Below are 72,089 nucleotides of genomic sequence, written 5' to 3'. Positions count from 1 at the left end.
GTTCATAATGAGGCATATTTTGATGAGACAGCACAAACACATCCTATGAAATCATGTTGTAATCAAATTGTATTTTGCTGCCGTAATATAACATTGTATAAACAATTTGTCAAACCATCTTGACATTTTAAATACTGGAAAAGGGTTTAATCAAGATTTTCATTTCCATTTCTTATCTGCAGGATTCCTTCTCCTTGCCAGCATTTGGCTTGCTACCAGTGTTTGTATTAACATGCAGCTCTCATTGAAATCATCCAAGTACTGATCATTTAAATGACTCAAAAACTATTTTCCACTAAAGCAAACCATTCAATCTTTTTCAAATATTTCAAACATGAAATATTTCTTCCACGTCAACCCTGTTTGCAGCGTGGATAAATGGAATGCAGATTTCCAAGTTTGACTGAGCTACATTCCAAAATATCTTAATCATAAATTATTAACATGTTTGAAATTATTTGGAAAAATTACAGACTATTCTTATTTAGTTTGATTATTCTGCGGGCTTTAAGAAGTCTGTAAAGTCAAGATCAGTGTACTGTAATAATAATAATAATAATAATAATAATAATAATAATAATAAACATGTGTGTGTAATTATTATTATTATTATTATTATTGTTGTTGTTGTTGTTGTTGTTGTTGTGGTTAATTATTGAGAACAAAGCAGGATTATAGAGTTAGCTGGATAACTGCATTGAGTTAATCTGGAACATGGACTGATATAAAAAGAGCTGTTCCGGGTTTTGCTCAGCGCAGTTATCCACCTAATGCAGTCATCCTGCTTTGGGAAATACCCTCCAGTGGTGATGTAAAACCTGCTCTTTTTAACAGTATAAATGTGCCTGCTTGTCCCTGACTAACAAGTGACTGTGCTCACATTATTCAATTCGCACCAGAGCAATGTTATCTATGTAATAGTAAAATATAGCTCGACCATATCATTGCTCAGATGGAATGACTTGTTAAGTTAGCTGCCAAATGCTTTTCTGGATGTGGGCTAATATATTTGCACTAAAATCTGGTGGCACTTATCCTACCAGTCAATAGATAAAACAGCTGTAATGATAACTTCTGGAATAAAAAACCCAGGTACAGGTAACAAGTGGCATGATTGTTTGCAGCCAATGGGAGGGGACAGATTCCATTCGACCAGAACCACAGTTCTTCTGGAGGATTGCTCTTGGACCCTTCTGAACATGGGGGATTGGCTGGCCTACTTTAAAATACTGTTTACAGGTTGCACCACATTTTGCAACTTTTTTTTATTTTTTGGGAGGCGGTGGGGGGGGGTCCTCATGAAGATTATGGGAGAGTGAACTCAATGGTTTCACCATGGCGCTAGTGTGTAAGGAGCTGTGGAAACACATTTGACGGGCTTCCATTAGACATTAAAGCTCCGCCCGCTCTCAGACCTGGGTATAATACTTTGCTCTACTGAGCTTGTCTGGTGTATTGGAACCTATGAAATACTCTTACTGCAAACCCTGCCTTCTGGTCATTTTGGTTGGTCCAGTTGCACCAGGCAATATCAACTGAGCACAAACAAATATTTGAATCCAGGACAATTCCGTGTTTGACCCAGGACTGGTTTGCAGAATGCTGAAATACATAAAGTAGAGGTTTGACAGCACTCCATGAGAAATGTGCAACCAACAGATGTTGCCCTGGCTTTGGTAGAGAGTGTTGTAGATGGGAGCACGGTCATGGCATCAGATCATAGGAGCAGGTGTAGATCACTGGAGCAGCGATTCAACTTCTGGAGTCAGAGTGGAGGTGTCAGAGAAGCATTTTCGGCTGGCTGCCTGGAAACGCTGATAGCTTCTACACTGACGGAGACGGATGTTTGAAGGCAACACTCCTGCGCATAAGGTCTGTCTGTGCGCAGATTTTAGGAGGAGTGGTGCATGCTGGGGCACAGAGCCAGGAGGCTGTCGGGAGAAAGCGCCTCATAACCCTTTGGATGGTATTGGGCTTCTGGTGCTGATAGTCTGAGATGATGACCTGAATTTATGATCAGGTTGGATTCCACTGGCATCACATGTATCAGAAACGAGCCCACTGGTACTCGTGGCAAGGAATGATTGTTGGGGAAGGTCGTGTTCATGGTCCACGCTCTTTTTCCTCACATAGTTCTTAAATGATGCAAGGCTTGTTGCCTACCTGTTCTGTGGTTAATTAAAAACACATGTTGAATATTCTTTATATTTATCCCTAATAGGAACACTGGGGTAACAAAATGTATTGTTGTCCAGAATCATTTCTATCAGTCTTTCTCTCTCACAAATGCACACACACACAGACACACACACACACACAAGTGCATGCATACACTCTCTCTCACACACACAGGTTGACAGGATGAACACACTGGTCTGGTCGTCACTCAGCCCTGGGAGCCAGCCCCATCCCGCTGCGCTCCACAGAGCCTGGATTGCGACTGAGCTCCTAATGCCCCTGCCTCTTTCTGCACATTTTCCTTCCTTTATCGCGATCTCTCTCCTCAACTAAACGCTTCCCCACCTCATCTGGGGCAGGTGCTTTCCATTACCCCGGCCCCGGGCGCCTTTGAAGTGCGGGACCCGGGGCAGGGAGATGGCGGATCAGCGATAAGCCCGCGCTCTCCTGCCAAGCGGCCTTGGCGGTGATCCGCATTAGCGTCGGGGCCACGCGAACCCGCGCACGGCGGGGAAATCTCAGCCCCGCGTCGGCTGCTCCGCATTAAGCCCCGGCCGCTGCCAGCGAGGGATAAAGTGTGCTGGGGCCAAGAGAGGAGCGCTAGCCTGGGACAGCGGCCGGGACAGGCTGGGACTGCAGGGGGAAGGAGCCGTACTGCACACGCTCGCTAAGGCATTGTGGGAAGACTGCTGCTTCAGGTCTGAAGGGGTTAGAAGAGAACTTCAAAATTCTACATTTCTGTGTTCACTATAATAATGTGGTTAATTAATGTCAATAATCTGCCTGACAGATGCATTTCAATCACAAGAGGAGCCATACCCACCCAGTCAACTAGGGATGTTTGGCTACAGTCAGCCAGTGAGATCTCGACAACTGTCAGCTTTCAAGAGATGAGGGATCAATGAAATACAGTGACATCCCAACTGCGTCAAATACCAGTATTCAAATATTTTTCTGTGCACCAGACTCAGCAAAGCATAGAAAAGTATTTGAATCCAAAACAATTATGTACTGTATTTGACCCAGGTCTGGTGCTCACTACAGCCTGCATGGATGCTGCTTCAGGAGGTTAGCAGGAAACTTCAACAAAATTGATGTGTTCACAATTATAATATGGGTAAATGTGGAATTGCAAGATATGCATTTCAGTTACCAAGGCAGCCACAAACACTCTAATTGATGTCAAAGATATATGTTCAGCTACAGATATCTGGACAACTGATACCATTCATGAGTAGAGGGGTCAACAAAATACATTACATCAGATCTGGGTCAAATACATTTCTGTGCTCAATTGATTTGTCCTGGTGCACTTGAGCCAACCAAGAGGACCGGAAGATGAGGTTTGTACTTCTGGTCCTTGGAATATTGAGAGTATTTCATAGGTTTCAATACATCAGACAAGCTCAGCAAAGCATAGAAAAGTATTTCCAAAACAATTATCAAATGGAAGTATAGGGCAGAACAGGAGAGGAGTGATTGTGGATCATGGCAGGAGAGGTTGTCTCCACGCCTATCGTGGTGGACAGGAGCTGGGTACAGTGCCGCTGGAGGTGGCGGAGAGACATAATGGAGATGGAGACAAAGAGCGGCCACAATACAGCCATCGGACCTGAAAGAGCCACAGCCGAGGGGCATTACGGCCGCTTGGAGCGGCCAGGGGAGAGGGATTTGTTTGAACCTACGGCAGTTTGGTTAGCCGCGGTTTATATCCGGCGCGATTTATCGCTGTTTTCATTGCCCTTTCTCTTATCGGCCACGCCGTGTTTTCGCTGGGCGCGAGGAATGCGCGCTGGAATGTGTTGATGTTACTGTAAAGCCCGACACGCATCTCCTAGTCAGCACCTCCATCTCGGCCAGATAAGAGCCCGCTATCAGATGGGAAAGAATGCAGCTGTCGGGGGGCTGCCAGACGCCTTGCAGAGGGCCCAATCCCTTCGGCGTCCGCTCCCTCTCCCCCCCTACACCCAGCTCCGAGCCCCCACATCTCCCCTGGGCAGCGCCACGGCACGGGTGAGTGAACGCCGATCGCTGGCGCTCCCTGGATGCAGAAACTCCTGCTACCGACTGCAAGGCCTTTTCACATCAACGCCGCCTCTAGTGCTAGCGCTCCCATTAATAACAACAATATTAGCACAGAGCGCAGTTTCCTCTGGGTTACCCAAACATGCGCTGCAGAGGAGAGGGGTCACGCGAAATCCCTGCTCGATCTGAGAAAACACAACGTCTTCCTGGGTTATTTGACACGGTGAATTACGCGCAAGGCCGTGTGTGCAGCACAAGAGGAGAGAGGGGAGAAATAATGGGCCCTTTCATTCGGCGCTGTTTGATTTTCTCTCTGTGATCCACCTGACAGAGCGACCGTACGATTGGAGAGGTGGTCTGCTCTGTGCTTATTCTGAATATCACACAGGAGGCAGTGCCGTACCTTTCAAACACTGGGGGGCCACCCAGCCTCCAGACAGCTTTTGACACCAGAGGGAAACTCCACTCCCCTTCTCTGATATTCTTTTCTGTTCCAGACAGGGAACTGGTACACGGTAAAGTAATACTCAAGGTCTGTTTGAATTCAATAGAGTTTATACTATCCAGTATAACGTCCCGGAGGGATCAAATGCACTCGATTGGAGGACAATGAGTTGACACTGACTATTGCTGTGATATTCAACTGAATCTACCACGAGTACCAGCAGGAGCACGGCCAAGTCGAGGCCTGCACAGTTTGATTCCCCCGTCCTCAAACACAGGGGAAAGGAATTTGCCTGGACTGGGATGACTTTGGCTCTGCGGCATCTTCATCAAAAACCAGACCTCAGAGAAAAGAGCGAGGAGGAAGTTTCCTACTGCGTCCCCACCGTGCCCCGCTAAAACCTTCTTCCTTCTGTCCGGGAGAAGGTGTTTCATTTGAGGCGCGTTGGGTTCCCCGCTCCCCTCCCTCCAGCCCAGCCCAGCCCTGGAGAAGAGAGGAGAAATGGCATTCTTCCTCCTCCTCTGCAGACCGTTTGTCATGCTGCCACCTCCGACTGCTGCCGTCATAAATCAGAGGCTGGTGGCGGAAGATTCCGTGGCTTCAGGTTTCTTTAATCTCCCCCTTTTTATCCAATTAAACTGTCCTGCGCCGTGACAGGGCGGCTGCCGCTTCCCCGCACCTGCTTCACGTTACCGTGAGTGGAGCAGCCAGACGAGCGCCCTTTGGTCTGTGGGGAGGGGGGGGAGGACGGGCGTGGTTGCCCCCATTAGGCCTGTTGGGCCTGATTCCCCCTGACGCGTCACGGTGCCCGGTCGATGTTTGTGCCGAGGTTGCAGTGAGCCCCTGTCTCTCAATTATCTGGATGCGCACATGATCTAGAACATTCCACACCGGCTGTCTTTTGTTCTCTTCTTGGGCCAAGGATGGATGAGAAGACATTGTAAAACATCAATGGGCCTTTTACCGAATCGACGTGGAGCAGCGTCAACGAGGAAATATGCGCGTGTGTGTTTTGCCATATGCGTGTGTGTGTGTGTGTGCGTGTCACTGACAAGAGATCAGCGAGGCAGTTAATGGAGACCAATGGCAGTATGAGAAGACTTTTTTACAAGGACATATGAGATCGATTGAAAACTCCGCATTCAAAAATGATGTTAGCAGATTATATTTTGGGCAGGGAAAGCCATTTGTCTTCACTTTATAATGGACAAACTACTTGTATTTTGAAACCTTATCCATATGATTATCTGGTGGCATTTTCACAATCTGAAATTAAATATAAGGGGCTTAATGCCATTCATAAAGCAAGTGCTAAGTAACAGACAATATGTATTACTGGTATGTGTGGTTTTTCTTAGTGCTGAATTTGGTTTTCAGATTTGTGTGCGCGGATGCATGTGCATTTTTGTATATAAATACATACAAATTTCCCTTTGTCATATAGAATGAAAAATCAGATGGAAGATAAGAAAGCTTTTACAAAACAGACTGACATTTTAAAAGCATTCTTTACTTTTAACTATTTAAGCCTTGAAATGAAATTCCCAGAGTATTTAATGAGGAAATGATACAAGCTTGTTAAAAAAAAAGAAAACACCCAAAGAAGCTGGATCACCGGGATAAGGCCCGTGATTAATCCCGCTTTGACTGATCCCACTGGGGATTCCTTCAAAAGACCAGGGGCTTTTAATTGCCATCCCTACTTTTCCCAGCACTTACCCACTCCCCTCATTCCCAGAGAGGGGGTCCTGTTGGAATCCGGCAGCCGCCCCCCACACACACACGCACACACACACACACACACACACACACACACACTGTGATTGCTTTCACATGTGGTGGGAATGGGGTTTGGGGTGGGCGGGGGTGATCACTCACCTACGGCGGTTGGGCAGGAGTGTGTGAGTTAGGAAACAGTGGCAGAAAGGCAAGGAGAGCGCAGTTGCACCACCGCCACCACAGGGGGGCCTACTTTCCCCTCCTCCCCTGCAGCACGGGGGTGAAAGACAAAGGGCTGCTGGAGATAGGAAGTGGGGGAGTTTGTTTCTAATGCGGCCAATAGAACCGGTAAGCTTTATCATAGACAAATGACTCCCACAATCATCAGTCTGAGCCCTGTAAGATCCCTCCCCGGCACCCCCCCTCCCTCAACCCCTCTGGCTTCATATGGTCCTGGTTAAAGATAAGGACATTTTAGGGGGGCTGGATCTCTCGACTTTATTATTTGGGAAATACGTCAGGATCAGCTCTAGGTCCCGGCGTTGGGCGAGGATAACATCTCATCGTTTGATATTTGTTGACGGAGGTTTAAGGGGTAAGGTGTTGGCGGTGAGCTCACATTTTGAAGAGCGCTGACATCAATCGCGCGGCCTTCGTAACACGGGCGTGCCCAGTCGCCGCTCAACTCTCCGCCGGTCACACGTACGTCCTTCTCCCCCCCTCCGTGTGCCGCGCCCGAGGTATCTGTGAACGGCCCGCGTTACTGCATCATTACGCCATGGAGCCGCATATGTATTGCAGACATACAGAGGGAAATTATTAAGCAGAAATGATTACGAAAAAAAACAACAAGTCCTGGAATCGATGATTCATTAATCACAAAGCTGACCATCAGAAAGCATAATCCTCCTTTTTTCAATGCTGTTTCATCCCTCGTTTTTTAAACTCATCCTGGTGCGGAATGCCAAATTGTGTTTGTAGGCCCGTCTCATCTCTGCAACATCCTCCATTGATTTGGGAGAGTGCAGACAAGCAGGCGTGTCCCAGAAACCGTACAGAAAAACTACACAGCCGCCGCTGTCCTTTCGCTCTGCAGTCCACCAGCCCTGCGCCGCTTTTCTTTTACTCTGCAGTCCTCCGGGCCGGCTCGGCAGTACACCAGAGGGCTTTGGTGTTTGTGCAGCTGGTGTAGACAGGCGGCAGGCATCCCTTAACCCAAAGGAGCAGCGCCATGGCTGGGTGATGAGATAGCCAACCACGCATCGCCCTGCGAGAGTCCCGGTTGCAGTCGTAGCTGGCCTGGTTGGGTTTTGATGGATTTGGTTCCAGATGGTGGGGCCTCCTCTCAATGCACCAAGGACTGCTTCTTCAGGTGGACCTGCCACCTGAGGTTCCAGACAACATTCTCCTTGCAGTGTGGGACTTTAATGCTTAAGACTGTTCTGAAAAATAATGTTCTACACCCTCATAAATGGTTCTTTGGCTTGTCTCCATGGAGGAAGCCTACAGAGGAAGCCTTTTTAATTATTTTTGGAACCGTCAATCATAGGTGTGATGTGCAAAACCATTTTGCCCTACAAAGAACCCTTAAACTTGAACTATGATTCAATAGAAGAACCTCATCTAGTTACAGGGTAAAATGGCTCTTTGTATGAGTTATCCCACTTCACACCTATTACTGAGGGTTCTATAAAGAACAAAAAAGCCAATGAAATAAAGCCGAAGAACCCTTTTTGCTAAGAGTATATCACAGGGTTCCTTTTGGAAACGAGTGTAGGGCCTGAAGCAGAGGTGGGGGGTAGAGAGTGAATAAAAGTGGCGTGACAACTGTGCGCGTGAGATGAAAAGAGAGAGCGAGAGGCACAGACGGGGGAGATGGAGCCTGATATTAATGGTGGTCTGCGGCACTGCCAGTTATGAGCACAGGCTTGGGGTGTCAGATCCTAATCAGTGGGTCACCTGCTGAGCCTTCCCAGAAGCCTCGGCACATGGGGGCCACATTGCACCCACCTAAATGCCTGCTCCTCCTCTGAAAGAGAGAGAGAGAGAGAGATTGAACTGCAGATCAGTCATATAATGGATGTCTATGGTCCTCTTTTTTTCTGGTACTTTTCACTGAAAGTTTACATTCCAAAAGCTCAACAGCAATGTCTCTTTACAAATATAATGCAATGGTTACTCACTAGCATCAAGTGCATCAAAAATGCATATTTGAATCCAGAACTATTTCTTCTATTGCCTGGACTCACCAACTGTGTCCATGCAAGCAGAAGTTTCCGCGAAAGTACACCAGTATTCTTGAGTGAAGTGTCCATATCTTCTTTGTAGTCCGACATTGCAAGCTACAGGAGTTCCTATATTGTCTCAGCACAATTTTGCTATCTGAAGTTCACAGCTGGCTAACATGTACACTTTGATGTTTCGAGATGTTTCACAGCCAGTTACTGATCAAAACAACTGACACTTTGTCCCGAATACTGGTTTGTGTAGCCCACCCCTGGATGACGTTGGTGCTCTAGATATAAGCTAAGGAGTAAGGTATTAAGTAAGTACAATAACCACGACCACACGTGATTTCAAGGTTACCACTTTTACTTTACAACCTTGTATGTAAATTATGCAATGGCATATACACATATACAGTATACAGAAAATAATAACCGGCCCAAAATAATAAAATGTTGTGAATGTCTCTCCATATGAATTTTAAAGTGTCCAATGTCTTGAGTCGAAGGTGGAATCCGAATCTGACCTGTTGGGGTGAGATCTCATCAAGTCAGTTCTGTCTAAGAGCTCTTTGAATCTGAGAATGTCACAGGATGACATGCACGTATGTGTGTCACTGTGGCACTCCGTCTGACTGGCACAGTCCTACCACAAGGCCAATGGTGGTCAAACTCCTGTTCTAGTAGGTTGATCTGCAAACCTGGGAATCCAAGTTGGGTGGCTCGCCATCTGTTGAGATCGGGATCGTCCCTGTGGTAGTTCTTGATGGAATCAAAAGACGTGGTTCTCGACAGAATGAAATGACGTGATCCTCGACGGAATCAAAAGACGTGGTCAAAAAGACCTGACCGAGTCTCAGCAAGGCACAAAGATAAGATGAAACCGGAGTTTCCTCTGCAGTGTCCTTGCGTTCTGCTTAGCTTCTCTTTGGCTTCTTTGGTGGCTATAATAACGTTAGCTTCCAATTATCTTGTGAATATAAAGTGCAACAGAGCGAATATGGAAGCCGGTAATAAGGCTACAGGAATTCACTGCGCTTGCAGCATTTAGAAAAGACAGTTAACCTGCACGCCCGCCATTTCCTTCACTTAACTATTCAATACAACACTTTTAAATAGTTTCTCGATCGTTCTGCTCAACTCTCTGTATTTACGTTTTTCACCAACAAGCAACACTCTGGTTCAACCGGCTCAAACTGGTTCATGCATGTCTAGCTAGGAAACATACTTCCTGCTTTTTAAAATAAAAGTCCTTCATTACCTATGAAGGTAAAAACGTCTGAAATCAATGAGTAGCTCAGCTATACTGCAACTGGCATAATATAAAATTAAATCACTCATAAACCATATGAAAATATATTAAATAAAGATTATAGTTAATATATTATCTTGTTTAACCATTCATTCTGTAAACCCAAATTCTTCACTGGGTTACATTTGCTTCAGTGGAAAGTCCTGCTTGTGCAGACAAAGTTGAGTCCTAGCAATTGCAGAAATAGCTCTGGATTAAAATGTGCATAAGATGTGCATAAAATGTGTACAAATGTGGATTTTTGAGCATTATTTTTGGATAGAGACATTATGAACTGCATCTAACAAAGTCGTCAAATCTAGATAATTCATCTCATCTCAGCAAAACTATCTGGATGGATAGTTAGTCCTCTAGGTAAGTGGAAACATACTTTTATTTCATTTTTGGGTGAACTGCCCCTTTAATGTATACATTACAGCTGGAAAAGTATGTATGTTTCTTTATGTAATGTAATATATTTATTGATATTGTCTTTGGAGAAATACATTATTGACTCCTTTCTTCATGAAATAAACCAGCACTGTGAAAGTGGCTCCTACGGCGGAGACACAGCCGTGCCTTAGTTACTCTGCAGTGCCTTGCGCTCCTTGAATGGGATGTGAATGAATGGGCGGTGATGCCATCTTCCTTTCTCCACTGTGGTTTCTGTGGTGGGAATCTCAGCCCCTCAGACAATACTCAACTGTTCCTCATGTATTTTACAGGCAGTCCGTGTTTGGCCATGCACTATGCCAAAACACACTGGATAGAACAACACCCCTTAAAATGACAATAAAAACGGTTTAAAACACTCTGGAGAGCGGTTTTTAAGACTCCCTTCCTGTAGTTTTCTCTGTGCTCCAACACTCCTGAACCATTCAAAGTCCAATTACCACCTCTCTCGATGCTTTTTGGCAGCGGATGGGGAAATGGTTTTCGTTTGAGGCCAAGATGCATGAAAACAAATGCAGGTTGCTACGTTTAAGAACCAGGGAACCCATTGAAGGCTTTCACTGCTGGTCCCATAATTACAACAGCAGAGTGGTCAGTTCATCCTTTCTAAGAAGGAAACGTCTATGTCCGCTTACGTTCTTACAGAAACCGACTGTTGTCTGCACTAAGCAGCGCACTTTATATTTGCTTGCCGTTTTCCTGAAAGATTTTGCGAGATCAGTTTAAGGAGTTGATTCTATTATCAGTGTTTCCTGTAAGCAGAATGGACTGTATAAACCAGCATATGTCTGAAGTTATCCAGAAGGGACTATTAAGGGCATTAAAGTCTCATATTCTGTTTATAGAGCTTAACCTTCCATTACAGTTACTCCTTGTTTGCCAATGGAGCCTTTTTCTTTATATTTTTGGAAGCATGAAATCTGGATGTTTACAGTTTTGGGGCACAACTTTTAGCTGTGGGGGGAAAAATGTCCCTGCTGGGTTTATCATTTTATAGAGTGAATTAGAAAAAAAAAAACTGGTCTTGCCTCAGTAATTATGGATGTTTGAGAAATCTGTTGTAATAATGGAAGGATGCCAGTGCTGTGAGTCTGTTGGAGTTGGTGGGGGGAGTTGGTCAGGGGAGGGCTGCGGGGGAGAGTGTTTTTACTCTGTGTCTTTCCTGATACTGGTTGGAGAGGTCTCAATACATTGGACGGCAAAGGTTAGGGGTGAGCAGGCTGCTGTCTTTTCAAATAGCATAAAGATAGCTAACTTGATTTATGGGGCCACAGGTTAGAGGTCTGTGCTTTGTGTGGGACCTTTAGGGGCTCTGGTAGGAATGAAGGTCTACCTGTTCAAACAGGGACTAGGCAGGCAAAAATCCCAATAGAGAAAGTCTTTCTCTGCCCTCAGTGTACTTTATAATCTTCTTTATATAGTTACCCAGTTTTACTGTCACTTTATCTACGCACCATCAATCATTACCTACCTGAAATGTCACTTTTGTGTCGTTTGTGAAAAATTCACAGGTGTAATAAAATATACAAAGGACAAAAGCTTGGTGACCTTTATAAGCCATTTAGCAGGGTAATAATCCTCACCAGTCAGAGTTTCCCAAATTTCAGGATAAACTCTCAATGAAGAAGGATTGGGCATGTAGTGCTGTTGATACAGTACAAAAGCATAGTGCAAAAGGAGATAAGGAGAAACAGAGATTTGCACTTTGCTGCTTTCTCTAAGGCAGACAACGTCTGGTCCCTGTCAGGGAGGGGTTTGGTACAGGACAGAGAGAAAGGGAGAACACAACACCAGCCTACAACATACACTGAACTATGATTACCTTGGTCATTATGTTATGGAAATTTTGTCTCTCAGTTAATGTGTTAGGCTTAAAGGGTTTTCGACACAACTAGAAGAACACTGTATGAAATATGTATTGCTGTTATTTGGATAATATTTTGCTTGTCCACATTGTTGTTTAAATCGATTAAAACGGTTTTCAGTCTTATTATTTTGAAATATAGAATCTATTCAGTCAGCAAGACTTCACTAAATGTGAAAAAATACCAAGCTGAAATTGTGCAAGCAGAAAACTGTAAAAACATTGTATAGGAAGTAAACAGGAATAGACCTAATGATGCATGTAGGTCTGCATTAGGAAATCCAATTCTTATTTATATCCACTTCATATCCGGAGAAAGGACTAGAGTTGTATGGACACATAAACATAAGTCAAGACAACTCTTAAAGCCTAACAATACAATGATATAAAGCTTTAATACCCCAAGAGCTTAGCAGAGAAGTATTGCTTGTTTCAGCTGGTTTCCAGCCTCAATATACAGTATATAAAATAAAGCAGCTTCAGGTCAGCACTGCTTCACAACAGCCACTTTACAGACAACAAAACTATGAAAATAATAAAACATTTCTTTGCAACTAAAAAAAACATTTAGCAATTATAGAATAGTAGCAAATTCTAAATTAAATGGAACAGCTATCAGATCCCAAAAAAACATACATACTACCATCTTTCCTCTCAGAGACAGATCCTGACTAGGCACAGACTCATTGACCGCACATTAAAAATTGGAAAAGGTAGAACAAAAAAGTAATGATTGCCAAAAAAGAGAATGTTTATGCAGTCATGGTAAGACAGGAGAGGAAGAGACAGTGATGGACTTTCTGTTGGATTCTGAAATAAGAGAGGCATATTTCACAAAATGTTTTTCTCGATAACAAAGAAAAGCTGCAAGTTGTTTCAAGGGAAAGGCCAATGGTTCCATGACAATATCCATCAGCCTGCCACAACCTTGTTCCTCTTACAGTGAGTAACCACTCAACAGTCTCTGAAGTATAGACATACTATAGATGTGTATGTAGCTATAGACATAATAATACTGTATGTAACATATACAAAGTTAATCAATTTACGTACTTGTTTCGCCTTTGTTATAATCATATTCTATAATTATAATGTTTGTCTCATGTTTACTCGTCGAAATGTGAACAGGATTTGGAGTTCTTTTCAATTTGCATCTGGAACTTATTCACAATTTTTACAATACTTGCAATATTCCTTTCTATATTTCATGTCAATAATGCCTGTTACTTGAATTTAATCAAATGTAATTAAGAGAGAGGGGGGGCATGAAAGAGGCATAGCTGCGTAGTATCTGGCTTGACTCGATACCTGACTAGACTCGGTGTCTATTAAATCGCCACATTAGAAATTGTTTATGTTTTAAGATAGTATTTTCACAGATACAGAGCAAATCTGACAAACGACACACAAATTGTTTTAATCAATCACAGATAAATGGAATATATCTCAGAAGCGTATCAGTTTCCTGTGAAAAAGCCGTGCAAAGAAATCTGAGAGAATTTACATTCGATATGATCTTAAGCTCTCTCCAGGGTACTGCCTCTCCTATCAGCGTGTTGTACAAGGTCAACTGTCGAAGCCATGTTACAGTTTCTGGGAAAGCTTTGTTTAAACAGAATGGAGCTGGGGCAGCATCCACCAGGCATAATGTACTGTAACCACCAACCACATAATAATACAGCCAGATTTCAACTGAAAGCCAGGGCTATAAATTCACTTAGAGGCTAGCTGACATGATTTTGTCATTTTTGGATCTTTCCAAAGACCTCTGGATCAAAATGATATTTTGTAAACATTATATATTTGCCTTAGTGTGTGATTGTTCGTGATTTATACGATTTTATCAGGTCCCGGCTCTTAAGTTACACCCGGGCGTCCAATGTAAACCTTTCTGGCCTGATTCCCTTTGCTGAACATGCTGCAGGCTAGAGTACCACAGGGCAGGTCAGGATAAAATGACGTGGAAGGACAGAAGACGACTCAGAGAAAGGACGCGAAAGCTCCCATCGGCCTGAATCAAACGCAGATTTAACCCGCTAATTTACCACCCCCCTTTCAAACTACCGATGACATCTCTCATCTCTCATCACAAACTGAGTTTGAGACAAAGCATTTCCAGAGAAATCTAAATATTGGAAATGTATGTTTTTGCCTGCGGCGGTGGTGTGCGGAAACCAAGAGAGGGCACCGCGTGTCGGTGTGTCCGTGAGGGTGCGGTCAGCGCAGCTTATCGTGCTAACGGGGGAGGGGTGAAAGCAGAGGACCGCACTCAGAAGTGTTCAGTTGCAATGCCTGCACAACACAGTCACGTTCACTTTTATAGTGCCCTGTTTCTTTTGTTTGCAGAGGAGCACACAAGCAAAAGACATCTTTCCCAGGCTTTACGCTGTCCACGTTAGCACTTTAACCAATACAGTGGGCTCCAGAATTATTGGGACCCTTGATAAATATACAAAAAAGTGCAGTAAACTAAAAGTACAGTTATTGACATAAGTTTATTTTCCAACAAGTGCAAAGTAATGCGCTTTATTAACGATTCAATGGAATTAACCAAAGTCTTAAATTTTTCTAATAAAAAAAATATTTCCCCAAAAAACTGGTTCCAGATTGAGATGGCCATTGCAAAACATTATTGTTTTTGCTTAACCATTTATGTGTGGATTTTGATGCACAGTATGCTTGGAGTCATTGTTCTGCTGGACAATCTACCTACGACCAAGACTTCTTCTGAGCAGAGGCAACCAGATATTCTGCCATGATTTCCAGGTTCCTTTGTTGAATTCATGATGACATTGATCTTAAATAGTGCTCCTGGAACACTGGCAGCAAAACATCTCCAAACAAAGTATGAGGTGTTTCTCCTTCTATGCATTCCATTTTGTCTCCAAATATTTTGATGGTGTGTATAGCCAAAACTTTTGGTCTCATCTGAACATCGCACTCTCTCCATTTTATTAAGGATGCCAATAATTCTGGAGACCACTGTATATTGTTCAGTGATACCTTTTCCTTTCAAAACTATTTTTTTGATAGTTCTGATATTTTTATTAAATACAACAGTTTTATAAAATGTAGTATCATACGTAATATCATATGCAGTCTGTTTGTATTTTAGTACAGTAGAACCTCAGTGATACAAATCCTTTGAGAATGATATGTGTGTTGTGCAATAATGAGCTAGCTTATGGGACATCTGGGATCGGAACTTCGGTCAGAATGTAATTCTGTCAAACTTTCTGTCAGAACAAATGCAGTTGTTAGAACAGAATCACAATTAGATGGTCCAATCAGAATTGGTTCAATGCAATCTCATATGTATACAAATGTTTTACATATGGATGAAGTTCAAGAAATAACTTCATTTTTCCAAGTAGGAACATACGCCAGCTTCCTGATGTCTATCGTATGTGTGGCACATAATTCAGTCAGCATCGCTTTGTACTTTATTTCATTATAGTGCCCCCTTGTGGGAGGTAAACAAGCTATTCTGTTCAGATTGCTTTGCTGGCAGCAGCTTGGTAAGCAAAATATATCACTGTAAATTGAAATGAAATGGGGCTCATTTGGACACTTTCTGTCCAGGAAGTGATATCAAACAAGCTAACAGTATGATGATTTCTGTATTCTGGCAGACTGCAGCCCAGTGGCTAAGGTGGATGACTGGGACCCAGTGTAGCCACGATAGGATCCACACAGCTGTTGGGGACTTAACCACATTGCTCGAGGGGGATTGTCCCCTGCTTAGTCTAATCAAGTCACTTTGCATAAAAGTGTCAGCTAAATAACACATTTTTAACCTTGCTCTTCGGCTGTCACAGTGAGCTCTGTAGGACCTACATGAGTCCCGTTCGCTATCTGCTCCATTGTCTTTAGTCTAGACTAGCCCTCAGCTTTGAGAAAACCTTTCCCCTTAGATCCCATGGGACAGTGCAGTGCTGATAAATGGCTGGAAACAGTTTTCCACAGTAATGGAGGAGAAGCGGCAGGGACACATCTCCGACCCCCTCTGATGTTCTGGGAGATGTTTGAGCATGGCATTCCTCCTCACCTGTCAGTCTTCATTGTGAAAACAGGGGTGACCTGGTCAGCGGTTTCACTGCTTGTGGGCGCAGACATCATTCCTCAATCTGTTCCATCAGGCTATTTCTCTGAGTTCAACAACTCGCTGCATTCCAAAACATCAGGAGCTCCCCCATGCAAACTGCTGCAAGCCCATCTGTCTTCTCCTGTCTTTGGAAACCGCTGCTCCCTTTGTAGGGGGCAACAGGTTGGGTTAAACACTTTTTAATGGGCTTTTCTGGATGAACCAGCCTCATCCCCTTTGGTGAATGGTGTAGTGTCCACTTGACTGTGATGCACTTATGAACCTCGAGATGAGCTCTGGTAGAACCCAATGAATGTGGTTGCTTTACAGCAGAATCCTATGGCCTTTTTGAAAGTTGTAAAAAACCATTAGACAAGAAAACAATGCTCTTGTTTTGTATTAAAGTTTAATCAATTTTCACACAAATTTATTTCACCAAATTTCCACCAAGCCTTGTTTATGATGATTGTAAAGCTGTTGATTGATGAATTTCAAAGCCTATTGTGAACCACCAAAATGGTTCTCTTCCCCTGAATTAAGTGTACACCACTTCCACAGAAAATGTCAGTTAAAGATGAATAGGACACACATTAGAACTTGTGAGACTTGATTATAGATCAATCAGTTCTCAACTCCTTTATTTGCTACCTGTGCTCCAGTGTAAAGTGATATTTTTCTGTAATATTTCAACTCTATTCTCACATTTAAAATAACCTGAAATGAGTAAGTTCGCTGATTACTGCAATGAATGAACCTGAATGAAACAATGAGCGTTAATTTTCTTTTCAATGCCAAATGTGATTTCCTTATTGAGAATGCCAGGGTTTTATAAATCATGGAAATCATTTAACGTGATGATTATATTTCCAAGGGCAACCTGAAGGTCTGCAATGCTTCAGATTTCAGAACTGGGGCCCTGGCACAATTGAAGTGCTACTGTTAAAACCCCCTTTTTTCTTTGAAATGGCCCGGCCAAAATATGATACATCTGAGTACTTCACATTACATGAAACATTTCTGCTCCTCCACATTGCTCAATTCATCTGAGAATGTTTCTTGAGGGCAGGCATGAATAATGACCAAAATGTCAGAAGAAAAAAAGGTTTTCTACTCGTGGAAGCCAAGGCAAGAGGCAGTATAAAGTTTGGCATACAGTCAAATATGCAGCTCAACTGACCTCCATATCTGTTATATGTAAGATTTAAAAAATAAAAAAACATTAAAAATACACGGCTGTAATAATATTTGCAAAACGTTTGAAAAAGTATTGCACTTTCTTCCCTCCCTTTAAATTTACAGTGTGAAATGAAGATGAAATATTAGTTAATAAAGACTTTTAATCAAGAACGGCTTCAAAATCACATCATCATCTCATTATATACTCTAAGGAAGATTTCATATATTTTTGTATATATTCCTGGTTGAAAGGTATTGATTAGAGATGTATTAATGGTAAGGCCATTAAGTATTTAGGAAAATATTTAGGAAAACGCTGTTTGCACTGCAGTGTTTCAGGGTTTGCTTATTAACTCTGAAAGAATAATTTGTAATCAAGAAGAATGTTACAGAAAAAAGAAACACCCAAGTTTCAGTGCAACTTTATTCATGGTGGTTTCTGTGAAAAACTGACAAAATGTGTAGGTGTGATTTTAACAATACAATGCCCTTGTCCTATGATTCTTTTCCAAGAATTGTTTAAATCTTTCAATATAATCTTGTCTTCTATTCAGTCACCTTGGAAAGTTTGCAAGGTAGCTCCTGTTCTGGTGTTATTTTTAAGCAGAATTTTAAAAATAATAATTCACGGTTGTTGGGTGGCAAGAACTCTTCAGAAATTAACACTTGCATGGTATACAGATAAGCTTTTCAGTGCCTCTTCAGTCCTTTATGGTTGGAAGCCATATTACAGGGACAGAGTCAAATATATTGTACCACCTAGAATGTATCAAAGAGGCTTGATCAAAGGCTTTTCATCTAGACAGTATCTTTAAGTGTATAAGAAGTTTGTTTCAGTATCCTAGCAACTGTTAAGCGAAAAGCCATCCTATCTTAAGCAGTTTTGACCCTGCCCTTACCTACTATTCTCCCCGTTTAGAAAAGAGGTGACAGAAGACATGAAAAGAGAGGCTGGGTCTTTTCTATCTAATGAAAATCTGGTGTTGCTACATATATTAGTGCGTTACTATGTGGGACTGTGCTAGCAAGAAGAAATGTCTTGTGTCATTTATGTCTGAGTGTGCAGCCTAGCATGTCTTTTTCAGTATTGTGGTGCACTAGTTAAGACCAGACAACAGTACAGCGGGGGAGTATTTAATGTACCTTAGGTTTTAGCATACGAATAGATTTAGACCACAGACTCATGTCCATACAAGGGACAGAGAGCAAACACAGCATCCTTTTTTCAGGTCACTGCAAATTTTTTTTGAAAAAAACCCCCCGACATTTAGAAAAAAACACTTAAATCAAGCAACATTGATAAGACTTCTTAAACCAAGATACATTTTGTTAAAACAAGCTAAACAATCTTACAGAGACAGTACTTGGTAAGTAAATGTATCTTTTCAGAAAAATGTTTAGATTTAGAGCCTGAATACAAGATATTTTCACTTTTTTACAGTGAAAGTAAAGTTCCCGCCCAGACTGCTATTCCCAACTTCTGTCAAACCTTTCAGTTCATTTTTAGCTTTCAAACATATGCATTTGACAGTGGATCAAGCAATTATTTTCATATTTCTTCCACTACTCTCACAGGGTGAAACAGGGCAGCACTTTGTATGGATATTGCACAGTAATGGAAGAAGAATCGCAGTGTTGAAAAGTGCAGTGCCTCTGTCTCACTCTCGCTCTCCACTGCTGTCTGTATTGTCTATTGTTGTCTGTCTTGCTGTTTGTTGGCCTCCTTCATCGGAAACCGCTTGCAGATCACTGTAATGAAGTGAAATTGCTGCTCTTTAACATCTACAGCTATGGAAAAGGCATTTTAAACATGCAATGTTATTGTTGATTAGACATGCTGATGACTGTACAATCTAGCTGGTGCAAACTACAGAGAATGCCCTGTTCTGAAAGTGTCAGGCAGCAGGACTGATGACTTGGACCACACAGCTTCATGTAAACTAATCGACTGTCTTGTACTAGCCTTTGTTGAATATTCTAGCTTAACTGCAGTGTTTCTGTGGCAGCAGCAGATTCTACGATATGGTGCATTTATATTTGGGTTTCTTTTTTGTTTCCTTTTTATGCAAAGGGTGTTATCTGACAGATATCCTGCCTATTATTTCCAAAATAATAATAATTATAATAATTATAATTATAATTACAATAATAATAGCATACCATCAATTACATAGTGCTTTTGTCTCAACTGGTAAAAACTGACAGGTAGTTTACTTCTGATTCTGTAAAACAGCTAGGACAGAGCATGAATCCCTAACTATGGAGATAACTGGCTGCAACAGTGTTGATTTCTAGTCTCTTCAAGATATGGATATTTAGATTAGCCGACTTGGTCTACCAGGAATTCCGAGTGTTCGTCTCAACAGTCAATACAGAGGTAGATCATTGGTTCTAATCAGGTGTAAACCACCATGACTGAACTTACAGATGATGACTATTGGTAGGATGCACTGCATTCTGGGATGTGGAGGAGAGAATATACAGTACAATGTCCAGTGTTAATTCAGCTCTAACATAGTGGACTCATATAAACTATGTGAGTGGTGATTTAATGCTGAACATTTTACTGTGCAGTAAGGAGCAGAGTTTGTGTCTGGAGAATGTCTGTATGCTGTGGATGTTATGATGTTCTGTATTGGAATGTGATGTGTTTAGGTGTGCGTAGTTCACCAGAGACGTTTCAGAATGACAGAATATTTCAAGCCCAAATAATTTGCTTGGGTATTGGCCTACCCATATATTGCTGAATAATTCTGAGCAACAGCACAACAATTGTATGATATTCTCTTCAAAATTACATAAAAATAGTGCAGGATACACAAAGGTAATACATATAGGTGTTCCAACATTTCCAAGTTTATGTTTATATTTTTCAGGTTGTCACAGCATAACCCAGCATGGACTTCCTTTCAATAAAGACTACAGCTACAGTTTAAAAATGCAAAACTTAACACAGTCGGATTAACACTGCCACTACAAAAGAAAGCACTGTGTTAGAGGCTTAGCTAGGCCTAGTGGGCACAGGCAAATGTTTTGATTATGCAAGCCAGAACTTGCAAACAAAACAAAACAAAAAAATCTCATAAAATGGCCCCTTTATGTATGTATCTCTTAAAATGCAGCACCGCGACAACAATAACATCAACAGCGGCAACCAGGTAAACAGCAGCGACGTGGTGACAGCGCTGATGAATGGGCTAAAAAGGGGGATAAATCAAGCCTCCTATGGGATCAAAGGGGGCGCGTGGTAACGGCAACAAACAGGCAGCGGGGCCTTATCGGTGGACAAGGGGAGCTCCCTCAACTTATCTCTCCTCAGCTGTGAATATCCCCCATCAGCAGGTAGCGACGCGCTGTCGGACGGCCGTTTCACATCGACGGCAAAGAGGATGTTTTTCAGGGCTGTCTCCTGGCAACAATCGCAAGAGGAGGAAAAGAGCTTTTGTCGGAGGTGTCCTGTTAAGCGACTGTGCTTTCAGAGAGTTGAACGTTATCGGCGAGATGATCTGACCGCAGTGCCTGCTCCAAGCAGCATTTATCCTGCTCAGGGATCGCAGCTTTGCTCCGTGCTGCTCAGCCGGGGGGAACGGTGGCCTTTTCCCGAGGGGAGAAAGGAGGGGAAGGCCAAGCCCATGGTACCGTTAACAGAAACCGATTCGCGTATGTTCGTTAGGCTAAAAAGCAACTAAATCTACTGCAGATTTGTTTAACTGCGAATTGTGTAGTTCTCCCGTAGGAAGATATCGTTGTATTTGTGTTACATTTAAAGCATATATAGCCTATAAAAACTCAAGGTGGTATGAATAGTATTATGTGTAACTACTCAAAGCACAATAGTGAACGTATTTATTTCTGACTAAAGAATAATATCCGGTTCCAGACTCTAGATATCTATCCAGAGCAGCTCGTATGGATTGCATCGTTACAAAGCACAAACTGTGGATTCCCATTTTCCAAAATAGAATGCAAAGGCCTAACATAAAAACATTTCGAGTTTTATTCAGTGCATCTGTGACTTTAAAAAGTAATAGCTGGCAATACGCTACAGCATCATTGTGGAATTCTTCTGTACCAAGGGGAGACTGACATATACATTTATAACATATAAATCACACATCCGCTAGGTCTAATAATTTCTGTTGATAATGACTGATTTATGCTGATGATTTATTTGTTTGTGGAACACATCCAGAAATATTTGTTTCTACTTCTGTGTGTGCGTGTGCATATGCGGTGTGTGTGTGTGGGGGGTTGGGGGTAAAACATTTCCATATCACAATTTTGCCATATGCATCTCGTGTGCTCCGTTAGACTGCGTATACACCATTAAAGGTCATTACTCATTGTCTTTTTAAGTTGTTGGATGATCCATCGGCATCTTGGGGCTTTGTTTAACCATGGCATAAAATAAATCACAATCTGTGTTTGCCAGTTGCGCGGAACAAATGACTGGGTATGCTAGTAGCCTAAATATCTTCGTTGCTACATCACGGCCCTTTCTTTTCTGTTTTTGTGGCCGCCCGCAGCACACAAAATACATTTGCATAGCAACTCCATTTAGTCCCCAATGCTCCTTGGCTTACTTTTAATATTGCAATGAAATAGATCGCTCTTTATGTATTCCCCGGTTATTTATCTACACGCTCCAAGTATGTGCAAGCTGGTCTGGCTTGATTCTGCGTGAACTGATTTAGCTGTACAATACAGAGCGTTGTTGCCGCTTTTTTACGAGTCTGAGAATGTGAGTTTCCTCCCAATGCTTTGGCAGGCCGAGGATAGCAAGCCCAATCCAAGGAGTTTCGGGAGGAGAAAAATAAGTTCAGAAAGTTGGTTAGAACATGAAAACAAAACAATGACGTCAATGTGGCATTAAGTGCCCATAAAATGCGCTGGTTTGAAAGAACTGAGTGGTGAAAGAAGAATGAAAGGTGCGCTAATGCGCGAATGGCTCTGCGGTGCGTAGGAGGGCATTGTGGCTGCACAGCAACCCGGTAAGTGACCGTGTAACTTAACAGTGCTATCTGAAACTTCCGCCATGTTGTGACCACAGCCCACGGGTCACTTAAATGGTCAATGAGAACGCAATAAACGCGGTGCTGAAATGACGTGTGAGCGGGCCGTGGCTCCTTCCTTTCCCCTGGTGTCCTGTAGATAACCATAACCATGGTCTCCAAGTGGGAAACCTCCAAATGACCTTGTGTGTGTGTTGGGAGGGGTGTACATAAAAAGCAATTGCTTGAGTGGCTAGCCTACAGTCACTCTAAATCACAGCTGACTTCCAGCAGAGGCCTCTGCAACACTAATACCACAGCTAGGCTAACAGTCTCTTTCAGGTACAGCAATGTTCTCTAGTGTACATCTGTAAAATCTCATTTAGACTACAGCTATGTACTGTACAGTTTGTTTCTTTCACGTTAAAAAGGGATGGTAGGTGCAAGTGGCATAACGTTTCAGTACTCACCAAGTACCGCAGCTTTGAATAAGGTGTGCATGACTTCTCACCCGAATCACTTTCTCTTTGAGGCTGTATTTAGTCATTTTAGGGTCAGCCAAGGTCTCCCCTGGCAACATTGTGTACAATTTAATGGTTTTACAGGCCTATTCGAGTTTGATACTGCTTCATTTCCCCATTGCTAAATGCCTTCCATTACCTTAACAAGTCCCCAGGTTCAGCAGGGCCTCAAAGGGTACCTGGTTTCACGAGCTGAAACCCAGATGTGTAGTATATTCTGGACCCATATAGACCATCCCTCTGGCATTGAATTGGCACACAGATCCCCATCTGACAGACTCCTCTGGAGCGTTTGTACTTTCTGAGAAGGAGAAGAAAAAAACATTTGACTGGCTCTAAGGTCAGGTCTCTTAACTGGGCGATTTTTTACCGCTCGCTTCATCTTGGTGTCTCGAAAACCCTGCAGCCGCTCCTGATTATTCATGCCATATAATCCTGTAAAAAGGGCTAAAATGCAAACCGCAGCTGAAATTACAAAATTCTTTTGTAAATGGCTCCCCGCTCTTGTCCGTTCGATGCAAGCCCTTCTCCCTCTTAGGTAACGCTGACTTGGGCAGCGCTACCCCCTCAAGTCCTCCAGCTTTCAATTCCTCCCAGCCCCTACCATAACCATTTCCGCAACCGAACAAATGAATGTATCGCGTAACAGCTGAATGAGCCTGCCCTATAAAAAATCATTCAAATGGCTCACAGGACTGAAATAACAAAATAAACAGACACATTAGATAGATTTACTCGGTGAGAATGTTTGGACTGAGGGATTTCATTATTGGTACATAGGGGGTTTTTTTGTTTACCAATGTGAGTTATAAAGAGGGATACTGTTTTGTGCCCGCCTTAGAAAGTAATTCAAAATTTCTATTAGTGATAAACCATAGTTTAGTCTATAATCTAGATAACGTTTCTGTACACGATAAAGTGGAGTATAAAAACAAGATATAAATAGCTTTGAATGACTCTCTTGTACAATTAGCGAAGGCTGTCAATTGGGGTGTTATGCAACAATAAACCACTGGCTGCAAAATTTATTTTATTTGAATTCTCTCTCACCAAGACTGAACCACAGTTGTTTCTCACCAGGCCAAAGTAGTGGTTGGCACAATTCTGCTGTTGCAGCTTCAAAACTACTAATTAGGAACATTCAGAAAAATTGAATTCATGCAAATGTGAGCAGACGTATCCTGGGCCTCGATTTATACCCGCATTTGACGGATCCACAGAAAGTATTCAGTAAATGAAATGGGAGTTTTCCTTTGCTTGAAGTCTGCTGTGCAGAACTCTAAACCGCCATTGCGTCAGTGTTTGCTCTCAACAATGGCCTCATGGTGCGATGTCGGGCCAGGGTTTGGTGCAGTGGTTGTCTTAACACGTTGTCCCTGTGTGAGTACAGCCCATGTCACACGTGTATGCTGGCTCAAACAGGGCGGTAGTGCCAGGAGCAGTTCTGCAGAGTTTGGCAGAAGAATCCCTTCCTCAGATAATTTCCTCAGCTCGTATTATTTGCTGTTGCAATCTTGGAAAATGAGGTTAAAGTTGGCAAAAAGTTTTAAGTAATTACAATGTTTTAAAACCGACTACCGTGGGTGATTTCAAGGGTTTCAACAATAAATTAAACAGTGCCAGGGAAAGAGGAATTCATTGTGTTTTTTTCATTCCTTTTTTCAGTTGCAGGAGTAAAAAGAATAGGCGTGCGTTAACAATTTAACTATTTGGTAGTTTTGTCTGCGAAAAGAAGCAAGCTATAACATAATGAATAAGACAACAATTATCATTAGGATGATAGCCTTCGCTGGTGGAGGAGTTGAAAGCCCTTATGGAGATACTGTACACCAGGTATCATAAACTCTGGCCCTCACATCCAAATCCAGCCCTATTTTTATTTTCTCACGGGTAATTAGTGCTACTGACTGTCTTCATAGCTGAAGGGAGGATGGAAAACCAACAGTTTTTGGCCATTGAGGACTGTGAGTTGCGGTTCCCTGCTGTACACTATGTACAGATGACAAATCACCAGCAAGTAACAAGAAAAACACTGCGAAGCACAGCCTTATGTTCTAGTAATAGTAATGCCTACATGCTGTATCACACCTTTCCTTTGGAACATGCCAGGGAACCATCACCTTGCCAATACAAAATGCTTCCAGAAAGTTCCAGTTAGATTCCCATTTGGTTATGAGATAACAGGATTGGAATATTCCCCAAACAGGGGAACATTTTTATTGTTCCAAAGATTTAAATTGAACTGTTCCAAGACCAATTTTTTCATATTGAATAAAGGATAGTTTCATTAGCCCGTTTTTGGCTCTTTGGTGTCTTCTGAATTGTGACCCCTGTGGTTGACTCCATTGGATGACTTTCCAATGGAGTTTCTTTCACTGTTAGCATAGAGATGATTACTTGGCGCTGTCCGGTTCCTTCTTTGATTTTTCCAGAGGTCTAGGAATCCAGTGGCCCTCAATGCAGCGAGATCACAGAAGGCTACGGCTGTTAGCTCATTCACTACCTTTCAGCTGTAGCATAGCAGGTGGGTACAGAGACTCAAAGACATACCTGAGTTCTCCTCTTTGTCCAGATTGAAAACAGTAGGTGATGTTCCCTGATAGGGAGATCCAGTCACTACCCATGACCACCCTGTGGCTGGATGCATGAGCTTATTCTTGCTTGCCATTATCAGCTTTGCTTTGGTTAACCAGTGCATGCATGGTGCCTTGGAGCCAGTGTATGCATGTGTCTGTCTGTGAATGTGTTGTGTGAGCTTGCAGTATATATACTGGATTATACATCAATGTAGGCACAAACAAATAGTGAGATTTCATTAATAGTGGCAATAACCAGTTCATGCATGAGCACATGAGATGCAAAACAATGAATGCATAAATTGGTTTATGTACAATACATTTGGCTTGGATAATGTAGTGTGTGAAGCTGTACAATTTGTATGTTTGGATAAGAATTCTATGCTCGGGCTTGTGTGAGTGTGATTAGTGTTTCACTGATAGTGATCTCTGTGTGGGTGTGAGTGAGAGTGAGAGCCGGAGTTTGTGCTTTGTGATTTGTGAGTGAGGGCATGCAACATTTATGCTGCTACTGCTGATGATGATGTCTGTGCATGTGTGTGTGTGTGCGTGCGTGCGTGTGTGTGCGTGTGTGTGTGCGTGTGCATGTGTGTGTGTGTGTGAGAGATCATTGAAGGTCTGTTCAGGAGCCAGACCCATACTTGAGTGATTATTCCAGGTTTTTATATTTGTCAGCCTTAGTCTACGTACATCTCTGTCTTGTGGATTATGGCATTTTTTCACACAAGGAAAATGATTTGTGTAAAAGAAGTTCCAGCATATTTTGTCTTACAGTGTATGAAAATCAAGAATAGGCTATTAACCATCTTCCTGATTATTCACTGCAAACTGCAACAAATTCATGAAATGAAAAGTGTTTAAATCAAATTTTGTTGCATTTCATATTTGCCATAGGGAAGAGATGAAGGATTTGTGTTCTTTGAATATATTGCCCTCTGGTGGAATTCTGAGGAATGGATTTTCAGAGGTTTACCTTCTGGAGTTTTTAGACATTCAGGTTTAGCGTATGTTTTCAATTGGCCAAGAGTTTTTGTGCACAGAGAAGGATATTTTAGATTCTTATAAAGATTTCCAACAATGTATCAACTTCACTACACTTCGTATAGGGCTTGACAGGTTTGTGGTTTAAAGCAAGGATACACTTTATGAAACTCCAAGCGGCTTGTCAAGTGATTGTGTTTTCAGGGACTATACGGACACGTACATTTACCGTAGCTACCGCGCTACCTATTCTTGCATGTCTTATGTCAGCCCAGCTAGTCACAAATTGAAACTGAAGCAAGGATTATGTCCAACTGAAACATAAGAGAGCTACAGTGCCATCATTTCAAGCCTGAATTTATGAATGGGGAGTTACAACAGATAGAGGCCGAGATGTCAAAGTGGGAAGGTGAATTGATATACTGACATCCTGTTTTAGGTCAGCTGACCACATTTTAATAAGATCTGGGTTGTCTAAACGTGATTGGTAAAAATGACGTGAAGATGTCGAGATACCAAAACAATCATGGTTTTATTGTTCTGTCAACTGACTCATTGAAAAAAGTCAAAGATAAAATCAGATTTTTGGCTTTTCTTTACAGAGTGGACATTTAGTTGAACTTGAACTTGAACTTGTGCTTGAGTACATCTACTGGTTTCTCTGTGTTCTGTGTAGGCTATCAGAAACACACATTTCATTGTATCATATACGTTTAAAAAATAAACGGTAGTGGAATACACTTAAACAATTGATGTTCAGGAGGCTTTGAGCCATGTTAAAGATACAGCCTATAAAACAATACTGTATTTTATTGGTTTCTTTTTACAATTATTACTATTATATTGTGATCCATATAAAACCGTATTTTCATATGGCTATGGTTTTTAAAGTGAGTGTAATTTGAAACAGATTTCATCCCCACTCTAGTGTGATGAACCTTCTTGGAAAAAAGCCTGCTGTTCACTATAGGCGGGTCAACACGTTGAGGTAAGTTTTCTCTTTGTTGTTGTTGTTTTTCTTGTTCTTCATATTGGATTGATAAATGTCTCGACTGATTTCAATGTCAGCAGACATGAGCAAATCATCAACATACTGCCATATTTCTTCTTAATCTCTATTTTATTGTACATCTATATTCTTTGCCCAGAAGTGAATAGTTCAAGCACTAAGTCAACGTGGAAGAAACGCTTTTTTATTAAGTATCTTTTGCAATTTGCCTGTTCAATACAACTTATGTTTATGGATTTGGTGTGTATTGTTATTCACTGATATGATATTTATTCGGTGGATATCCTGATGTGCGCATGTTGCATGCTGGTCATGATGCCAGTGTGCTTGTCAGATGTGTTTATACCTTTAAAGAAACCAGGTTCCACAGTCACTGGCCCAGGAACGTGCTGAATGGGAACCAGCTGCAAAATGGTGATTTAGATGATCACAAAGTAAAATATGTGTCTAGTCTCAGGGGTTCCCAAGCAATTATTCAATCATCTTCAGGTTTTTTTTGGAGCATCTGCATCACTTAACATTCTCAAGAAGCCATTGTCTTCGTTTGAGATTTATGGCAGACATAAATGGGCAATTACTCACACATTAATATGAAATAGGAATAATATGATTATAACGATATGGTAATAATATGAAAGGGCTGTAGTAGCATGGAGATGTAGTGATAACCGCCTTAAAAGCTGCTACCAATTCAGACCTAAGAAACCAAATGAGGTGCGGTAACTTTGCAAACTCATTCGAATGAATGAAGTAATAGCAGAAAGTGCTTCAGAGGCAAGAGTCAAAACCAAAGCACTATCCCAAGAATATAACCATACATTTTAAATAAACCTTCTACCTTAACAATTATCAAACTTTACTCACGGTGCTTAATCATTTCATGGATACCTGTTAGGAAGTCATGCAGAAAAAAGCGTGTGTGAAGTCATGCTACACAATGTACTGTATACTTGGTCCACAGCCTCATTTGGTCCACACCCCGACACTCAAACCAGTTTCAGAGTGGTGTGACACCAAACATAAACACCTAATACATGTTGTAGATGTTTTAGACCAGAGGTTCTGGCCTCACCGGTCTCTCTATTCCGACTCAAAGCACACTACTCAGCGTTGAACTACTTTGAAAGGACAGTGAGATTGTGCCTGGAGCATGACCAGTGTATTAGAATTCAGCAGGCAGCTGGTTTCACTCCAGACAACATTAAAGAAATTATTAGGTGGAGATATTATTGTTGAAGAAAAAAAAAAAAAACATGATATGGATAAAAATTATAACCATGTGTTTGTTTCAAAGGGCTCCACCAGGCCTGCTGCTGGGTCTGGAACATATTATTATGATTATACACCATGGTCTATTTGATTATTATTTTCTTTCTCTGGCATAAAAAAAGCTTTGTCAATTTTTTAAATCAGAGCGGCAGTTTTTTAACAATTCGCCCTTGTTTGGGGATGAGTGCAGTTGCGGTTTCTGTGGACTGAACGGGAGGACAAATGACAGGGTAATATTTCAGCGTGCTGTCATTTTTTTCGCAGGTTGGGCCTCCGTTTGTCACTGAGCCTCTCTGGCATCCATTTTAGAAGTGAGCATGAGAAGAGCAGGACCAGAGCTTGCCCTCGCTGCACTGCTGGCCGTCTCTCAGCCAAGCCGGTGGAGCACTCACTGGCCATGCAAGTGTATGTGATTACAGGCTTCCTTAAAACGCAGCAACAATAATATGGATAGTGGATAGTGATGCACTGTTTCGGCATGTGTGCCGGGTCCTATATTAGCTTCTTCTTGTTCCACTCATCTGGTGACATTGGCTCAGGTGGTAAGAGTGGTTGTCTGACAGTAGGACAGTTGCCGGTTCAATCCCGCCCTAGGATGTATCCCTGAGCAAGACACCTAACCTGATGAGCTGGTTAGTGCCTTGCATGGGCAGCTAATCGCCATTGGCGTGTGAGTGTGAGTGTGGGTGTCTGAGAAGCATCAATTGTCCACTGCTTTGTATAAAGGTGCCAAAACATAATTAATTCATCACCCATGAGTTAAAATGACCCACTTTAGTTCAATCAGCTGACTTTTACTTTCTGCTTCTTTCACTAATTGCGAAGCTGAACTTTGTCTGATTGAACCAATGCCCAGGGTAGGAATCGAACCGGCAACCCCCCGACTGCCAGATGAGTGCTCTTACTGCCTAAGCCAACGCCACCCCATGATCATTCAAGGGCAGATATAGGGGCAGTCTGTAGCTTGGTGGCTAAGGTACATGAGTGTGACCTGGAAGGTTGGTGGTTGAAGCCCCGGTGTAGCCACAATAAGATTTGCACAGCTGTTGGGCCCTTGAGCAAGGTCCTTAACCCCACATTGCTCCAGGGGGAATTGTCCCGTCTAATCAACTGTAAGTCGCTTTGGATAAAGGCGTCAGCGAAATAACTAATGTAATGTAATATACATGGTGTCATTTTTAACTGAAAAAGTAGCACATGTATGGGTGTTATGGGGGTAGGCATGGGGTAATGTAGGGTTGGGGAGGGAATGCCATGAAAAAAGATCACTTATCGTTACTTCATTGGATGTTTGAGCGTCACTGTGCAGAATAATGTACAGCATGTGCAGAATGATGTACAGTATGTGCAGAATGATGTATGGTATGTGCAGAATTATGTGAAGTATGTGCGGAGTATGACATTAGAAGGCTGTTTTCCCATTTGTCTGCTAAGTGTGATGTGGGAACCTGAAGCCTCCAGGTCACATACACTGAGAATGGACTTTTCAGTGAAGTAGGACTTCTGAAATGAAAACTTTTGAAATGAAAAATATTTGCATATTCATATATTCTGGATTTTTCAATGAGGGACAAGGGGTAGATGTAATTTTAAGAAACATGAACTGAAATATGTGCTGAACTTTGTGGAATTTCTTTGTGGAAAAAACATTTGACAAATGATTCAAAACAGAGTAGTTTTATATATCCTAAGTCATGTCTGGGGGTGATCCTTAATGAATAAAACATACATTGTGCACTTGACAGTGGCCTCCAGAAAATGGCCATTGTGCACTTTATTGGTCTCCAGTTGGGCCAATTTGTATGAGCCACTTCTGGCAGTTTAGTTGGGGGTGATTGCAGTCCAATGTTGGCAGTTTAGGTTTTGGCAGCCAAACTCGCACCGGTATAGGCTAGGTCTGCCATTGGACCAGTGTACTTGGGCCGATTCTGGGGCGTCATTCAAACCAGGTTTGGCAAGAGTCTGGCAATTGTATTTTTTCTGGCCTGCTGGATTTGGGCCGTTATGGGGCCAAACCATCAAGATGCGTGCCCAAAGACCTGCAAGATGAAGGGAAAAATAAATGAGTACATTTTCTTTCTTTTTTATTGATCCATTGAGGTGTAATTGAAAATGGTTTACTTAAAACGTGAAGTAAATCTGCTGATTCTGATAATGGCTCTGGCTGTCCAAAGATACATTTTCCCAAAGTATATTTTTGTAAGGACGGATAGTATACAGTATGTCATCTTTTATATATCCAATTGTTTTTCTCCCAGTGTCACTCCTGGCAGTGTGCCTTGGCTTATACTCTCAGGTTATTGACTAAAACAAGCCAATTGGATGTCTTAGTACCTTGTTAACTGGTTTTGCATTAGTATTGACTTCACTTCCCAATGTTCCAAAAGAAAAATAAATTTTGCTAAAAATGTATGCATGGAGTTGCTGCCACAGGATCATCTGATTAGATATTTGTATTAAAGAGCTGGTGTACAAGTTTACATAATAAAGTGATCACTGAGTGTATATCACAGGCATTCCAGCATGGATGAAAATACTGGGCATTCACCACAATACCTCTGCCTGCCCTCAATTAATACTGCACATGTATACTGCATAATACATACAAGTGCACCCTTCCCTGTGAAAAAACATCACATTACTTTGTGTCTTGGTAACAGCTGTTTTTTTTTTGTTTTTTTACACTGATAAATTAATTACAGGGAAAGTCTGCGTGGTTGGAGGTCCAGCCATGTGTTCTGGGAATAATCAACCCTTTTTTTTGGTTCATATTTCCCAGATAAGTCTGAATGCCGTTTGAAACAGACCACTGTTGTTTAATTATTTCCTGAATGATTTACATTTTTGCTTTATCACCTCCACGACCCAGCGTCTTTCTTGTTGAAGCTGAGAAATATGGAAATGAGCTCAAATGCCGTACTACCAGGAATGGGTCCATGAGCTGGCTTAGATCATTCGGCATAATTTATCTTGACTCTTCATCGATATTCAGGAAACATTTACCGTACAGCACACAAAGGAGTAATGAAACAGAGCTTGAATGTGTGTTTACACCACAGGCTGTGTAAAAATAGGTTTACACTAGCTTCTTGTACCCAGTGCTATGCTTGTGTTGACTGTAACAGCAGAGAACTCTCAAAAATTGGTTCCAAAAGGAACCCTTTGATTCCATAGAAGAACCCTATCTAGTTAAAGGTTTGTCAGGCAAAATGGCTGGGAGCTTTCCCTCTTTACACCAGAAGATAGAAGGTTCCTCGTGGACACAAGCCAGAGAACCTTTTTTCCGAGAGTGTAGGCTTCTTTTTCATTGCTCTGCCTTGGATGAAATTTCAGTGAATCAGGACATTTCAGTGAATTGATTGTACTGCTTCATACAGTAGGCTTCAATGACATCATATTACCACTGTAAAGGTTAGACAGCATGTCATGTGTGTCATACTAGACACAGCCAAACAGCACTAACACGGAGAGGCATTTTAGTGTGGTACCATGGAACACCATGGAAAAACATTTTTTACATTCACACAAGACTTCCGTTAGAAAAACCATGATGATGTGAAAGGCAGACAAAGACAAAAACTGTAGTGAAATGCGCTCAACAGCAGACCTTTTCATTAGCCTACAGCTGCAATGATTTAGTGTAATTGCAGAATATGTAAATGCGTGATTAAACCAAATGATCAGTCAACACAATATGGTGAAATCATTTTACAGTAATGGTATGTGCGATCTCAGTACTTATTTGTTTTTCACATAAAAATTGCATATTTGATCACAAAGGCATTTTTGTAGCAATATTTTATTCAGCATGTTTTCGTTCACCAACTTCCCCTCTTTATGCTTTATTCGACTGGTGGTGTCAGGTCAGGTGCGACAATCGCACCTTTCATTTAAAATAAAATCTCAAGGCATGCCTCAAGGCAGTCTTCTTCCATCTCTGAAATACACTACCATTGGATTATCTTCTAAAACCACTGGTAACCACAGATGTCGCTAAATCCACCAAAACTGAAAAATGAAGGATAGACTCTTTAAATCAAAGATGGACAGCTTTACTGCAGTACTTAGTAAAGCTCTGACATCCAGGGAAAATATGTGGTGTCAGTGGTAAGTCATTTCAAAACCATTCTAACATACTTGAGTAGATCAGTTAAATAACGTTAGAATATAGCTTGTTTACAATAGTACAGTAGAGTCACTCCCCTTGGATTTTGTCTCTTTGCACCATCACAATACATTTAACACATGTTTGATGCAAATACATTTATAATTTACTAAATTATAAATTTCCTATGGCTCTGAAATCATGCCAGTGTTGTAGCTGGCCTCTTGGTCAGTTCGCTGACCATTGCCTGTTTCCACCAGGAAGGCCTTATTTTGGCAGTGTCTGGGTCATGCAATATTTTTTCCATTTTATTACAATGAAATTAACAGTGCAAGGAAGATTCAAATTCAAATGTAATCTCTCGTGAAAATGGACTACACCTGGCCCAATACACCTAATTTACATTTTTAATACAAACGGAGTGAGTACTTACCAATAATTATTTTTATATTGTTTGGAAGACATGTAAACATGGTATTTAGTTTTTAAATGATAGAGTTACTCATATAAGAGTAGAAAAAACTAATGAAATATATTTTTATTTGACTTAGTTATACAGTAAAATGAGAAATAATCCATGTGAGTGAAAACTTTCAGATGGCATCATTTTAGAGAGAATCATACATCATGTTAACTACAAATAATTACAATGATGTAATTACAAAAATAATACATAAAACACAGCAAGCATTATTTCATTTAGTGAAATGGTTTCATTTTTAAAGGGAATACAAAACCAAGGAAATGACTGCACATGGCTACCATTATAATCCTTTTGTAATGAGGAGAGAATTAGTATAGGGTACTGTATAACCATGCTCATTTGATGAAAAAACTGTGGCTTTAATCCTAATATGTAGACCATGTCTGGAAATACCGGACATAAAAGGCAAGAAAGATTTCTAATTTTCTCCTAATTTTTACCATAATGCGGTGAGAAAGAAAGAATAGAGATGAGAAAATAAGTTGCTTTTGTAAATTTAATACCAGGCTATTGGGTTTGCCCATTCTGTTTTAATTATGCATTGCCTGAATTAAGCTTATTTAACACATGATTTCCGTTTCAAGAATAACAATAAGTATTATTATTATTACATACATATGAGATGCATTATAGTAACAAGAATTATGTAAGTCAAAATGTCTACAAAAACTCACAAAAGGTAAAAACATTCAAGCAATAAAAGGCTATGCCAGGTAGTTTAATAAAGCATTAATGTTGTTCTTCTGGCAACATCTGTGGCAAATATAAACAAAATGGAAAAGCAATGACATGTAATGACATGGCTGACAGAAGGCAATGGCTTTTCAAAATGTATAAAAAGATTTAAAAATATATCATATGCATTAAACCAACACACCAGAAACATCTAAAGACTGAATGAAATCTGTGGAGCATTTGTCTGCTTTTACATTAGCATGGAAACAGAATGTGCTGTGGAACATTATGCCGTCCAATGTGGCGTTTTTCCCTCCATAAATTATCCAGTTATTACACACTGTCACCACTAGATGGCAACAATATGTTTATTCAAACCTTGCTGAGCAATAAACAATAGACAGACAACCCTATTTATAATATCTGATTGTAATTATATAAAATGAGGGTGTTATTATCATTTGGTATATTTAAAAATTCTGACAATAATTCATGCCAGTTTGCTTCGTAACCCATTCTAATATTAAGTACTGGAATTATACTCTTCTAAATTCGGCAAAGGCAATCAACAAAATTATTTCATCAACCAGTGGTTGAGCCAAAGTACACCCGGTACTCAGCTGGGGAAGTACAAATGTTTTACAGTCATAGGTAAATGATTATCCTGCAGTAGCAGGTATATGGCTGTTTATCACCATCCCTTTTCCTCCACCAGGCAGGACTGTCGCTACTAACATTTACCTGTGACAATGGGAGGGGCCTGTGGCCCAACGTACCTGCTTCAGGGAGAGTGAGCTATGTTTAAGATGGACTGCAACAGATCCACATCTAGACGGCAAACCTGGAAGTAAACTTGCCATTTTAACCAATGGAGCTGCTTCGTCCAGCTTGCTGTTGCTTAGGGTACGTGCCTGCCCATATATTTTGATTGCACTGCTTGAAAAGGCAGACTCTTAAAACCTTTAAGAGAAAGCGAAAGCCTTTAAGATACATTTCATTGCAAAATATGTAGCAGCTATGCTGACTCACCATGAGGTAAGCAAGAGGTGGCACCGGAGACCCAATGTATAGTGAGCAGTGTATACGGCATATGTGAACTCCAGACAGAGGTTTATCATATTTATATTTACATACAGGCATTGAGCACACACTGTTATCTGGAGCAAAGTACACGCAAATATGCAGGTTTAGGCTACTGACTGTGTTGATGCTAGAACCTCAGGGTCAATCAAATTGATGGCTACCAATTAATTTGATAATTGTATGTATGTATAATTATATATGCATAATTACAATTATTGTAACATAAACTTAAATTCCATAATAGGGGCAAGATGGATTGAGAATGTTGTATTCTTTGGAAGTAAATGGGTTTAAGGATAATATAGTTTTAGATTTAGCATGGTAAGGTAAGACTATTAATTCCACCACTAAAACATTTAGCAGTAGGCGAAGCAAGGTGCAGCCTAAATATGAGCTTTTCCAGTCTGCAGCAGGATACGGGTAGTGACTCTGCTGCCCTGGTTATTGTGGAAAGCTCATTCCACTGCTTGGGACCCAGGAGGAAAGATGTGATTGAGAGAGAGTGCCCTGGCAAGAGTGTCAGGTTTCATGTTTAATTGTAAATCTTGGATGTTTACTGGAAGATCTTGTTCCCTTACAGTACATGTGGGCACAAAACAATGACAGAGATAGAATAGCCTGCTAAAGAAACAATCCCATATTTTATGAATATTAGTACCTTTGTAAGGGAGATATTTTCTTTATTCAATGTGTAAAATGTATATTCTGGTCACCTAATGAGTTTCTCAGTCAGGAATAAGAATGCATGCTTTTTTGTGTGAGTAGGAGTGTGAGTGTGAGCATGAATGGGTGAATGAGCAGCAACAATTGTACAGCGCTTTGGATGAAGGCGCTATATAAAGAAATGCCAACCATGTTGAGCCATCCTAAGAACCATCCTAACAACTCCAAGTTCTTAAATAACCCCAAAGTTCAAAAATGCTAGATCTGTGACCCCATATTGTTGTTAATTGTAGAAACTAGCACACAGAATAACTCCGCTCTTCCTCATGCACAGTGTTACCATCACCAGGGATCCAGGTGCAACTGCGCCTGATGCACCGCCTATATGAGCGCCACTGGTAATAACGCTAACAGGCTTGGAATGTGAGGAATGAAATAGAAGTTGAAAAACCTGTCCTGTTCAATGGGACAGGTCTGGTGAACTCTATGACGTGGTATGCGTTGGCAAAAAGGTATTACTACAATGTTGCTGACCTTATACACCACAATCAACAAACATATTTTGTAGGCTAACTACGCCTACTGAAAGAACGCGTATTTATTTTCACCGACACACTGCAGGCTACAGTATACAGTACGAGCAAATATGTTAATTTGATAGTGTATTCCGCTTTATAAAATTAACGTATTCACAGCATCAGCTCATGCGTTACAATGTAGACTATGGCTCAGTTGTAATTCCCCAATAGCACAATGCACAAAGATTATTATTTTCCCTGAATGCTGAATGAGGGGCAACTGGCTTGCTTTTTATTTATTTTTTATTTCATCAAGAGGGGTGTTGCCATCGAGATATATGCCAATTTAGCTAAACAGTCTGCTATGAAAACAGGCGCTCGCTGATTCACTCGACTTTGATCCGGAGGTAAGAGCTATCATTGACACTGGCGCTAGGTAGCGCTAGCATGTAACTAGCCTGAAATATCAAGTGCAACAAAATTTAAACGTTTTCTTGTTTTTTCGTAACTTTTGGACAAGCAATGTAATGATTTCAAGGTAACGTTACTACAGCAATAGCAACAGAAGGGAATCAAGGGGTACCGTATAACCGAGCTAGTCTAAAACTGTTGGCGGACGTTTAAATGTTTTGCTAAGTGCCAGTGCTATTATAGCGTCAACATTACTGTAACGCTAGTTAGATTATTTTCTTAGATTAGATTAAATGCGCTTTTCACTGACACTGACAGGTCGCGAATTGACAAACGATTGTGTAACATTTCGCTTTCTTTACGGGACCTGTGTGCAAGTTTAGCCAGCAATGATTTCTGTAGCCTACTGTAAGTTACCTTGTTGTCAGTTCTAAGCTACTTGTTCCAGCTTTCAGTGATTCAGTTGCTCCATCCTCCTTAAAATAACCTGACTTGAGTCACGTATTTACTACTCAAAATGATACATTGATTCTAGACCTGGTTACATTTAATTGTACGATTCGTTAGCATTTTGTCGCAAAATAAAGTTAAATAGCCTAAATTGAGAAAGAGCTATGGAAAATAGAGGAGAAACGGCAAGATGAAATATCGCTGTGGCCCTACACAGTAGGCTGTGACGAGGATAACATTGGTGTATTTTGGTATGCAGTGGAAGTCTGAATAACTGCGATATCAGGCTATACTTTTTGTCACTAAATTGTCTCATTTGTGTACTTTACAAGAATCACGCGCCTGATATGCTACCAGCATATTCTGTTTATCCTGCAGTCCAAGTTCCCAATCTTGTGTGTAGGATATCCTGACAAAAATTATGGGTAAGACTTAATTGTACGTTTTTTTAAAGTACTTATTCCAAATATATAATGGTAAAAAAAGTTTTTATGATTAAATTTAATTTCCCATCTGACCAGAATTAATCATTTAAGTTGTTGTCACAGATACTTTGGTGAAGACTGGAAGTTTTCCCCAGTGATCACACTTAGATGCCATTGTGGAAAACCTGAGCTGTCAGCTCAGCTGCCTTCATTGTTCCAAGTTGTACTACTGGAGTATTCTGTGTTAACACATATCTTGGTTTCATTTAATCCAATTGTCAAACAATGAACCAGTTCACTAAATAATTATGTTTTAAGTGAGGGCATTGTGCCTTTTCAGTACCAACTTGCTTTTCACAATTTATCTCTGTGCATGGGACTGATTACATCTTAGTGATGACACTTTTGACTGTCCTGAGGCTTGTCTTGTAGGACAACTATGAAGAAGTAATAATTGTAAAACAGCTACGTACATGCTAAGCTGTGAAATATGTAAATGTTTAAATTATGTGGTTGTATGATATTTACCAACCCTGTCCATGTGCTGTTGAGGTTTGCATCTGTGGGATAGTTCCACACCACTTCATGCTTTTTCCTGTGGATGTGTATCTGGCGGTGTACTACGCTCCAGGCTGTGTATACAGCTGTGTGTGTGTGCTATACTCTGGCCGGCCGGCCCCTGTCCCCGGCCCCGACGTGCGAATGGGACTGTGCCTGGGCAGGCGTCACTTCCTCTCCCAGCCTCTCTCAGCCAATTGGCCCATTCAGCAGAGTGGCGCTGTTTGTTCACTCGCCTGTCCTAAAGCGTAAAGCCCCCAGTTCCCCCAACCCCCTCCCTTCTGGTCAACAGAACAGCTGACCTCCCCCCCCACCCCCACCCCCCTACGCTTACACACTGGTGCTACATGCGGCCCCTGCAGTTTGCGTCAGTGGAGAAAGTTGCACTAGCCAGCCTGTTTTGTCAGTCTGTTCTGTGCTGCTCCCTCGCCTGCCCACACACAAGCGAGCTCTGCAGAGCGACACTGAGCCTCTCAAGGTAATGACGCATTTTAATTGGTGTTTTGCACCCAGGGCTTTTTGCAGATGGCCTATCATTTTCGAGCTTAGGCTGTGCACTTGCCCAGGACAGCTTAGCCTGTTTATGCGCTGCAGATTTTGCAGTCCAGAGCCATGCTGTCGCGTGCCATGTTGTGTTTACTCTGCATTTTCCGCCTAGCTTAACTGTTTTGTCTGTTCTGTAGGTTCCGGTTAGCCAAAGGGTTGGTTGCTGTTAAAAAAAAACAACTTTGTGACATCTGTTTTCCACAAACACAGTTTATCATCGAAAATGTTTCATGGTGGAGTAACAACGAATAGATACTCATCTAAAGCTTAACTACCTAATTTTACCCAACCATATATTTGACTCGCTTGCGTCTCAAAGTGGCTATGCTTGCATTTCAGCCATGTGAGTAATGATCAGTTGCTATTTTTCAAGAGTGAAAGTCTCGAAGACTCCTCACAACAACGCTTTTGACAGCTTTTCCCATTCGGGGAACATTTGGTCTGCACAAATGGTGTTCCACATCAGAGGATATGCAACAATGCGGGGCCCTCCACCCCCCGGCCACCTCCCCCACAATCGCCTATTCAGTCCCTCCCTCTCTCACGGGCCCTGGCTGTGGTTCAACTCTAATGCCAGTTCCTGTCCTTGTTTCTCCCCACAGACAGCCCTACCATGGAGACTGCTGCTAAGCCCAGAGATGCACCTCCTCTGATGGTGGTAGAGACGCCAGGGGAGGCTGAGGCAGCGTCAGAAGGGGCAGAGGAGGAGGAGGAGGTGGTGGAGGAAGAGGAGGATGAAGAGTCGGCCACGGTCAGGGCCGCGCAGGAGGCGGAGAAGGCCGAGGCGGAGGCCGCTGTCGCCCGGGAGAAAGCCGCACAGAAGCAGATCCTGGCCATTGAGGAGCTGGTGTACACTGAGAGGAACTACCTGAGGAACCTACAGCTCATCACCGTGACCATCCGAAGCAATCTGCAGAAAATACAGGTGCAACTGTCACTTATAGTGATATAACAGGATGTTCATGAAAGCTGTACCAACGCCCGATGATGTAGACCAGAGCTTCTCAACTCCATGTCCTGTGGGTCGTATTGTATATGTATTTGCTCCTGCACTGCACTACATCACCCGATTTCACTAATTATTTGACCTGCTTGGTTCAGATGATAAGCTATTTAGTGAAATCAGGCGGTGTAGCGCATGGTTGAAGCAAATGCCTGCAGACACTGAGGCCCGCATGACGTGGAGTTGAGTAGCGCTGATGTAGACGGTGGTTGTTGTGTTTTGTGTTTTTTCACCCAGAGTAAAAACCAAATGTTGCAGCAACCAGCGTCATCCATTGCACAACATTGGTCGCAGCGATGGGCTGTACAAACTGGTCTTAACACGATCAAAGATGGCCTCCCTTTGGAGCGAGAGATGCTAGCAGTGGCAGCTGGCCAGCATTCCCCTGCGAACGTGACGGTTTAGCATTAGCATTAGCGCAGCTGGTCGAGTCATGCTTTTTTTTTGTCCAACGGCATCAAAACAAGTGAAGATCAATGGCTGACCCGAGATAGGATCAGCGTTTTGTACCGAGTCAGTGAAAGCATTGTAGTGCCTGATGTGATTGCGTGTAGCAGGCGGAGGGCCGGGCGGGAGGGGGAATGATGAATAGCTCTGCGCTAGGAGCGCTGGGAATACGCCAGGTGATTGATGCCTCTGTGCAGCCCGCGCTAGCCAATCTGGAGGCCATGTTCCTGCACATCGAGGAGGTGATGGACGTTTCCGGACGTCTCCTCAGCCTGCTGGACCAGACCCCGTCTTCTGATCCCAACTTCCTTCACTGTCTCTGTGAGTGCCTGGGTGGGGTGGGTGGACGGCTTCACAGCTTCAGTGGGCCTGCAGTTAGGCTGGTCTTCAGAAACAGCAACAACTCCCCTCAATTCCACCACACACATTTCGTTTGGCTTTAGTTGTGAAATAACACCAGATTATAGTGGTTATGCGTTAGATATGGTGCTTTCAGTGTTATCTTGGTTGGCATTTATATAGTGCCTTTATACAAAGCGCTGTACAATTGATGCTTCTCATTCACCCATTCATACACACACTCACACAGCGACGGTGATTGGCTGCCATGCAAGGCCCCGACCAGCTCATTGGGAGCATTTGGGGGTTAGGTGTCTTGCTCAGGGACACTTCGACACAGCCCGGGCGGGGGATCGAACCGGCAACCCTCCGACTGCCAGACGACTGCTCTTACTGCCTGAGCCATCTTACATCAATAGTTTTGTTCCAGACAGTCTAGACAAGGGATGGGCAAGGTGGGCCATATCTGTTTCTGGATTTCAGACCACCTTCTGCTCTTAATTATTTAATTAACCTTATCATTTACATGATCTGTCATTTCTAGCCACATTCAGTGATATAAATAGCAGATGGTAAATGTTATTGCCTCGTCTAATTAAGAGTGAATCTGTTATTGTTCATGGTTCATGGCTGATTGAGCCTGGGTAACTACTGGCAGCAGAATCCTGCGTACACACCAGCCCTCCAGCACATCTCTGGACCTAGACCAGGGGGGTCAATTGCGATGTGCTCAGCTGGAGTTTAAACTGCAGGTTTAAATCGATGGACCACGGATCTGCATTTCAACTGTAGCAGATTTCCAAAGCTGTGGACTACTTAGCTTTAGGACGATTTAGCTATTCCAGGTGAAATTAAGATCTGTGGTTTAAACCTGGTAAGCACACTGCAATTGACCCAGGGTGTCCAATCTTATCTGAAAAGGGCTGGTGTGGGTGCATGTTTTAGCCCAGCACAAACTCACCTGATTCAACTTGGTTGTGATTCAACGTGATTAGATAATTTGTTGAATCAGGTGTCTTATTGTTGGGCTAAAGCAATGTTGGTGTGGGGCCCCTCAGATAAGATTGGAGATAATTCCAATCCTAGGTGGTTGCTATATGGTGGTCTTTGTTCTTACCAATAAATAGCAAATTTTTTAGGGATGTGTGCACCAATGCAGGTTCACTCCTCTATTGGATGACCACAACATGTTTTTACCAGAAATGCATGTGCAGACTGTAGCTGTAGCACATGACTTTATTGCTGTTAGATAAGATAAATGATTTGTCCAATTAAATAACTGAGAGCAGAAATTGCCATGAAATCCTAAAACGGATCAGCCCATGTGTTTCCCTGGTTGGAAGCTTAGATAAATGAATACCATCGCTTATCATGAGCTACATTATTATCACATCTTCCATTCTATTTAGGTATGTCAAGAGTGCTTTACTGTGAAGAGATTCTCTTTTAACTGCAGCAGCGTACAGCTTTCCCTTTGCCTCAAATTTGCACCAGAACGCTCTCTGCACATTAGAGACAGGGAAGAATTTTGCAAACGAGAGGATGATTAAATTAAGAGTGCCAGATTAGAAATTCAGCTAGAACAGTAGGGGGGGAAAGCTCTGCCCTTTGTGGTAAAAGCTATAGGTTCTCTAATGGCCAAAGTGCACCAGGGCGTTATTTTAATGTGGCGTGAGAGAAATGGAGAATTGATTTTCCATTGGGTGTACCCCCTACTGGCTTGTCGACACCAACTCAGAACCACTCTGCAAGTAGTGGAGTGTAGTGGTGATCACGCCAAACGCCACTTAGCTTCATCTGCTAGGTAAGATTGGGTTACAGAAATTCTCATATTTCAGTGTGGCTAGAGACCCTAAAATGAGCAGATGTGAATGCTTAAACTCTTGGGTAATGTTTCAGTGTTATCACTTCACTAAAGTATGAAAATTGTTTGAAGCCTCCGCTTTTCTACTTTGAAGCACCAAAATGTCACCGTACACATGGCGTGCAGAAAAGGCTGCAGTAGGAGTTGGATTATATGTGCTTATATAATCACAGATGTCATGGAGGATATTTTTTTCTCCCGGACAAAGTATACCATCTGCATTTTTTCATAGGTGATGCCTTCCTAAGTCTGACAGCAGACATCGAGATGGCTTACAAGGAGTACCTGGCCAACTACAATAACGTCACGGCTCAGGAGAACAGCTATAAACAGAAGGAGGCCCTTTGGAACGAGATGGTGAAAGTCATCAAGACCTCTGCGTAGGTTTGCCCTTTCGAGCTCGCTTGAAGGGACTGTCCGTCTTGCCTTAATGTTTTGATCTTTGCTGGAATTCTGATTCTAATCACTGAAAGCTGTGGCTGTGATTCATCACAATACAGGAACATACTGTATCTTTTGATAAGAACAAGCCATTCAGCCCACAGTTCATAATTTTTCCTGCTAGCCTACTGAGTGTCTCATATTATGTTAGGCCTGGTATTGAACACCCCAAGGGTCTCTGCTACTGCAGGACTTGGGAAGCTGTTCCATGAATTGACATCACTGTGTACTCTGCAAGAGAGTGAAATTGACCTTTAAAGGGATATTTCACTTGGGTATAACACAAGTAATTTTCTTGAATTAACGCCATTGTATTTGCATATTGTCAATACGAGCAGCATCACCTATCCCTGTTGACCATTAACAGCTTCACCGGTTGTCCAGCTCTCAATTCACTCCCATTCATTTTCAGGACTTATAAAATAAATAGTTTTAATGCATAAACTAACTACGGAGCATAATGGATTGGTGAAAGAAAGTACTAATATCAAAAGGTCTCAGTTTTCTTAAATATCTGATGTATTTTGAACCTTTTATTGCCTTAAGATCCAGAAAACGTTTTATTTGAACTAAGTGACTTTTCTTTACTGCGCCTGCAGGCCGGAGGTCAATGCCACGTCGCTGACTTTCTTCCTGGTGATGCCAGTCCAGAGGATCGCCCGCTACCCCATGCTCCTGCAGATGATCCAGAAGCACACAGACCCCAGTCACCCAGCCTATTCCGTCCTGCAGGAGTCCGCCCGGGCCGCCGTGGACATCAACTGCAGGATCAACGAGTACAAGCGCTTCCGAGAAGTGGGTGAGTGCACGGCTCCAACGGGAGCAAAATCCAACTGCCGCTTCCCTGGAACAGACGTGCAACAAATATCGGAGCCTGAGAATTTGTAATCCTCAACTGTCTTATCTGGTTCTCAGTGAGGTCGAATGACACAACCTCACAGGTCAGTGTCATTTTCCACTGAAGGCCATTGTGATGGTGTGACCTCACCTTCTGCTTCCTCAAAGTCTTGGATATGTGAAGAAATGAATTTGTAGTATTATGTGTTTTATATAAATCAGGCTTATTTTCTAAGTAGGAGTTCACCTATTCTTTTCTTTGTTCTTTTCTAAGTTCTTTGTACTTTCTATTTGTTCATTCCAGACACACCATTTTAAATATTCACTGTTTATTTTTCCATGTCGCTGATGATAAACTGCCTGTAGCACTGAAGGTGTTGCTATGCCGTGCGCATAATTCCGAAGGCCCGTTGCTTGGATACGGTGGCCTCGGAGAAACGCTGATTAATTGTCATCTATTAGTCAATGGCCCTCATCCAGGGTTGATTTGCTAATGTTGAAACCAATGAGGGAAACAACAGTGGTGTGTAAAAATGCTCTCCTCCCGCCCTCGCAGCGGACAAGTACAAGAAGACGGAGGTCCTGACCATTAAGGACATGATCAACAGGCTTAACGGGCACAGTATTGCCAAGAAGACCGCCCGTCTGAGCCAGCACATCAAGCACGAAACGGGGATGGTACCGAAGGTAGCCCTCGCCCAAGCCTCCCCGTCTGCCCGCTTAATTACTGCGCTTTAAAGCGAAATTCTGCAGTCTGACGGCTGCACAGCTCCGTAATTACACGGTAGGACAGTAACCTTTAGAAAGGTGCACACTGTCCCTGTTTATTTGCGCTGTGAAATGGGTTGTAAATATTTTACTTTTACAGCTCTGAAAGTCAACATAATGATGTGGTTTCCTCATTTGATGAATATGCTCTATATCAACACAGCCAAACCATTCTAAAAACACTGACCCTATTGCACCACTTTAGAGCACATAAAAATCTTTTTTCAGTAGTGTAGATGATAATTTTAGCATATATTAAAAGGTTTTACTATGCTGTAATATTGTGCATATCTTTATGCCATTAAGTGCATTTTCATACTTAGTTTAAAGGTCACTGCTGCAAATTAAAAACAGAAGGGTCAATCTGCCCATGTTCCCGACTCCGTCACTTACTGTATCTCTTTGATCCTGTGCAAGTTGATATTCTGCGATAAGCCTGCCTAACTTCTCATGATTGGCTTTGCTAATAAACCAAGCTACTTTTTTGTCGGTGGTGATTCCAGCCAACTTAACTGATGACCTCTTGTCTAGAACCTGGAACCAACACGATTACAGGATTGCCTGCTGCTCGAAAAAGAAACCACAAAAACTTGGCATTCCCAAACTTGATTTTGAGAACTCTAGGCAGAGTCTGGTTTAACTTTAAAATGCATTTTGATTTGAGGCTTAGGGTCCATTATTAGAATGGATTGTCTAAAATTCAAGTTCACATGCTATTACCAGTTATTTGTCATATTTTTGAACTGACGTTGCCACATGTGTTGTTGAATGTATTTCATATTCAGTATTTCATATCATCTTTGATAAACCACTAAAATTAATTGTTTACATGTTGCCTCTGCTTTATTGTAGCTGAAAGATGAGGAGTTTGATGCACTGGAGGGGTTTTTCTATGTCTTGGAGAAGGGAATCGTGGACTTGCATGACAATGTGACTGCCTATCTGGGTCACCTGCAGGTGAGCAGCATGCTTCTCTCTCTTCTGTTGGAGATTCCTTTTTAAAACTTGTGTTGTTGAATCGTGTATCTAAATTGAAACCTCTCAAGCAGAACCTTTTTAGTGTCTTATTTGACATTTTCAGTTCAGTAATGTCATATCTTTTCTGCCTTTTAAGGGGAAATTGTATTTGCATTACCTCTTCAAAAGCTTTTTTATGGATGATATAAACTATTTAGGATTGATCGACAGTTACTTATTTCTGAATGGTGAAGGATATTTTTGATATTCACAGATGTTTCCGACGACCTACTGGCTTCACAGCGATATAGGGGGTTTTGTTCATTCAGGGGTTGTCTAAAGCGAGAAAATAAACAACAATACAATAACTTCTAATCTGCTTGTACAGCAACGTAATGCATCAATTGGTTGCACAAGCAAAACTAAAATTGTGGAGTACAGAGCCAAATCAAGAAAAAATCTGTGAAGCGTACTGTAGTCACTGGAAACATTACAGGGCTCTGCAAGCTGCTTTGGGGTTACTTGAAGTTTATTTTATTGCTTTAGACCACAAACCCTGGAACACTTCTATAGAAGCCATTATAAATCCAATTGGCTGTCAGACGCTGCCATTGCACATAAAAAACTGTCTGGTCCAATCAGAAACATACACTAAAACTGAAACAATATAAAACAAAAAAAAACTATGGCTTTAAACCGTTAGCAACATGCGTGCTACTTTACCCGGACCTGACAGCACATTGAATAAGCAGGTCATGCCAGTACCAGTGCATGGTCTGCTACCAACTCACACACAAATGCCCGTAACATTTTCATAATATTTGTTCTTCGAATTAAGTGCACTTAATCTGTGAAGAATTTAATTGAGCATGGTCCAATTTCTCAATTTCCAGCAGTTATAGCATTGAGGATATTATCATCAGATTTGGGATATCCTAACTAATTATTTGGAAAATAAGGGCTTTGCCAAATTCAATGATGAACTGGCTTTCTAGTTCAGCGCTCTGGTTCCGATTGACCGCTGGCAAGTAGCCCAGGGTGTTGCACTTTAGGGAAAATTAGCTTCTAGCCTCCGCGTTCGATACATTTAAAAGCATTAGCATTGGCTAATTAAGAAGTACTTCAGCAAGCATGACCCCGTGCTCCAGTCGAAGACAGCACTGTGCAAACAAACACGTCACGTTTGGGTAGGGCCGTAAAAACTGTAAAAGCATGCAGATACTTCCTGTACATCATTCTGAGAATCTGTTCCTTCTTCACCGCCTACCCCCAGCTCTTAGTCCGGGCACCGGTCATCTCCCCTCTGGGGTGCTGCTGCTTGCTCCATGCTGCCTTGCCAGCCTCTATCAGCATACCTTTGCAACTCACCAAAAGTGCTGACTCACCCAGCCATGCCAGACCCCGTCTCACCTCCCTCTGGTTACCAGTATTAGCCCGCATTAAATTAAGAAATTCACAAGTCAAAGTCAAAGGGCAAAGTCGGGCAGCTGAAGGGTTAGCTCAGCTATATCTTCAAAAGATCATCAGACTCTACACACCTACCAGACCTTTCCATTCTGGTTGTGCTGAGTGTCCGGCATTTACCCCCTCTGTGTATCTCCTGTCTGTTCTGGCCCCCCAGTGGTGGAATGGGTTTCCCAATATAATTACAACAGAAACCCAATCCATCTTCTGGCACAGACACAGACTCGCCTCTTCTGATTGCAACATTGCTCTCCTGACCCCCTTTAGATATCTGTTCTTTCGATTTATCACTCTTTGGATTTTTTTTGTTTGTATAGCTGGGTAAATATTTCTGTCTGGTTCTGTCTAGTGGTCTTTTTTACAATGCAATTGTTGTTTGCTCGGTTGACAATACACTGTCATTGCTTGTTAATGGGCCTCTGTGCCTTCTTGGTGATATCACATTTTTGTATTCATGAGAGTTGCACCGATGTTCTCCACTACATTATGTAATTTTGCATAGTCTGCTGAGTGATTGTAATATAATTTAATAGTAATTATGCAGTATTTTAGGAGTGCAGTAACAATTATTTGGGCCGCCATGCAGTATATCATCTTTTTTGTTCTGTAATCATATGTCATGTTGTAATTCCCCATCAAACATCTACCGGGTGGTGAAATGACAGCCAATTAGAAGAGTGGCCATTTAGCTTTCTTGTGCTTACATAAACATGTCACATGACCACATGGAAGTTGCATCGTCTTGCTTCTGATTGGCTGTCTTGTAGACATCCAAAGGATACAAGTGGTCATTTTTTTGGTTTCTTGGAAGCCTTTCACCTCTGGAGCTTGGCAGTTCACTACGGATCAAGTATATGCTAAATGATGACTAGCATTCGCTGAGACAAAGTATGCAAATGGCTGCAAGTGAAGAGATGACTGTGGGCTCAGTGTGAACACTTTGTCAGAGAGTTAGGACAGTAACGACTATACCCCCCCACCCCGTTGTCGGCCGTTCTCTGTGTCGCTTGTTGATTGTTTGTGCTGAAAAATCTTTTGATAATTATGATTTCATTAAGGTTAATTGCCTCAGGGCGGCACGGATGGTGCAGTGGGTAGCACTGCTGCCTCACAGCAAGGAGGTCCTGGGTTCGAATCCCGGTCGGCCGGGGCCTCTCTGTGTGGAGTTTGCATGTTCTCCCCGTGTTTGCGTGGGTTTCCTCCGGGTACTCCAGTTTCCTCCCACAGACATGCAGGTTAGGCTGATTGGAGAGTCTAAATTACCCGTAGGTATGAGTGTGTGAGTGAATGGTGTGTGTGCCCTGCGATGGACTGGCGACCTGTCCAAGGTGTATTCCTGCCTTTCGCCCAATGTATGCTGGGATAGGCTCCAGTCCCCCTGCGACCCTGTTCAGGATAAGCGGGTTAGGATAATGAATGAATGAATGAATGAATAATTGCCTCAGTCCTTATGTTTGGGGCAATTTTGTAGTTTGTACTTCTCCTTTCAAAATGACACCGAAAATGTGGTCTGATGGTCACTGTTCTCCAGCCAATAGCAGTGCATTTTGTGTCATAACCCCGCCTCCACCGCCTCCTTTGCAGAAGTTCATTGAGTGCAGGCCGGACGAGCACGATCTGGATATGGATGGTGAGAAGGCAGCGGTGTGCTATAAGGAGATCACAGCAGGGTTGAGACAGTGGATATACCCCGCTTACGTGAGTGCCTCAGCTCTGCTCCTTCCACCTCAGCCACAGGAGTACTCCCCATGGGAAACGAATAGTAAAGTCAGCAAACACGAAGCATGACTGAAGAAACTTTAAAAAGTATTCAGAAGTATAAAATAGTTTCTTTCAGCTATACTTCAGGTCCCTGCTGTAAAACAGCTTGAAAATTGAGCTAGTCAAGCTGGTCATAAGCTGGTCTAGTTGGGTATGAGCTGGTCAAGCAGCTAGTGCTGGTAGTTTATCTGAGCAGGTAGCTGGTCAAGTAGCGACCAGCTGTTTCAAAACATAGCCTGTGCTGGTCAAACCAGGTCAAGCTGGGAGCTGGTCTGAACTGGTCAACCAGCTCTAAACCATGTCGAGCTGTTTCAAAACCTAGTTTGAACTGTTCAGCAGGGGTATACATTTGTTCTGTCTGAGAACGTTGCAAATTCATGCTCTCAGATGTACGCTCATATGGTCCTCACCCTCCCCTGTGTGTGTGTGTGTGTGTGTGCGTGTCTCAGGAGCGCAGGCTGAGCACGCTGGTGTTCAGGCCCCTGAACGCGCTGCGGGACCTGCTGCCCGGCCCACGGAACCTGATCCGCAAGCGTCTGCACAAGCTCCTGGACTACGAGCTGCTGGAGGAGAAGGCCAGCCTGAGCTACGAGGAGCAGGCTGTGGCCGGCGCCTACCGCACCATCAACGCCCTGCTGCTGGCCGAGCTGCCCCTCTTCAACAGCTCGGCCCTGCAGCTGCTCTGGGGCGTGCTGGGGGCCTTCAGCTGCCTGCTCCGGGACCTGTCCTCCGAGGTGGAGCAGCTCACCGCCGCGTACTCGCAGCAGGTATGGAGGGAGGGAGAGGGACTATGTGAGTGAATGTGAGAGTGGCAGCGTAAATATGGGGTGTATGTGTGAGTATGTGAGAGGGAGTATGTGAGAGTGGCAGCTTAAATATGGGGTGTATGTGTGAGTATGTGAGAAGGAGTATGTGAGAGTGGCAGCTTAAATATGGGGTGTATGTGTGAGTATGTGAGAAGGAGTATGTGAGACTGGCAGCTTAAATATGGGGTGTATGTGTGAGTATGTGAGAGGGAGTATGTGAGAGTGGCAGCTTAAATATGGGGTGTATGTTTGAGTATGTGAGAGGGAGTATGTGAGAGTGGCAGCTTAAATATGGGGTGTATGTGTGAGTATGTGAGAAGGAGTATGTGAGAGTGGCAGCTTAAATATGGGGTGTATGTGTGAGTATGTGAGAGGGAGTATGTGAGAGTGGCAGCTTAAATATGGGGTGTATGTGTGAGTATGTGAGAAGGAGTATGTGAGAGTGGCAGCTTAAATATGGGGTGTATGTGTGAGTATGTGAGAGGGAGTATGTGAGAGTGGCAGCTTAAATATGGGGTGTATGTGTGAGTATGTGAGAAGGAGTATGTGAGAGTGGCAGCTTAAATATGGGGTGTATGTGTGAGTATGTGAGAAGGAGTATGTGAGACTGGCAGCTTAAATATGGGGTGTATGTGTGAGTATGTGAGAGGGAGTATGTGAGAGTGGCAGCTTAAATATGGGGTGTATGTTTGAGTATGTGAGAGGGAGTATGTGAGAGTGGCAGCTTAAATATGGGGTGTATGTGTGAGTATGTGAGAAGGAGTATGTGAGAGTGGCAGCTTAAATATGGGGTGTATGTGTGAGTATGTGAGAAGGAGTATGTGAGAGTGGCAGCTTAAATATGGGGTGTATGTGTGAGTATGTGAGAGGGAGTATGTGAGAGTGGCAGCTTAAATATGGGGTGTATGTGTGAGTATGTGAGAGGGAGTATGTGAGAGTGGCAGCTTAAATATGGGGTGTATGTGTGAGTATGTGAGAGGGAGTATGTGAGGGTGGCAGCTTAAATATGGGGTGTATGTGTGAGTATGTGAGAGGGAGTATGTGAGAGTGGCAGCTTAAATAGGTGGTGTATGTTTGAGTATATGAGAGGGAGTATGTGAGAGTGGCAGCTTAAATATGGGGTGTATGTGAGAGGGAGTATGTGAGTGTGAGTGTATTTAAATGTGAGAGCAAGTATGTGAGAGTGTTTATCAGAGTGTAAGAATGTGTGTGTGTGAGAGAGAGAGAGAATAAAAAAAATATGGAGGCAGATAGTTGAAAGCTCTCTCTCACTGGAGGTACTCTCTGTTCAGCTGACTGCCCTGCTAGCTATTTTCCCTGGATGATCTAGTGGATGGTGTCTTTGAACACCCTCGGGTCATTGTATTAGCATGGGCAATTTCACACTTTTGTTACTGTTCAGCTCACATTTTGTCCAAACAGCTTTTCCGACAGCAATTTGTTTTCACAGTCAAAGAAACTCATGTGCACTGTAATTTCATTCATGCTCTTCAAGGACGTGTGGCCGAATCTTCTAATATGTTCTTAACAGTAATAGGGATTTAATATATATCATACAGCTGGTTTAAGCTTTCCATGTGACACAGCGTATAAGTTATGTCCACACTGAACTGAAAACTGAAACGTTCTCACAGTTTCTATGATATTGCAGCTGGTTGACAATAGACCATGTACAGTATAATATTGAAGATGTGTGTAGTCAGAGTGCAATGTAAACTCTTAAAGCCCTAGCCTACTAGAGAATCGGTTTACTAACTAGCTGGAACTGCTTTTCAATGCATGGTTACTTGCCTGGATCTTTGAAACTCCTGTTCTGAACATTTTGTTTAATTATAATTATTTGTAACTGGAGCAGTATAATTTCATTATCAGGCAGTTCAGTTTAATGTTGTGCTCTAACTGAAAGACAGGCACGTAAATGCGTTGAAGGTATCGATAGGACTTTAAATTAAATGACTGTATTTGAATCGCCCTGTGGAATGTACGTTTTTGTCACATCCCTGTTTTCACAGCTTCCTCACAGCTACTTGGAACCCAGTGCATTCTGGGGGTGGGCAGGAGGCTCTGTTCTGGAGGGGGCGAAGAGGCTGGAGAGTCTGTGCCAGAGCATGGAGGAGGAAATGAATGCCCCCATTGTGCAGGTTAGGCCAAACAGTCCAGTTGCCTGGTGACATGTCGTTGTGGGAACAATGCTGGTGCAGTGTGTACACGCTTACTGTCAGAATAATCTTGTAGCCCCGCCCAAATGATCTCACAGCATTGACATGCACCTCCAAGAGACTGTCAATATCGTAAAATTTTTCAAGGTCACGTCATTGTTCTTTTTAGTGGCAGCATTGTGAATGTGTTTAATATACGAACATTTTATTGTTTTCTAGGATTGAATATTAAACTGTTCTTTCCATCTTGTGCAATGCATTAAACTCTAGTACAGTCAACATCCCTATTCCTCAAATTACAGTCTTCAAGGGCCCAGAACTGATTTTCCACTCTCCCTTTACCTGGGAGTCCAGTGTGATGACAGTCTGGCCAATCAGCAGCACTTAATTAACAGTAATTACCCGGGAGGAAAGAAAACCAGGGCCGGATTTGGATTTGAGGATCCCTGGTCTAAATTGTTGCATTATGCTCTACACTCCATTCACGCTAGCTTTGACAAAGCAAAGATAATGATGTCCAGCTGGTACTTTATTAGGGCCTCATGGCCATTGGTAAGATTTCATTTAAAAAAACTTTCAGTTTCCTGATTTATTCAAACCAAAATAAAGAACAAATGATAAATGATTTGTCTCATGACGCTGCATGGTTTGAATAGTTCCCATAATGAAGGGGTATTGAGCGTCACTGTGGGTCTCATTGCTTCAGACACTAGGATCCTTATGGTCAGCAGGTTTCTATTACTGAAGCTGACCAGAGTGTCTGTGGTTTAGGACATCTCTGTCATTCCAGATTTATGTAGTAATCTCAGCAGCATGGATCTCACCGAACCCTCTTCTCCCTATAAGCACAGTATGTTCGGATTAGTAAATGCTACTCTTATGGTTATTGCTTCCACGAGTAAGGAGGGAACAAAGGGGAATGAAGAAATGTTTAAAAAGCAATTGGCAATGCCCAGCTGCAGTGCTTTTTGTAAGTTGGTGATGTTCCCCAGAAATAAATGCTTCCCATACAGCAGAATCTTCCGTATTAAGTTCAGCTTTTTGAGCACTAAACAGTCCTCGGTGTAAAATTTGTTTGCGTTTCCCAGGGAGGGAGTGTATTCGTCAGCCAGATATTCCCTGCCTCTCTGCACAGTATCAATGACTCTGCATTAGCAGTATCAGTGCTAGCTGTGTTAGCTGTGCAGTCCTAAGGCAGGATAGCTGCAGAGGGTTGACCTTTGCTAGCTGTGTCCTCAGGCAGGTTGACTGGAAGTAAGCTGGACTGTTAACTCCAATTGATATTCAAATTGAAGAAAGGTTTCACTTTGATAGCTGTGGATAAAAACCAAATACCTCAGTGCCAGATTCTAACTCATTGGACCTCTGTTTCCGTGGTGACAGCCCCTTAGCCCCTCCTCCCAGAAGCGGCTGAAGAGTCTGACGGAGAAGCACGGTTCCGGAAAGATCTACCAGCTGAGCGGCCATGTTGTGGGCAGCCGTGACCTGGACCTGACCCTGCAGAGGGGCGAGCTGGTGGCCGTGTTGAGTGAGATGGACACGCGGGGGGATCGAAGGCGCTGGCTGGTGGACACTGGAGGTACTGCTGTCCACTTGGAGCTACAAACCATACCTGCTGTCACTAGTGCTGGTGGATTGGAGTTATCATGACACCAGAAATGGAAGGAGCCCCTGAGTGCCACACATCATTGCTTAGTTTTGCATAGTTTTGTTTGCTTAGTTTGTTGTTTAGAACAATACCTGATTGACTGAAACCACCCTGCTGAACAAATCAGCTCAGGTTTTTAAACAGCTGGTAGCTGGTTGACCAGTTCAGACCAGATCCATACTCAACATGGTTTGACCAGCTCTAGCTATGTTTTGATACAGTTGGTAGCTGGTAATTTCAAGCTGGTCATAGCTGGATTTTACACCAGTGCATGAGCTTGATTGGCAACTGTTTTGTAGCTCCATCCATTTTGGTGTCCCTGGTACCTCACTCTTGCATCAGTATGTGTCACTTTTTTTAGGCGCAATGCTAACACACGTTGGCGGGGGGTTTAAATGGAGAGCGTCGAAGCGGCAAGGGCGCGGGGTCATCATTAATTTCAGCTCGGGCTGCGCAGTGATCTAGCGCGGCCGATGGCAGTTAAGGAAAGCCCCGAGGACAGTGTGTGCCGTTCCGAGGGACGCGTCGCTCTCTGGCGAGGAGCATTAGTATTGTGGAGGACATCCCTCTCCCTCAGAGTCATTCGTCAGTGCAGAGTGTAATATACTGCTGTGTTGCTAACTCTAGTGATGCGTTCTATCAGGGCCATCTTGTAGCTGATTAATGCCACCTCCATTTTGGTGTCGTGTTATTGAGTGAACGCCCTCTGTCAGGTTAGGTAGCGCTGATAGTCTAGAGCCCTGTTACTTGAATCGCGGTCCTCGAGGGCCAAGAAATGCAGGTTTTTCCACCTTTCCTTAACTGGGAGTTAGGTGTGAAGACAGGTGTGGGTGTCAGGTCTGGCTAATTGGTAGCACTAATTGTTCAGTTAATTACCTGGGAGAAAAAAAAAAACCGGGACCGGATTTCAATTTGAGGGCTTGATTTCAGTATCCATGGTCTAGACCAGGGGTGCACAACAAGGGCTGATCCGTTTCAGGATTTTGTGCCAACTTCTGGTCTTCATTATTTAATTAGCAGCAGCTACAGACTGCGAGTATAACATTAAGATTTTACTGTGCTGAAGTACAGGAGTGAACCAGGAGACATTACAGAGCAGAAAACTGAAAATAAGCAAATTGGTTGGAACGAAAACCAGCATGCAGCCCTCCAGAACCAGAGTTGTGCCGGCATAGGGTGGATAACTGCACTGAGTAAAACCTGGAACCCTTCCAAATCTGGAACATGGACTGAAGGAAAAAGACCTGATCCAGGTTTTACCCAATTATGTTATCCAGCTAACTCCGTAATCGCACTTCATGATACAGGCCCCTGGTCTAGACCACGGGTCGGCAACCCTGACATTGGAGAGCCACAGTGTGTATGGGGTTTTGTTTCCACCTTAAAATCAGCAACCGATTCAGACCCAAGAAACAAGGTGAAGCGAGTTAACTGTGTAATCAACTGCTTTCATTGATCAATTAAGTGCTGTAACAACACAATTAATGAAGTAACAACGAGAGCAAGCACACCCTGCGGCTCTCCAGAACCCGGGTTTCCCGACCCCTGGTCAAGCCTGTTTCTGTGGAGGTTTTTCGTTGTGGTTTTCTCTACCTCACCTGCGTGAAAGGTAAGGTGAGAGCACTGATTAAGGATGCGTCTCAGGTGTTGCCGTTCTCGACCGACGCGCTTCTCTGTTTGCCGTTCCAGGCCCCAGGGGTTACGCGCCGTCCTCGAAGCTGGTTCGCTATCACCAGGCGACGGCCGACCCACCCCCCTCCCCGTCCCCACATTACACCGCCATGGGGGGCGGAGCCGAGCCCAGGAGACACTCCTACACCCCGGAGTCGCACCAAGTCATGGCCATGCCCATGCCCCTGCCCTGCTTCCAGGTGAGTGGGGCTGATCCTGGATCAGTTAGGGTTTGGAGACGAGGTCGGGGCTCGCTGAGAACCTGATCCTGGGTCAGTTAGTGTTTGCCTACTGCCACTGGAGACCAGTGGCAGTAGGCAAGCTGAACATTTGAGAAACCAAAACCTTTCCAAAACTGATCATTGATCTCAACCTGTTTTCATTAAGTTTCCATGATAAACAAGTGTGCTGACAATTGCACAAATTAATAGGCAAAGTAACACACAGGTTCTTCACATCGTGTTAGGGGATTAAAGGATTAATTCAATTGAAGTACTTTTCTAGTTTCAGTATAACTAGAAATAACAAAACGTGCTTCAAGATTCTTTCAAATCTGTGCATTGCAGATATTTTCCATGAATATTTTGAGTCTGAGTGCAGAGAAGGAAGAGGCCCACATGTAGTTGCAAATGATGATGATAAAATATAGGCTGCACAATTTTGCAAAGCAAATCAAAATAAATGTATTAGACCTAGGCTACTCGTAACTGCTTAATTGGTAGGGCTATATCTGATGGTTTTGTGTATTTTGTGAATTCGCTGTTTTTTCGCCCCACCAATTTTCAGTGATTAAAGCAGATTTCTTTCCCAATTGTTTACATTCCATCTCCCAAACACGATGTGAAGAACCTGTGTGATACTTGCCTATTAATTACTGCGATCGTTCACATGCTTGGTAATCAAGACAACTAATTGAAAACCGATTGAGATCAATGATCAAGTTTCAAGGAAAAGTTTTGGCTTCCTCAGTTTTCAGCTCACCTACCACTGTTGAAGACGAGGTCAGGGCTCACTGAGATAACCTATTCCAGGGGGCAGCCTGTGGCCTAGTGGCTAAGGTACATTACCCGTACACGGCAGGTTGGGGGTTCAAGCCCCGGTGTAGCCATTATAAAATCAACTCAGCGGTTGGGCCCTTGAGCATGGCCCTGAACCCCACATTGCTCCAGGGGGATTGCCCCCTGCTTATTCTAATCAACTGTAAGTCACTTTGGATAAAAGCATCAGCTAAATAACAAATTATTATTAATAATCCTGGATCAATTGCCAGGGGCAACGCAGAGGCACACAGAGTCACTGGTGAGTGAGATAAAATTGATAGAGCAGCTGTGCTTTGGGTTGTGAGTGACAGAATTTCATTCCCCCAGACTAGATACTTTACCTGATTGGGGTGTCGGAGAGATAGCAGCCAGGAGAGATCGATAGTAATAACCTGATCCTCAGTGGGCATCAATCACCAGCGTGTGGCACATGTGAACACAGTAATGGAAAAGCACAAATTAGCTGCCATATCAACGCTGTTGCCAGGTGACTTGCAGTTTTCTGACCAGTCGGTTTGTTTTGACGGATGGCCTGCATCATATCATTTGAGGAACTGTATGATTTTCTGGGAAGAAGCCATAAACCGTGTTGTGTGTGTGTGTGTGTGTGTGTGTGTGCACGCTTGTGCATGCATGTTTCTTTTTGTGTATGTCGGTTATAACGGATAACAGATTTTCATATTAATCTTTGTGCCATTAGTGATTATTTGTATTCAGGTTACTGAATTCATGATTATGAATCAAATTGATGACTCTCACAGAAATTTACTTTGATCCTTGCATTGTGTGATCCTAATTCCAGTTTTAGTAATGGTTTTAGAGACTGTGCTTGTCAAGATTATTGATGTTTTACCGATAGTGTCCACAAGTAGGAGCTGTTGAGCCACTGCAAATTATACATGACAGTAGATGCATCATGGGATGTTAATACTGTGTAGTAAAGTGTGGTAACTGATGATGCTAGGAAAAGAGACCGCGCTCTATGTTGCTAATTAAAGGGAGATGGATTAACTTGCAAGCAGCAACAGAACAGCAAGCAATGCTAATTGGCATAGACCGAGAGAGATTGACTGAAACGGGTGGGTCGATAAAGTGTCCGTTTGTCCTCTCCGTGCAGGTGTTTGCGGGCTACGATTTCAGAGCGCGGAGCAGTCACGAGGTCTCGCTGCAGGCCGGCGAGCCCGTGAGGGTGCTGGAACGCCACGACAAGCGTGGCAACCCCCAGTGGAGCCTGGTGGAGGCTCACGGGCAGCGGGGCTACGCGCCCTCCAACTACCTAACCGTGCTGCCCTCCAACTACCTGGCCCCGCCCTCCTCCGCTTACCGCTAGAGTCGCCAGCGTGGACCCCGCCCGGTGACTCCCGCGCCTTCCGGCTGAGGACAGCCCTCAGCCGCCAATCACTGCGGGTCTCGTTTCGCTCTGTCCGTCTGTGTAGATTGACAGCCAACGCCCCCGCCTCTCGGCTCTGCCACCCGCTGCAGACACACAGGCCGGAGTCTTCTGCATCCCGGCAATGCAGCTTCCGCTTGTAACTGGACCTGGCAATAGAACATGAAGAAGAAAAAATTGACCATAGAAGAAGTCTGGATTGTTGGAATCAATCCCTTTAGTCATTTCAAGGGTTTCTTCCTGTGCATCCCTGGCTAGTCTGCATGCCGTGCTCAAAGTGCTGACTGAAACTACGTACATTTTCGGATTAGGCCCGTGTGCGGAAAAGCAAACTTGCTGTTAGTGCCTACATTGATTTATGCCTCTATTATTCCTCTGTAAATTTGCACGATTAGTGAACTTACTATTTGTTCATTGTTCCGTACATTCTAAGCTCATGTTTCAGACTATAGGAATACGTGTACATTAGTCTCAGGATGGATGGCTATATAATTTGAATTAGCCTACTATGAGTGACTGAATCAAATGACCGGTTATTTGGATTGGCAGTGGGCGATATGACGATTTTATATCGTCGCCAATATAGTTTAAGCCCTGCGGTTTTTTGTGGAGATTGTAGGCTACTTTTCAGAAAAGTTACTCAGGGGATGATTGCTGTTTGTTAACAGGCTAACATGGTAAGTCACTGTCGTTGCATCGAGAAGCCTTGATAAACTGGAATGATATTTTAAGCAATGGTTATATATTCTGTCTAGAACTGAAGAGGCCTATTTTCATTCATTATTTTTTTTGTGTCTCAGGTTTCTGGCTGATGGGCAAATCACAGCACCGTTTTGTGGCAGTTTGATGAGTGCTCTGAAAAATTCAGCCGCAGTTTCATAATTACGGAAAATAGGCTATGTTAGCGTTCCACATTCAAGCAAAGGAATTCTTACTGTACTTAGAGAAACTGAAATACTAACGTCAAATTCATGTTTTTAAATGAAACTAGCAAAAATAATGTTATGACAATCGTGTTATCGTCATTTTGTTTATTAACCGTATTAAATAAACTTATTTGCAACGCGTAGGCTATCGCCTGAAGGTCTGATAAGACCGCCCACTTGTAATTACCTCTAATGTAATAATTTCTGAATCGATGTGCAGACTTTTGATGGGTTTAGAGAAAGGTTGCGGTGCCACAGGTGTGCCTTCATAAGTATTCAAGTGATGAGCAGCAGCTTGAGAGTTGTACAGCATCTCTGCAGTGCAGTAAAGTTCAGCAAGTCTCAGAAGGACGCGTCTTACTGCAGTGTTACCTCGCACACGTCCGACAGTAGCATTATCTGTAGTAATTCGGAGATAGTTTCTTGCATTGTGCATTAGACCTAGGTCAATTACATATTTTGTAAATGCCCGTAAAAACCGCCAAGACTCCTGCAGAGCGTGGAAAAAACATTAGCTACCAAAAGGGAGGATCAGATCAATGAATGTTGCTCTGAATATTGGAGAAGGTACTGCAGGTATTTCTTATAGAATGTAATATTCTGAGGCAGTTTTACCGTGTGTCGTGCCTGAAGGGTTAAATAATTATTATACCCAGATCTTGCGCTGGTAATGATCTTCGCATGGTGTTTCTGGAACACAGAGACACTGTCACATCTGTTCAGTGTCATAGCAGCGCTAGGGGAACGCTCTCCGACAGAAGCATATTTTGGTCTGCAGAGTTGCTTTGCTCACTGCAGATGGCACTGCATTTCTCTAATCTCTCCACAAGGGGGCACACAGTACCAGCCCAGGCTGCTGCACTTCTGGTCACATCAGTCATCTTCATTACTCGAGTCAGTATTAATGCTAATCCTCTCCTGCTGTACAAGCTGTACGACGATACACTGTAAACGTAAATTATGCGTTTGATGATGAATATCTACTTGTCTCAGCTGTGAACGAATGTTCTGGCTCAGTCGCATCTCGTGTTCAGGCTGACAAATCTCAATTTCAGCACGTTAGAGGTATTTTATGTTTGTTTATTTATGCTATTTATTTTGCAGTTTCAGGTCCATCAACTTCTTGTGTTTGAATCTCTGTGGTGGTTTGCACTGAAATTGAAAGACATCTGTTGCCAAAGTGACTGGGAATGTTTTCTTCAGTAGATATGAATTATGAAGTGTTGATATTTAATTGCTAGGATAATTAGAACACATATGCCTTGCAAATGATGTCAAGCTTCCTTGTCAATTAATTGAATATTTCTCTTAATGGTCGAGCCTAGTGATGGAATGAGTGATTAAGCTGTCAAGAATGAAGAATAGGTATTTTTTGGCTTTTGTTCAAAAAACATCTTGCATTGATTTGTTTGCACTAACAAAAACTACTACACTTCGTAGCATAAATAAAAGGATTACCTGGTACCACCAAATAGTTGTCTTTTTTTAAATATAGATTTGGTGTCCAATAAGGGGTTGAGCATGTCCAGATCCCACCCTAATTTGGAATGGCCTATCTGCCAACATGGCCGGGTTTGTGTATGAACCTCACTGCCGATCCAGGAGAGGGATATCTACAGTTCTTTTTAAAAAACACAACAGCTGCTTCTGTTCACACCACAGACTACAGCTAAATATGCAAAGAGTGGAGTCGGAGGAAGACTACGGCTTTCACATGCAGTGTGAAAACGGGTGCACGATCGACCAACGGGCATCCCTGGAGAGCAGTGAAACACAGATCCTACCCTACCCTGGGCGATGCGATGGCACGTTCCGGACTGGATCAGAAAAGTAGTCTTTTTTCAGGCATCACAGAGACCATTTTTTGCCACTTAGCTTCATTGATGAACATATTCAGTGTTTGTGCCGGTTTCTACGTCCGCTGTGGGTTGGCCGTCGGTAGGGAAGTTGATACATCAGCTCCCTCCAATTTGTGTGGCAGAGCTCAAAGCTCTATAAATAAATTCCTCTCTTCAATGGCCTATAAATAGCTCTGCTCTTGGGCCTGCGGCGGAAGGGTTTCCGTGTGATCGTGGTCCCCCCCCCCCACCCCCCTGCTGGAGGCTCCTGGAAGTGCAGCTGTTTGCCAGGCTAGCCTCTTGGGGGAGCTCATAAGAGCAGAACATTTTCATTGCTTTGTAGTTCTGGCTGAGCAGCTGGGAGGCTGTAATACAGTAGCAATTGAAGATGTTTTAATTTTTCTAGCAATAAAATTGGTGGCAGCCCGTTTAATCTTCCGTAGCCTAACCTGATAATGCAGGGTTTCTGGCTGCAGTAGGACTTTCGATACTAGAGACTGGCTGCATTTCGGTGCTTTATGTGTGGATACTGAAAAATGCCTGCTTGTGTGTGTGTGTGTGTGTGTGTGTGTGTGTGTGTGTGTCTATGAGCCTGTGTAAATACAGCAGGCTCCAGAATTATTGGCACCTGTGATAAATATGCAATATGCAGTGCATTGACATAAGTTTTATTTTCCAACATGCATAAAGTAGTGCGCTTTATTAATGACTCAATGGAATCAACATTTTTATTTTTGAAATAAAAAAATAAAAAATTCCCCCAAAAAACGGTTTCACAATTATTGCCACCCCTGGTTTAATACTTTGTGCAAACACCCCTGGAAAAGATGACAGCCATGGGTCTTTTCCTATAATTTGTGATAAGGTTAGAGAACACATTCGGAGGGACCTTTGACCATTCCTCCATGCAGAACTTTTCAGAATCATTGATATCCTTGGGTTACCCCGCTCTTCAGATCAGACCACAGGTTTTTCATGGGATTTAAGGAGACTGGAGACTGAGAGTCATTGCAGAACATGAATGTTGTTTTTACTGAACTGTGTGGATTTTGCTTGGGGTCATTGTCCTGCTGGACAACCTACCTACAAACAAACTTCCTAGCAGATGAAACCAGATTTTCCGCCAAGATTTCCTAGTACTTCGTTGAATTAATTGTGCCATTGAACTTAAATAGTGCCCCAGGACCACTGGCAGCAAAACATCAATGACCCACTGCCATATTTGACAGTAGATATGAAGTGCTTCTCCTTGTGAGCATTCCATTTTGCTACCAAACATGTTGATGATGTGTTTGACCAAAACGTTCTGGTCTCATCTGACCACAGCACTCTTCCAGTCATACTGACAATGAGATTTGGCTCCAGATGTAAGGGCTGTCTTTGTGCCACCCTTCCAAAGAGTTTAATGTGTTGGTACTTATGCATGTGAAGGGTTATGTTTCTCCTAGTTGTAAATAAACCCACCCTCAGCAATGATTACAATCGATCTCTTCACAACAACCCTCACCCCCCATCCCTCTTTGGGCCTCAATTGCCGTTGACCCAACTAAATCTCCCATCTATATATTACAGGTGTTTACAGAAAACGTCCACGGAAATGATGTCTTAAAAACTGTGGTAACCCTGTGTGCGCATGTGTGTATGCAGTGTGTATACGTATGTATGCAGTGTGTATGAGTCTGCCCTGGAGCAGTGTGTGCGTGAGACGAGGCTAGGGAACAGAAATAGCGGCAGCCTCGCAGGATGCAGTGCCACGGCTGTATTTGGTAAGCGCTGCTGCTCTGGAGCGCAGACGTTTCAGGCCCGTCAGCTGATCCTGCGCTGCCCACCCAATTTAGCCTTAACAATGGCCGACCCTGTCTGCAGCTGCTAATTACAGAGCCTGCCATCTGCAGTGGACTTGGCCACCAGGGGCCCTCTCACTGTACCACCCCCTCTGCTGTCCTGTGGGGTTGTGTCTGAGTGTGTGCGTGAGTGCATGAGTGTGTGTGCGAGTGTGTGTGTGTGTGTGTGTGTATATGTGTGCATGCGTGTGAGTGTGTGTGTGCCTGTGTGTATGGGTGCATATGCGTGTGCTTGTGTGAATGTGTGTGTGCATGTATGTGTGTGCATGCGTCTGTATGCTTATATGTGTGAGTGTGTTACTGTGTGTGAGTGGATGCTTCAGTGAGTATTTGCATGAATTGCATGATAATAGTCTATAGTAATATTAATAGTCTGAGTGAGTTTGAGATTGAGAGCCAACTTTTGTGTGTGAATGTTAATTTACGTGTGCGTATGTGTATGTGTGCTCCTGTGTGAGTGTGTGTGGGTAGACACAGTGGCTCCACAATTTCCCGGGATAGTATTTATTTTCTGAAATGTTTTTCATCAGGGAAACCATTTTTATTTTTATTTACCTCAGAATTTCACATTATAAATATATAAAACCTCCAAGCAATAACTTAAAGTTTTGACACTGAAGTGTCTGACTGTCTGATCATGTTCACGGTTTGTTCTTTTCTCGGCACTGCAGACTCTGAGAAAACGTCAAAAAAAAAAAGTGTCGCTTCTTTAAGCACAGCTCGGCGTACTCCATCAAGCGCGGCCTGAGTGAGACGAAGAGCGGCCTCCGCGTAATGGTTTATGTTGGGCTGATGTAGCGGTCCGTCCTTGCGCGGGGGCGGCGAGAAGTGTGTTTACGTGTTGATTAACAGAAAGCTCCGCTGTCTACGCCCACCGTGCGCGGTGATGGATTCCGTTTTCACCCCGAACCCCATCCCTCTTCCAGCCTGGTGACGGCGTGTTTGAACAGCACGTGTGGGTCCGGCGGGAGCTATTGGGACGGTCTACATGTAGCCCATGTGAGGATTCTTACTGTATGGCGCCACTGTAGCCGCCACGGGACTCGCGCGTCGTTCCTCCATGCTTCTTTAAGTGTTTTCCAGCCGTCTGTTTTCCCCTCTCGTGAGAACGCTGCGAGCCGCCGTTCATCTCCTTCTTTCTCGGCATCCTCGGCATGTGGCGCCTGGACGTCACATTTCGCCTCGGCGGAACGCCTTACCGCCGCTTCCCCGCGCCACCGCCCCCTCGCCATTCCCACCCCGTTATCCAAGTTCGTAAACAGCGCTGGCCCAGAATGCCGTCGGAGCGAATGGGCTTCCCACGGAGAAGTGCGGGGCTTGCCGCTGTCATCGCCCTCTTTTCCGCGTGACCGTTCCGATGAGGTCATTGTGGGGGCTGAGGGGGTTCAGTTACGTATGGCGGATACCGCTAATGCTCCAGGCTGCGCTAGATAGAAACCCGACCTGGTGCCGTATCATGAGACTACATATGTGCCCAGGCTTATTATATCGCACCCTATGTTTCTACATTTGCTGCTTGCGGTCAGTGCGTGTATGCTTTCATTTTGTCCTGGTATGGTAGTTACAGACTTGGCCTATCTACCTTGTATACTGGACATACTATGTTGATGCCCCTAGAACTCATATCAATTGTACCTTATCTAGCATGTTCGGTTTGTTATATGACCTTGATATGCATTGTTTTGTAGATCACTTTTGATAAAAATGTCTGCTAAATAAAATGTACTGTAAAACATTTAGTGTTTCTCAGTGATGGGAGAGAAGGTCAGGTATTGTGTAATCGATCAGATACTAGTGAATTAAGTCCTCATAAGTTTTGATAAACTGATACACGTGGTCTACCACGTGCTCTACCTGTGTATGTGTTTGTGTCATAACCATGTGACCTGAGATGTGGAAAGAGCAGTCCAATCCAAGTTGCTTCCTCTAGCCACTGAACTTGAGCTGCTGTGTGTTCTTTCACCTTTTCCTTGTGACACCTGGGCTTAAAGCCAAAGGAAAACCCAAAATGACAAAAATGTATTGTTTGCATGTTCTTCCTGAAGAAAGAACAAAGGTGAAAGAGAGAGAGACAGAGCCAGCTCTTGGATTTTGGTGGTCCTAAGCAAGAATGTTGTTGGACTCCAAAGTGCTCCAACATTAGAAATTGACTGACTGACTAGCTAGCTAGATACTAGCTTAGCTTAGCTTAACTTGGCTTAAATAAATTACTGCATGGAGTGTTGCCTGGCTCAGGAGGGAGACATTGAGGATGCACATTTCTATCAACAGCCAGAGTGCAGGAGTTGAGAGAAAGAAGGCGCAGACAGAAGGATGGATCTGGCAGACAGACCTGCCTCTCAGTTCCTGAACAGCATGCCGCTCTTCCCTGATATGGAAACAGCCCCCCTAGCTTCGCACCACATGAGCGGTGGTGTACATACATGGGCTCTATACTGTACATACATGGGCGATCGGGCGGGGAGAGAGAAACCATGGCAACCCCCCCCCCCCCTTCACACACTCACGGAGGTAAACCCTTTGACCTTCCTCTGCTCACGTTGCCCCCTGCCGTGCCGCACTTCCTCAAAGCCGTCAGCTTTTTACAGGCGCTTCCCCAGATTCCAGCGGCCGTAAAAAGGAATAAGTGGCAATACGTCTTTGGGGAGAGGGGCTGTCGTTACGACCCTTCAGCTAAGAGCCTGTCAGCAGTGATCACACCCGGTTTAGCCTTTCCTCCCCCATCCCTCCTGCCCCACAGGGCCTTCGCAACTGACACACAGACGCTCTGACGCACAGACACTCTGACACTCAAGCTCCTGGAGGCGAATCGCGTGATCCGCAGCCAATGAAATCACCTCTCAGCATGTGACAATAAAACTCATCTCTCAGCACGTCTTTGAAGAATGCAGAGTAGAGGTATCGTCGGACGTGGTAGGCTCTCACGCATCCGCCTGGCGACGGTTACATTTCCATTGTGTGTTCTGGCTGTCCATCTGAATGCTGGGTTGTTGTTCCTGGGGGTCTTTTGCAGATACAGACGCAATTTTACCCTTTCATAAAGGCTAAAATAACTATTTAAAAATACATGTTTATTGCATTCTATTGCCAAGTTGAAATCATGAAGTTATATTTTCATTGTTCTCAATGATAATTTTTGCTTTGTGATTTTTAATGAATTATTAATGTGGTTAAAGTTTTATTTCAGGGCATTTTTGTATCTGCATGTAGAAATGACAGCACTTTTTATACGTAACCCAACCCCCCAAAAAGGGCACTATAATATTTGGGACAGACATAACAGTGTTATGTAAATGAAAATAGTCAGGTTTAGTACTATTTTCTTCTTTTAACTGCTTAAAGTCTGTGACCCATAGACGTCACCAGGTTCAGAATATCTTATCTGGCAATGCTCTGCCAGGCCTGTACTGCGCCCTCTCCAGCTTATGCTTGTTTCGGGGCTAGTCTCTTCAGCATATGAAACGCATGTTCAACTGGATTCAGATCAGGTGAATGCCTTGCTATAAAATCCAGCTATGGCGCATTTGAAATGACCAGCAACCAGCTCAAAACATAGCTTGAGCTGGTCAAACCATATTGAGTGTGGAGCTGGCCTAAACTGGTCAACCAGCTATTTCAAAATCTTGCTTGAGCTGTTTTTTCAGCAGGGTGACTTGGACAGTTTTTTGTTTTGAAAAACTTGATTTAGCAGTGTGGCCTGCTGTAGGATGAAGCACCATCCAGTGAGTTTGGAGGAATTCAGTTGAACTTGAGCAGATAATATGTTTCTGTACACTGCTGCTGTTATCAGCAGCTACATCATCACTGAAGACAAACACGCCAGTACCTGTGACAGCCATGCATGCTCAAACTTGAACACCCCACCACCATGTTACACAGATGAGGGGGGTGCTTTGGATTTTGGGAAGTTCCAAGCCTCCACACTTGCACTTGATAATTTTGCTGTCACTCTGGTCATACTTGGTCTCACCTTTTTCCAAAACTCTTTTTGGTACTTAGCAAACTGTAACCAAGACATCCTGGTTACAGTTTGCATCTAACTAGTGGTTTGCATCTTGCAGTGTAGCCTCTGTAGTTACGGCTGCACTTCATTAGGGTGGGAATTCTTTGGCCATCAACTGTAGCGGCCTTCCTTGGGCATGACACGCCCTTTTTGATTACTGGTCTCACCTGTGCGCTCTTTCTCCTTAATATTATTCCAAACAGTTGATTTTGGTTTGGCCTATGCCTCTATTTTTCTCTTTATTTCTCAGCCTAATGGCTTCCTTGACAACTCTGTTGACAAATGGCAATAACAGAAAGGCAATCAAATGCTTCGAACCAAGACATAATGAAAGTACTCTTATTCCTGCACTAAGAAAGCGATTGTTTGTCCCAAACATTATGGTGTCTTGAAATGGGGGGACTATGTATGAAAGTGATGGTGAAACCAAATGGTATAAAACTACCCCTGTGTGAATTCTCTGAATTGTTTTATTACAAATCTAAAAAACCCAAATCATGAAAAGATTTATCCCAAACATTATGAAGCTCACTGCAGCACAGTGATTCCCTCCACACTAATCCTCGCTCTCCTTACAGTAAACCCTTCTCCCACACTTTCACAGGGTGACCATTTGCGGCGCAAATGGCCCACAGTACATCTCCAACAAAAGGTCAAACCCCATGGACTTCTGGCAAGCCATGATAAGGATATCTGGAAAAGCCCAGTAGTGAAAGTCTGTCTGCAAACATACCATGCCATTGGTTATACAGTCCTTCTGTCAGTCGTTGTTTTAAGTGTGGTTCTGAATGTGATACAGTCGGTGATAGACTGGAAAGTTTGCCCCCTGCAAAACAGAAAGAAGTGAGGCATCTCTATTGCTTCACTGTCTGGTAATCTTGAAATCTATGAGGCAATCCTCTTTCAGGCCCAAGGCATTAGATGCAGAAATAACAAGGAATGGTGGTTGTAATGAGCCACTGTACTAGCCTGCGTTTTGAAATAGACCTATAAAAGATATTAAGAGCTAGAATCGAGACGGAAAAGGGCAAGAGTAAATCAGTATGTATGGTATTGATTCCTTCTCTACATGAAAGAGGTACAGTATTTAGTTTTGGTTGCTGCTGCCCTCACAAGCCCTGGAATTCCCCTGCCTTACAGCCAGTCACAGGCTGTTATTGCCCTGTGTCGGTTGGGATTCCAGGGGCCATCGCTCTGTGGAATTGGCGCGGACGATCTTTGAATCTAAGTGTGAAGAAAATAGCCCCCATCCTCACCTCCTCAGGGCAAACGGAACTGGGGCGGTTTAGCCTGCGCGCCTCTCCCCTGCCGCCCCTCCGGTTTGTTTTGAGAGCCCTCGGTCACGTGTCTCGCTGTATCTCCTTTCAGAGTTTCAGTTAGCGGCTCAATCCGTCTTCCCGTGGCTTCTCTGTAATCCGCCGCGCTGTAAACAGTCGGCCCCCTTAGGCCCGACAGCTGAAATAGAATTTGGGCATGCTGGACGAGCGCACTGTAAATATTTATTTATTTATTTATTTATTGGAAGAGTCACTCAGATGCATGAGCGATTTGGTTCGGTGGTGTTTACATGGAACGTTTCTATAAGTTTCCATAATGGCCTCAGAGGAGGCAGCCTGGGAGGAATGTGACCCTGGCAAAGGTGAGCTTGTGATTGCTAAGGACGCAACACTAAACACAGCCATGGAGACCGTGCGCAAGCCATCATAGACTGCCATAGCGACTCAGACAAACAGCTGCCTGCAGTGGGTCTGGAAAAGGAAAAAGAACAGCTCTAGATACACTTTGGGAATTCCTGTCTGAAAATATGTTATGACCAAAGGTTAATTGAACTTGTATTATGATAGCCTGAGCAAACTTTTTGTGAGTGTGTGAGCTTGTGAGTGTGCAGGGGGTATGCATGTGCATGTGAGTGTATTTAAAATGTGTTTCTGTGTGCGTGTGTGCATGTATGCATGTGTCAGGATGAGTGTAAGTGTGCGAGTATGGTGTTTAAGTGTGTGAGCATATGCAGGGCCATGTATGTGAATATATGTGTACGTGTCAGTGCATGAGCATTTGTAAAGTGCGTGTGGATGATCACGTGTCATCGTGTATAGGGCAGCGTGCGTGAGTGTGCAGGTCTGCAGTCCAGTAGCTGCGTACTGTTTAAAAGTGTCCCTGTAATATTGCTCTAGCTTTTAAAGCTTGAGTTTCTGTTGGCCCTGTGCCCTGGTCTGTCTCTCAGTCAAGGTTGCCATGGCGCTCAAGGTCACATCCACAATGCGCCTGTTAGTTGTTAGGGGTATGCCTCTGTGATAAAGATGTCATAAGTCACGTTTGAGAGGTCCAGGCAGTGGCGATATGGGGGGAGGGGAAGGGCACCAGTGCTGCACTTGACCTTGGGAACGCTTCCTCCTCCTAGCCACAGCCTCTCTCGCCAGTGTTTTATTTTTGGGCTGTATCCCCTTCCCACCTGTCACAAGAGGGAGGTTCCGTAGCTCCCGCAAACTAACCGAAAAGCACGTCTCTTCGTCACAATACACGATGGGAATACACGGATTTGAGCCCTTAATCCTGACGGTTAACAGCGGTCCGTAAAACAGGTGCTCCCAGCGCGACCGGTACGTTCTCCATGCAAGAGCGCGCAGCCTTGTTTTGAGTCGGCGCCAGTGCGCTTTACATGTACACAGGACCCTCGGGGCTTTGAGTACATTAAACACCGCTGCCACTGTAAACAGTAAACACAATGGTTCTGGCTGCCAGAAAATCCAAGCTTTATAAGTTATGGCGACAACATTCGTGAAAGAGCTGGACTTCAATATATTGCGCAATAGCCTACATATTTCACTCAGCTCGCGCTTAAGTTTATCGCCTTTTTTATGAGTTGGTAAAATTCTATTTGGTTTGTGCACTTGTACATATATCTCAGTTTGCTTTGGTTAAAAATGAAAAAATAAAAATAAACACTGGAGTATATCATGCGTATTTCGCCGAGTTCTTACTCAATTGTAGCCTATCTTATGTTTTTACGAGCTGGTCAGGATACTATTTACTATGTACACATACACTTTCAGTTTGCTTTTGTAAGAAAAATACCACCTGCACTAAAACTTGTAAAACACACATTTCTGGACAAGGTAATTGTTGGTGTGCAAATAACATAAAGCAAAAGTAATTTGATACTGAATTTTAAGAACGTACTTATTAAATGTTAGAACCGGATCTTATCTCCACCTTCCCACGGGTTGTAAGAAATTATTTTATGTGTGTGTGAGAAGTGATGACGACAAGGGTGAAATAAGAATGGGAAACAGATTCAAGAGTTTATCCCTCAATGCTGCATTGTGAAATAAGGCGTTACTAAAAACACATCTCTTGGATTTCAGTACAGTACTAGTTGTCAACACAAGGGGGAGTGATGTTTTTTATGCCCAAAGGAATTTAAACACATCAGTCTTCAATAAAGCCTGTAACAGAGATGTTGTTAACATTCTCTGGGGCTGTAGTAAGACCCCAAATATGTGATTAGAATGTTCTAGAGACTTAGAATAAAAAATAAAAAACCTACTCTTCAAAACAATTTGGGTAAACTAAATGATCAGTGACTCACATATTTGTATATCTTACTCACGTCTGCGAGATTTACCCTCATTCCATACATAACATAATTCATTCTTAAGCCCATACATTATTGTACACCTATGTGACACTGTCTGAGCAACTAGCCATAGGACTGTAGAGTTTTGGGGTTTTAAGCAAAGGTGTGAGTTTGATTATGAGATGTTGTGCTACACAATCAAGTTCTCATCAAACTGCAGGCATTTGACCCCGTCACCCACCCTCTTTGAAATGAGGGGGGTTTGGCTCAGAATACAGCACTGATTAAAGACTGTGTGGATTCCTTCATGTCATTCGCTTGAATAAAACCGTTGATAAAGCTGTACCCAGCCAGGTACATTACAGTGGGGAAAAGGGTTCCTGCAACAATCCTGTCTTAAGATCCTGATGCGAATGCATCACGATCACCAACAACCAAGGCCAAGCAGCCCTGGGTTGTAGTCTCACCTCTGGGATATGCCCATTCCAACACAGCGTTGCTGACAAAGAATGAGAAACAACATGTGATAGGCTGTTCCTGGAATCCTCCCACACTTCTCTCTGCATGTGGTCACAAGTTCATGCAGTAGAACTGTGGGCCTGGCCCCCTTCAACTTTATTTGCAGGTGGATTCTTGTTTCAAATAGGTTTGCTACCTGTACTTTTCTTATATCATAAACAGCTCTGGTTCTGTAGAATTTCGAGTAAAACTGGACGTATTGCATTTTCAGGCTACTTTCCTTCAATAAACATGAGACTATGTTCTGATTCATATAAGCCCTTCCCAGCCACAGAAACACTATGAAAATTGCAGCTGTTTGTTTTCAAAAGCTTAAATAGACACACCCAAACTACTACTGTACCTGTGCGTATACATGGCCCTTCCTCATTCGACATGGGAACCTGTCACTCAGACAGGCTAGAGTACTGCCACACCCCTCTCCCGTGACGCCCTGTTGTAACAATGGGGTAGATGTTTGCACTCGGCATAGATCAATTCTGCACTGCATGGCATGATTGGTGATATCTGCTTGTTTTGCAGTTCAGTTTCACTACTCCTTGTAGGGGAGAGCAGGGGGAGTTTGGGCATGCGGAAGTAAACAGCACTGTGTAAACAGGGTGCCGGCACAGCTCTATTGATGTGGTGAGAGAAAAGACCCCGCTCTTGTGACATCCCTTAACCAACGCTCCCTCGCTCTCCCTCGTGCCGGCATTTTCCATTTCCTGCTCCCGCTCGGGCCTTCATCTCGGAGCGCTTGATCCCTCAGGACAGAGCTCCCCCCCACCACCACCACCACCACCCTCCCCCTCCGTGGCGGTCGACAGCCTAAAACGGAACCGAACGCGTTCTTCGTCTCGCTCCACCTGGGCAGAAACCGCTCCCCTCCCGCCCCCGCTAACGGCCCTGGAGAGTGCAGTCGCCCCCTCCCGTCCGCTGGAACGGCATTAGGAGCGAATGGGAAAGCGGGTCAAAGAGCAGCGCGCGGCTCACGTGATTCGCTCGTTGGCTGGATATAAATAAGTGAAAGCTTTAAGGTCCGGGCCAGGTGTGGCCCAAGGCGGCGGCGTGTGGCAGGAGATATGAAAGTGGATGCCTGCGCAGAAAGAGAAAACGAGGAGAAACGCATTCTCTCTGTCACACACACATACACACACACCCACACACACACAAACACACACACACACTCAGGCATTGTGTCTTTCCACCACAGAGGAGCGCTAATCTGATAAGTACGGCCGTGCAGATGTTGATCCTCTTTTGATGAAGCCACGCCTCTGACAGACGGTGTAATCCCTGGGGATGCACGCCGTCGTGGCACCGGGCACCAGTTCACCCGCACCGACACATCGTGCCCCCCGGGGGCCATGGATGTAACGCTAAGAAAGATTTCCTGGTCGTCAGCACCCTCATATCTCATATTGTCGTCATTGCTTGCAGTTACAAACACACACCCATTTCCACAGAAACGACCTGTCCCGGAAGAATGCAAGTTAATGTACAATTTCTTTTGTCATTTCTTTTTTCAGTGGCATGTGCGTGACCCTCTTGACTTTCACCTGCCCTTCACGATAACGGCTTTGAGCTTCCGCCAAAGACAAATTTGCTTACAGCCGCGTTTCTGGGAGCAAGGCAAAACATTAACAAGGACGTATATTTTCTTTCTCCAGATAACATTGAAATCCTTGTAGTCTTCCCTGTAGACTTTGTCAAAGATAACATATCCACGATAACGCACGTGAATTGACCTTAATGGGATCAAAGTCATTATGTGAGGGGGAGTTTATAGTTTACATTTTGTGGCATGAAGGCGTTTTGTATGAAGCTGAAGCTGTAGTGGTCTGGGGGTGCAGGAAGCTTCACAAGGAGGGACGGGAGATTTGAGTGCTTCAGAGTTTTTGACCGGAGGCTATTTTTTGCTGGAGTTATTGACATGAAAGCTTGCACCGTGAGCGGCAGTGCTACTCTCCTCAATAATGCATTTGACTATAGTGAGGAAACTCAGCGGAGTGCAGTTACGCAAGCCGGCTCACGACTGAATGCATTTTTTAAAGCTTTTGTAGGGCGCGGAGTTGCTCACTGC

General features: G+C 43.3%; 1 protein-coding gene across 7 annotated transcripts; it reads left to right on the top strand.

Moving 5' to 3' along the window:
* Positions 1-34,884: 34,884 nt before the first annotated feature.
* arhgef37 (Rho guanine nucleotide exchange factor (GEF) 37) lies at positions 34,885-59,718 on the top strand. Of its 7 annotated transcripts, none has more exons than XM_061236720.1 (14): positions 36,153-36,329; positions 37,529-37,621; positions 39,328-39,650; positions 40,373-40,496; positions 42,611-42,758; positions 43,419-43,618; positions 44,213-44,343; positions 45,277-45,381; positions 48,430-48,543; positions 49,056-49,373; positions 51,425-51,553; positions 52,955-53,150; positions 54,909-55,090; positions 57,048-59,718. In XM_061236720.1, exons 2-14 carry the CDS (start codon positions 37,618-37,620, stop codon positions 57,258-57,260), a joined length of 2,187 nt encoding a protein of 728 aa, XP_061092704.1. In that variant the 5' UTR covers positions 36,153-36,329; positions 37,529-37,617; the 3' UTR covers positions 57,261-59,718. The 7 variants fall into 7 exon arrangements, with proteins under 7 accessions (XP_061092706.1, XP_061092704.1, XP_061092701.1 ...); XM_061236717.1 differs by lacking the exon at positions 36,153-36,329 and adding an exon at positions 36,390-36,742; XM_061236718.1 differs by lacking the exon at positions 36,153-36,329 and adding an exon at positions 36,743-36,873.
* The last annotated feature ends 12,371 nt before the right edge of the window (positions 59,719-72,089 follow it).

This window comes from Conger conger, chromosome 3 (assembly GCF_963514075.1).
Source record: "Conger conger chromosome 3, fConCon1.1, whole genome shotgun sequence".
Classification (NCBI taxonomy): Eukaryota; Metazoa; Chordata; class Actinopteri; order Anguilliformes; family Congridae; genus Conger; species Conger conger.
The sequence above is the reverse complement of the archived record's forward strand: the minus strand, read 5'-3'. Positions and strand labels throughout refer to the sequence as shown.

Coding starts and splice junctions, on each gene's coding strand:
- arhgef37 (XM_061236720.1), top strand. Junction 42,759..43,418: donor AAAGTCATCAAGACCTCTGC/GTAGGTTTGCCC, acceptor CTGCGCCTGCAG/GCCGGAGGTCAATGCCACGT. Junction 53,151..54,908: donor CTGGCTGGTGGACACTGGAG/GTACTGCTGTCC, acceptor TTGCCGTTCCAG/GCCCCAGGGGTTACGCGCCG.